The sequence below is a fragment of the Melanerpes formicivorus genome, unplaced genomic scaffold, assembly GCF_026170545.1.
Source record: "Melanerpes formicivorus ecotype bairdi unplaced genomic scaffold, bMelFor1.0.p_v2 SCAF_12, whole genome shotgun sequence".
NCBI classification, from domain to species: Eukaryota; Metazoa; Chordata; class Aves; order Piciformes; family Picidae; genus Melanerpes; species Melanerpes formicivorus.
Window position 1 is genome coordinate 13337973 of NW_027142364.1, and position 72089 is coordinate 13410061.

Sequence of the window (72089 nt, forward strand, 5' to 3'; positions counted from 1 at the left end):
TTTTCCCTCATGCCCCTGATACCAGAACATACTGCAAACTGCAACACCACCTGTGCACACTCTCATGGGTGACTAATTACCAGAAGTGCAATGTGTAGTCAAGGGAAATTTGAGTTGCACCAGTTGAGGCTAAAAGAAAAAGCACAGCTCAGAAGAAACCTTCAGCTAAAAGAAAGCAAGGTACAATCTGATGCTCTTTTTAAGTTTCTGTACAAAAATATAAATCATCCCATGCTGGGTTGTGGCTTATTCTTGTATCAAAGATTTCAGGGGGAAATGTTAGAACATGGTACAGCAGCACTATGGAATGAGACATCTGATTTTCCCTTGTGAGGGATATAATAATGACATCTATAACATCCCTTGTATTTTTATCATTTCATTTTTGTCACCATGCCTCCCCCCAGCTTCCACACGCAGGTTTCACCCAAAGTGGGCAAATACCCAAGAGAAGGGAAGACTGGCTTTACAAATTGAAGAGCTGCACTCCAGCTTCCCAAATAACACCCAGAATCAACTGTCCATCATGGCTCTTTCCCCCTTTTGCTTTGTAAAATACCCATTTCTGGGTAAACTGAAGCCAAACTACAGTCTGTAGAGTGCATACCATATTACATGTATTACACTTGGACAGCCTACAGCGTAGGTAGGGCAAATCATGTAACCTTTTACATTAAATGAGACATTTACAAGTTATTCACAGCCTCCAATGAACTCATTTTAGACTTCTCTGGAAGTCTACAACTGTTCCTGCTGTGTTATTAGCTTTATCTGTGCCCTTTTTTTTTCCTAGAACACTGCTCTGATATGACTTACAAGTAAGTTTCAGCCTTAACCTGCATGTCCATGCTCCTCAAACACCATCACAAAGTTAAGCCTAAAGGATTTCCCTGCTGTTCTAACAGTCTGAAGAAGCACTGCACAAACCTACTGCTGCCAAGACACTGCTTTTGTTTGTGAGGCGGTTCTACTTCTTCAAGAAACATTTTGCAAAGCAAAAATGCTTTATGTAAAAGTATAACATTATTGTAAATCCTTAAATGCTGCTTTCATGTCACTAGATGTTAGCTGGCATGACCCAGGACTCTGGAATTCCAGAGGAGGAAAAAGATGAGGAAATGTAGCTACGGCTAGCTAAGTTTTACAGCCAGGTGAACCTTTGCACCCCTCTGCAGACTATTTCCCAACCTCTCTAGATGCCTAGAAGCCTGTGACACAGTCTGATTTCTCTAGTGACACATTTCCTTTTAATTCCATACAATCTGTAAAAGCTATTAAAGTGTTGAGGTGGAACACTTGGCTTGCTCACACCTCAGTAAACATCATACTACACATACTGCATGCCTTATTTAGATGTCCCAAGTTATTGGTACAAAGGTTTATTGATGTTAGAATACACAACATTCTTAAAACAGCCTTGAAAATCTACATAGCCTCTATTTTGGGGGGGGTGTTATGTGTTTTTATTTCTCAAATTAAATGCAAACTTAATCCTCTCTAAATAACACCAAGCAATGTTAAATTAAGTTGAACATCAGTTATAATAGCAGATCCTTGTTAAGCAACACTCACGTTTTCATCACCCTGAGTTTCTTCATAGTGGGATGTGGAGCAATTCCCAAAGGTCACCACAAGAGGAATGAACAAGAACTGTAACAGGATTGGTACAAGGAATCTGTTGGGGAAGAAATGGAAAAGCACCTAATGCTGATTTAATTTTGGGCACATTCATCTTAATAGTAAACAGCTGTCTTAATAGTACCTAGTCTGACAGCTGTTCCAACAGACACAGTAAGTAGCATACACGCATTTATCACTTGTTTTTTCCAAACAGATCCACTCCCTCTAAAACATGTCTAAACTGTATCTTTGTATTATTGAATACTGGTTATCTTTCTTCACTCTAAACATGGCCTCTTGATCAATCCTTTAGTGGGATCAATCCTTCCACAAGGCAATTGCACAAGGGTCACCTCTACGCTGGAGTTACAGGCAGCCCCACCACACACAACTGGGAAACTCTCCTGCAATAGATGGTAGGGACATTTTTAGTGTGAAGGGTCCGTTCATAAAAAGCAACAGAAAGCAAGATCTAGCCAGGGCATTTCTGGGCAAGAAAACAAACTATCCTTACTTCCGCTGCACAAACCAGAATCCCCAGTACGAGTCCTCTAAAAAGAGCCTGCCTTTGTATTTTGTTGTAAATACACTTACACAGCCAACAATAGCACTGAGATTTTGATAACTCAGTACACAACAGTTATTCTCTCTCATGAAACAGTCCATTTCTTTCAAATAATGCAATAAATGGAAGCTTGCCTCTCCTCCCTGCCTTCAAGTTCTTTCCTTATTTTGATCTTCTTGACATCTTGACCTGCTCTAGTCATGTGAGATACAAACTGGATCTACACAGGTACACTTGGCAAACACAGATTACACGCACTAGAAACAACTCTTCACAAGTCCAGTGTGCTCAGACTACGTTGAACACTGATTTAAAGAGCTACCAGGCAAAACAAGGGGCTTCTTTTTCCTGTGATACCAACCGTTGACTTGAATTACGACATGCTGAAAAGCTAAAAGAAACAGCACTTAAAACAGCCTAGGGAGACAAAACCTTCAGAGAATACAGTACAGATGTATCATGACAAATAACTAAAACAATAGCAGAAAATATAGGTGCTGCACTGAACAGATGGCACCAATTCAAGTGAAGAGCCACGTAAGGAAAAACGGTATGGGCAGGGCAATCATTCAACAAAGCAGCCAGCACAGGTCTAGAATGAAAAGGAGGGACAAAAGGATAGCAGCAAAAGGAAAACCAATGAAGCTGTCTGCTAGGAATGACTTGGCTCTTACTGAAAGCAGCTCTGTCCATACCTGCTGCTGTGGGCTCCCAGGGCAACTTTGACTCTGCTTCCTAAAGATGGCAGCTTGTAAGGCAGGTCCTTCTTGATCAGCTCTGGGGGAAAACAGATTTTAAGTAGTCAGTGCAACATCTACTTGGATTTCCCATGCCCCCACCCACCAGGGCCACTTCATCCAAACACCCTGCCAAGCTCCCAGCTTGAGCACTCCTCCTTTCAATGAAAATTTGTGATTTGATTATAAATTACCCTTCACCTTGCAACTTGTGATCTTACTGTCAGTGAGGGAGAAAAGTACTAACATTTCATATAAAGGCTCAAACAGGTGTAGTCTCTAGTGAGTGGGGGCTATAAAAGACCAACTACTTTTGTCTGCAAGGTAAGTATGTTCCTGGCAGGAAATCAGATTTTTTTTCCATAATTTTTGTAAACAAACCCATCTGAAGAAGTCTACATCAAAAGCTCGTGAATGTTCCAGGCTTTTTTTCCTGTAAAGGTAGCATAATCTTTTGACACTTGCCATTTCGTGTAACGTGGCATATTGCCTGTTAAAAACAGAGGCAGATAGCTTCAAACAGCATATCCTAAGAGAAGAATTACCATCTGAACACACTTTAAGCTCCTGAAATGCAGAGAGAAGGGAAGTGCCCAATATTATTGAGGATTCACTTCCAAGTCATCTTTCTAGACATGATGCAGGCAATAGCATCTCCTCCCTTTGCCCCAATCATGAGGAAAACAGAATAGAACCAGCAGTGTTACAAATAGGCAAGAGAGGCTACCAGCAATTAATATATATTGATTATATCTCTAATACAGCACTTGGTCTTAATTCCTTTAAAACGCTTTTGCAACCAGAGTTTTTCACGATTTAAACCGGAGGAAGCTGAACCCCCCTACGGCAATGAAGCAGCACAGATACACATCCACAAAAAAAAAACCCTGATCTTCTTCAGTGACACAGTAAAGAGCACACATTTTTCTTCAAAATTTTATTTCAATTTAAATTATGGGGCCAGCCAGATTTTTTTTTGGGGGGTAAGAAATGCATTTTCCTCAGGAGAAAGTCAACGCTACCGCAGAAGTAGAATTACAACTGTGTACATCTCTTATTAAAAAAGAAAGCCAAACCAAAAGCCGCTGACATTTAAATAACTTTTAGAAACACCCTTAAGCCTTCGAGCAGAGAAGAAACCACTGCCAGAACAAGAGTTTTTTTAATACGAAGAGCACGTCAAATGAGCTTTAATTTAAATACAACTCCTTTTCGAAAGCCAACATTCAAATGTTTCCACAGATTAAAAAAAGTCACCACAGCCATTTTTACCCAAGGCCTAATAGAGAGCAACCTCTGTCCCAGTCCAAGTGTTTTCACTTCTTTACATATATAAATCTTTAGCACATCTACATTTTTCTAAAGAGGAAGCCTTACATGTCATGGTGAGTAACTCAGCAAATAATGTTTTCCTCCACTCAGCTATGATAAACCAAAACATAATAGATAGTTAGTACTATAATACCATCTCATGGCCAATTCTGCCTGCCTGTGATCCTCAGTAAGAGTATGCCATTTCCTTTCCTGTAGGCAAAAGAATCGGTTTGCAAAGGACACATTAAGAACCTTTAAAAGACCAATTACAACGTTAAGAGAAGTTTTAAACAACTGAGTGAAAATGCTCAATTTCCTGGAGCTATATGACTTCCCTTGTGAAGGCTTTCAAATCGGCTTAAGCATCACTTAGGAGTTTCACTTTGCTGATTGTGAAACATTTTAATCAGGAAGAGGACAGGAAGCAACAAACATTTTCTATAGCATCCACAATCAGATTCAGCCATGCATAATTTGAACTCTCAGACTCCAATCGGTAGGTTTGCCTGGTTGTGATCTCAGCGTTACTATACGATGGATAGATACAATTTTAATAACATCATTTAGTTATATTTAGTAGATTCCTTTTGTATGGTCACAGTAACAAAAACATGGTGCAAAATCTGTTGGCTTTTGTTTTTTATAAATACTGATAGTTTGCAGCATTAAAGAGCAAAATCAAGAAAATGATTTCATTTTCTTAGGCTAGGACGTCTATGAAATAGTTTCTTGAAGTCAGAGGGAGTTACATCACTCACACAACTTACATAACTGTAAGGAAAAGATGATGCACTGCAGGTTCCCCAGAAGAAAGGGGAATCGATGTTAATTTAGCATAAAGTTTGCCATTTGCAGAGCTGGTGAGCACAATGCTAGTTTAATTGAGTAAGGCCAACATTATCCAGTAAGAACATAGCATAGAGGGTTCCAGTTCTCTACTTCAGCCTACCCTAATTGATAGCACCCCATTAGATAAGCAAATACAAAAAAAATTGGTTTGGTGGGTTTGTTTTCCTTTTAATGCTGCAGTACTTGAGATTATTAAATCAGCATTTCCATGTGATCTGAAGTATTCAATTACACATGAGCATTCATTTTTGCAAAACTCAATATTAGGTAATAGTTACAGACTAATACAATAACATTCCTCTGCTGTACAAATTAAATCATATTTTAAAGAAATGAGCAGCCTAGGAGTTATATACAAAAGAAACCAGCAAGCACGGTTGAAATGAAATGCAAAATGTCACTGCTAGGGTCTACTGCCTGAAACACCTTTAAAGTAAAATGAACAAAACCCCTCAGAACATATTTCCAAGTCAATTCTCAGAAAACAAAAAAAAATCAGATGTCAAAAAAAAAAAAGTTATCTATAAAGCAGTGAAAGGCATATGTACATTTTCCTTATGAACCTTGAGCTTTCACTCTTTTGAAGTTGCTAAGTTTCAGTATCAGTTTATTTGCAAGACAACTTTTATCCCAATAAGCTCACATCTTAGATACATTTTCCCCCTTTTGATTACAAATAAAGCACTGCACTTTTTTTTTTTTTTTTATAACTTTTTTGTCTTTTTTTTTTTTCTTTAAATCAAGGCATATAATCTTATACTATGGTGCCAGGTACGCACAGGTCACGTTGTGCTCATATCTCAAACAAGGTTAAGTGCAAACATACAGATTTATTCAGATTTGCAAGCATGCAACCTGTTACTTAACTACATGAACACCTTCTCGCCTACAACCAAGCTAGTATCTATATGTTTGCGTTCACGAACCTAGAATCTTTCTTTTCAGGACTCCTAAAACAAGCAGTGTCTTTGAATTCTGAAATGACACAAATATCAAGAAAGTCCACATTGTGCAAGAAAGCAGCAGCTATGTTTTTCAACTTGAACTAAAAAAAAAAAAAGAAAAGAAAAGAGAAAACCAAAAACCGTTCACTGAACAGCAGATTAGCAGTAATGTTCCTCATGAATCGATAAGAGTGCCTGATGCTGAATATCTAACAGCAAATGCTGAATTTGGGTTTAATATTTTAAGGGTTTATTGGAGATTAAGCTTCTTGCTGTGCTGGTCTCTTCAAATCCCTGATCTGTTTAACTAAATAGGTCTTCTCGTCATTAAACTGTTCATCCTCGGTCCTGTCATTCTGAAACTTGCTGAGGAACTCAATAAGTTTGGTCTGGTTCTTTAGAAGGATGTCTAATATAGGCTGTGTCTTGTTAGGATTGGCTACAAACACCTGCAAGAAAATAAAAGGCAGTTAGCCTAACAGTAGGAAACAGAAGGCTAAGTTAAATCGCAGAATCACAGAATTACCAAGGTTGGAAGAGACCTCAAAGATCATCAAGCCCAATCTGTCACCATAGACCTCATGAGGAAACCACGGCATCTCATGAACAAAAGAGTGATGCCAGTAACTTCAAATGATGTTTCAGTCATTCCATGTGCCAGTATTTCCACAGAAAAAACAATGAAGTCCATGCAAATTTTAAAATCAAATTACTTCTCATCATTTTTCCTAAAAGATGAACACCAGTCCCAAGGAAAATTCAATTTGTAGCAGTTTCCCAGCCACAATACCCTCTGTAGAACCACTGAAGGCACCTGACAGTTAAATTCTGTAGTAAGTCCAAGGTTTCGTGTTACATACAGGATCAAATGTGTATCTTAAAGTTCACTGGAATTTCATATATAAGGTTCTATCTTCATGCCCTTAACCATTTGCTTGTCTGCTGCTATAAAGTCAGATGGCTATCTTTCATAATGTGTGAATTACAATTTAGGCTTTGAAATTTTGGTGACCTGACTGAAATACCACCATGTTTCACAGATCATGCAGCACAACCAAAACGCTTTTGAACTTCAGGGTGCTTCAGGATTTCACATGAAATCGTGCATTCCTCTTTATCTTACTGCACTTCATCTTTCTTAATTCCAAAATTTTCTAAGAGAAATTACACTGGCAATCCTGAGTGGTTTGTGAAACATTTTGTGAAGATACAAAGAGAGCTATTTGTAAAGACCAGCATAACAAAGACAAACATTAGCTCTCTCTTTAACTGCTTAACAGACTTTAAGACAAACTCCCATTTAGGCTCAGCTAAGTAGCTAACTTATGCCAGGTTCCTCTGTGGGGTTCCCTCGTTGTTTGTTTTATTGCAGGGGGTTTAAAACATACCTTAAACACATGAAAGGCCTCAAATTGAATGTTACGACTCTTGTCTCGTAGAAGGTTCATCATTAGCTTGAGATTTTCAGGTTTACTGATGTACTTTGTCATAATTGTGAAGTTGTGTCGATCCAATAACAATTCACCAAGAAGCTAAAAATGGACATAAGAAAACTTTTCAGAATGTTTTTCAGAATATTTTTTTTTCCCAATTCAAATGCCCTCAATTCCTAAGTGCAGGGTGCATTTTTCTCTATTGTTTTTCTTTTTCTCAAGAAGCAAAAAAAAAAAAAGGTCTTTTGTTTCCCCCTTGTTATGAGCTGGATTTGAACGAAAAGTCTTTCAGTCTTTCCCACCCCCCCCACCCCCCCATGTTTTCATTATTTTTTTCATTTATAAAGAAGGCACATCTCACCAATAAAGACATCATTTAAACAAATTAAATCAGTACTTCAAATAAGAAATATTTACACTTCTTTTGCTACCTTCCTCGTCCAAAAGCGAGTAAAAGGATATTCCCCACCAGGACCACCCTTGCAACAAGTTATGTACCGTATTGCCATTCATTATTGCTCTAGCCACATAATGTGAACCTCTATTAAATTACTTTAATGTGTCTGGATTTGTTGAAAGTAAAAATTACAACAAAACACTAAACAACAACAAAATCCCACCAACCCCCCCATAGTTGCATATAGCTAGTTCTGCACAGGCAGAAATGACTCGGGGTGTGCTGGACACTAAATAATGGGAGGACTGGACTAAAGAAAAGCAGATGATGTCAAGAGTGAAAACATAAAAAAATTTAAATAAGCACTATCCAAGCAGTTACTGAAGCTGTTTCAATTAAAATCAACCCATCTTTCAATTAAAGGAATTCTCTATGCATTTAAGAAGCCAATCAAACTGCCTTACCTTAAGTGACTGTCTCTTTGTCACATAATTTTCTGAATGAAGTAACTTCTCATATTCGCTGAAGAACTAAACACACAATAAAGAGCAGGGTTAGGATCTTTCCAAGTGTCATACACACTCTTCTTCCAAATGATTACAACAAACTGGAGGAGATGCAAATCCATAACAAAAATGTAAACAAAACCTGAAATCTCTGTAGGTTCCTCTACCTCACTACTGTTGAAACAGTGTGCATGCCTATAAAAAAATATCTATTTAGCCTTTTAGGAGGCTTTACTGTTTAGATTATTATGCGGTGGAAGTGGTTATCTCATCATTTCCTCAGCTGTAATAGCTCATGGCACTAAATTTCGGGAGTTCCCAGCAGGTGGAGGAAGGCTATCTCGCCTTCTTCGGTTGATCCGGGTTAACGCAGACTAAAGACAAATACGAGGAAAGAGCTCCCTCTAGTGGGGAAATCAAATCAAATCAACTCCCACAGAACTACATTTCGGCCACCCTGTTTTACCACCCTCTGGATTCAACGATCACTTTTTGAGCTTAATTTTACTGCTTGGCAGAAATTACAGTAAGTTCAATTGTTTTAATATTGTGTGAAAATTTCCCCAAACGAAACGAAGCACGTAATGAAGATATGGATTTCTTCAAATACAGTGCACAACACTAGAGAATCCTGAATGTTAAATCGAATCTGCTCACCCTATCGTAATGCTGTTCCAAAAATTCTGCGCTTAGCAACTTGTGTCTTGTAAGCAAATCCTGTAAAAGAAAAGCATAAAGCCAGTATGTTCACTACAATATTTAAACAGTACATATGCATTGTCATTAAACTCTGAGCACAGCTAAGACACTCGACAGAAAAATTTATCATAGAATCAATAAGGTTGGAAAAGACCTCAAAGATCATCAAGCCCAACCTGTCACCCAAGACCTCATGACTACTAAACTACAGCTTCAAGTGCCACATCCAATCCCTTTTTGAACATATCCAGGGATGGTGACTCTACCACCTCCCTGGGCAGCCCATTCCAATGGTTAACAACTCTCTCCATGAAGAACTTGCTCCTTACCTCGAGCCTATTCATTAAACAGAGACAGTAGGACATGAATTCAGTTACCCAGACGTTGCTAAGGATCTTGACATCACTCAGGAAAGGTCTGCAATGTGTTATGTTAATTCACACAGGTCAGCAGCCTGTGGAATTATCACTGAAGAACATAATTTATGCATAAAGGCTATGCTCTGCACAGAACTACACATATCCAAGATTAAGACCCACTGTTTAATACACATCAGTATTATGATTACACTCCTACAGCTGATTGGCTTAGGGCAACAGAAAATGTCCCCAGGCAAAGCATCACTATTAAATACATTCAGGTTCACACCAGAATGAAAAGGAGTTTGCTCACTTGAGGAAGTGGGGACAGATTTAAAAGCCCCTTGCAGAGAAATGCATGTTTTCAGTTAACGCGTGGTATTTTACTTTATTTTAGAATAAACTTTATTTTAGCATAAACCAAACCAGGTTGGAAGAGACCTTCAAGATCATCGCGTCCAACCCATCAACCAATCCAACCCACCCAAACAGCTAACCCATGGCACCAAGCACCCCATCAAGTCTCCTCCTGAACACCTCCAATGACGGCGACTCCACCACCTCCCCGGGCAACCCATTCCAATGGGCAATCACTCTCTCTGTATAGAACTTCTTCCTAACATCCAACCTAAACCTCCCCTGGCGCAGCCTGAGACTGTGTCCTCTTGTTCTGGTACTGGCTGCCTGGGAGAAGAGACCATCATCCGCCTGTCTACAACCTCCCTTCAGGTAGTTGTAGAGAGTGATAAGGTCACCCCTGAGTCTCCTCTCCTCCAGGCTGAGCAACCCCAGCTCCCTCAGTCTTTCCTCATAGGGCTTGTGTTCCAAACCCCTCACCAACTTTGTTGCTCTTCTCTGGACTCGTTCCAGCAAGTCAACATCCTTCCTAAACTGAGGGGCCCAGAACTGGACACAGCACTCGAGGTGTGGCCTAATCAGTGCAGTGTACCTCTCGCTTTCCAGAATAAAAGTTACTTGGAACAAGAATAAATAGTTAAAGGTATAGCTTGCATTCTGAGAAATAAGGAAGAACAGCATCCAGCTTATTCATTTGCATCACATGTATTTTTTTCTCCTATCCCTAGGCTTGCTTGGCCCAAGACTATAACACACATCCCTACGAGTTCGTATAACTGAGAACGACAGAAACTGTAATTCCCACGTTGTAGGCCAATTACCTTGAATGTGGCGAATGCGTCTGAAGCAATGTCAAATGTTGACATTTCCACATATCTGAAGAAATCATAGAATTGTTCTGACCACAAGATTATTTTTGCAAGTGGCTCGTGCCTGATGCATTCTCTAAGCATTATTCCACAATTCAGAGCAATTTCTGGAGATTCGTACCTAACCAACAAAAAAAAGAGACAACAAATAAATAAGAAAACAAACCCCAAAGAGTCTTCACAAATACTTTCACATGCCAGCACTGGAACGCCACACCACTCATAACAAACCTGCAGCAAGTTCAAGGTACTTATTTCTGCATGAAACACCGCATTTGAAATATTTCTGTGAAATGTTACTGAAATCGTTGCCAGGTGAAGGTCACACCACAGCCAATGTCAAATACAAATGACTCAAAACTGAGAAATAAAGCATTTCCTTCATACTCAGAATCACGATGTTTTGTTCAGATTGTTGGGATTGCAGACACCTGGAAATGGAGCAAGTGATTCGTGTCTTGGAAGCTGCTTAAGCATGACAGCAGTTTACATAAAGCTCTCCATTATGAGAACTTAAAGGGTTAACAACATTGGACACAAATGCGTGCCTTCTCTTTCATTGGACCATTTTCCAGCATCACCAGTTACTCCACACATCACAAGCTTCAAGGTTGAAATGCTGGCAACAGTGTCCTCTGATTGTAAGGACAGTGTTGAACATCTCCTTTGCGCCTGAGCAGTGCCTCTAGCAATGTATCTTCACCCTCCTACAAGTCCCCTGGAACATGTCCATCATTGCTTTGATGGAATGATGACAGTATCTCTGATGGCTTCATTTAGAAACTGCTGCTACACTTCCTTGGCAGTATTTCCTCCTCAAATGCTACAGAATTCTCTCAGCTGATTTAAGCATACACCAACAGCAGCTGTCAAGACACATTCAATAGAAACACACCTTTGTACTTGCTAGTAGTGCCTTGTTTCCCAAAGCCAGCAAATAGTAGGACCCTGGATGAAGATGGAACTGCACTTCCAAGCCAAGAACTCCACTCAGCATGCTGTAATACAAGCTATTCCAGTCGACAGAAAAGTTGTGTCTGTTGCTGCCTAGACAGTTCATGAGCAAAGCCTCTTAAATACCTTCCTGCCTCTCACCTAAAGAATCCCACACCACTGGAAGGTGATTTAAATTCACCAGGATAATGCAAGCACAAAGTATCATTTGTGCATACTAAGCATCATCTGCACAAAAACTTTCTATTAATTTTCATGTTAAACCCTGCAATACTTTCCCATTTAACCTGTCCTGAAGATTTGAGATCTACTGAACATTTTTCAACTCATCCTGTCATTCAAATTTACATAGATTTGACTCAGCTGGATAAAAGATGTTACAATTAAGTCACTAAAGCTAACTAAATGCCCATGTCAAACACCCTGAATGAGTGTTGCAACAATCCCTGGCAGAGTAATGCTCTCTGAAGAGTGACAATGTAGACTAAAAACTTAGGACAAATATGCTATAGCCCTCATTCCATTGCATATCAATGAGGCCATGCTGAGAAAGCAGTTTCTCCTATCTGCACCCGAAATGTCTTTGCCTCCTTTTGGAAATTATTTTGAAGAACTATGAATGAATACTTTCTTTTGTGTTATGTTACAACTAATAATCATTTTGTCCCTCTAACATTTTAATCCATCTTTCCCCCAAAATCAAGGCCACAACACAGGGGAAATAAAAACCAGAGTACTTCTGGCAGGCAAGTATAGATTTTACACTCATATGAACTAAGCAAATATTCCCTATTGCTTCTGGTGATAGAATATAGAATAAACCAGGTTGGAAGAGACCTTCAAGATCATTGCATCCAACCCATCAACCAATCCAAGCCACCTAAACAACTAACCCATGGCACCAAGCACCCCATCAAGTCTCCTCCTGAACACCTCCAATGATGGCGATTCCACCACCTCCCCAGGCAGCCCATTCCAATGGGCAATCACTCTCTCTGTATAGAACTTCTTCCTAACATCCAACCTAAACCTCCCCTGGCGCAGCCTGAGACTGTGTCCTCTTGTTCTGGTACTGGCTGCCTGGGAGAAGAGACCAACATCCTCCTGTCTACAACCTCCCTTCAGGTAGTTGTAGAGAGTGATAAGGTCACCCCTGAGTCTCCTCCTCTCCAGGCTAAGCAACCCCAGCTCCCTCAGTCTTTCCTCATAGGGCTTGTGTTCCAAACCCCTCACCAACTTTGTTGCCCTTCTCTGGACTCATTCCAGCAAGTCAACCTCCTTCCTAAACTGAGGGAGTCAGCATGAAACTAAAAGATGCTTTCTCCATGCAGAAAATTTCTTGTATGATCTGTTTTCCAGTGGCTTATACAAATGTCCAATATCAGATAAATGTAAAGGTGTTACAATAAAAAAAACTACCTAGTATGCCATGTATGTGGCAGGTCAGTCAGCATCACTGATGACTACTAGGAACGAGGGGAAAGGAAAAGGAAAAACACAGTAAAGCTTCCTGTTTAAATGGTAAAAATACATTTGCTTGTCCTTATATCTCAATGCTGCTAACAATACACAGGCAAGTATCTCACAGAGAAGCATGGCCCTTTCATACATCTTGTAGCTATTCCAGTCAGTGGAGTAAGTACTCAGCCACTCCAGGCAGCTTACGCAGCAGCTTCAACACAGATTACAAAACCAGTACTTGAAAGAGCTGCTTTTTTAAAATGGAACTGGAATTTTCAGAGCTTTCTTATTTCATCTTATTAGAAACCTGAGCAATTCTTTTCAAATGGAGAGAGTGCAATCTCAAATGGTTTTTAAAATCTTGCTAACAGAGAATCACAGAAACATTCAGATAGGAAAAGACCCTCAGGATCACCAAGTCCAATCAATAACCCTACTCTACAAGGCTCACCCCTAAACCATATCCCCAAACACCCTTAAACACATCCAGGGTTGGTGACTCAACCACCTCCCTGGGCATCACCTTCCAATGTCTGACCACTCTTTCCATGAAAATTTTCATGACCAGCACCAGCCTCTCTACAATGTCCTTTCAGGTAGTTACAGACAGCAATGAGGTCTCCCCTCAGCCTCCTCTTTTCCAAACTAAACAGCCCCAGCTCCCTCAGTCACTCTTCATAACATTTCTTCTCCAGGCCCTTCACCAGCTTTGTTGCCCTCCTCTGTGCTCACCCCAGCACCTCCACATCTCTCCTGTATTGAGGTGCCCAAAACTGGACACAATACTCAAGGTGTGGCCTCACCAGAGCTGAGTACAAGGGGGCAATCCCCTCCCTACTCCTGCTGGACACAGCATTTCTGATACAAGCCAGGATGCCATCGGCTTTCTTGGCTACCTGGGCACACTGCTGGCTCATATTCAGCCTCTTGTCGATTAGAACCCCCAGGTCCCTTTCTGCCAGACAGCTTTCCAGCCACACTTCCCCAAGCCTGGAGCATTGCTTGGGTTTGCTGTGACCCAAGTGCAGGACTTGGTACTTGGCTTTGTTGAAACTCATACCATTAACGTTAGCCCATGTTATCCAATCTATGCAAGTCCCTCCCTACCCTCATACAGATCAATCCTGCCACCAAACTTGGTGTAACCTGTGAACTTATTGATAACACACTCTATGTCTTCATCAAGGTCATCAATAAAGATATTAAACGGAAGTGGTGCCAACAATGAGCCCTGAGGAACACCACTTGTGATCGGCCACCAGCTGGATTTAACTCCGCTGACTGCCACTCTTTGGGCGCCTTCACCCAGCCAGTGCTTTATCCAGCAGAGTGTGTGCTCATCCGAGTCACAAGCAGCCAGTTTGTCCACAAGCATTCTGTGGGATATGGTGTCAAAGGCTTTCCAAAAGTCTAGGTAGACAATTTGCACAGCCTTTCCCTCACCCAACAGTCAGGTTGTCCTGTCATAGAAGGAGATCAGGTTGGTCAGGCAGGACCTGCCCTTCACAAACCTGTGCTGACTGGGCCTGATCCCCTGGTTGTCCTCTATATGGTGTGTAATGGCTCTTGAGATGATCTGCTCCATGACCTTCCCTGGTACTGAGGTCAGATTGACAGGTCTATAGTGTCCCAGATCCTCCTTTCTTCCTTTCTTGTAGATAGGTGTTACATTTGCTACTCTCCAGCCCATTGGGACCTCCCCAGTTAGCCAGGACTTCAGGTAAATAATGGAAAGTGGCTTGGCCAGCACATCTGCCAACTCCCTCAGTACCCACCCAGATCCATAGACTTGCATGCATCTAAGCAGTGTACCAGATCACTGACCACTTCCTCATTTATTGTGATGACCTCATTCTGATTCCACTCCCTGACTCCTAGTACATGAGGCTGGGTGTCCAGGGAACTGTTGGACCCAGTGCTAAAGACAGAGCAAAGTAGGCACTGAGCACCTCAACCTTCTCCCCATCCTTAGTCACTGTTTGCCTCTGCATCCAACAAAGGATGGAGATTTTTTCTAGTTCTCCTTTTATTGTTGATGAATTCATAGAAACATTTATTATCTTTAATGGCTGTAGCTAGGTTGAGCTCTAGCTGTGCTTTGGCTCTCCTAATTTTCTCCCTGCATAGCTTCACTACATCTTTATAGTCCTGATGAGAGATCTGTCCCCTCTTCCAAAGGCCATAGACTCTCCTTTTGAGGTCCAGCCTGCTGCTGTGCCTTTAAGACTTCCCTCTTCAAGTATGTCCAGCCTTCCTGGATTCCTATATCCTTCAGGGTGGCCGCCCAAGGGACTTTGTCAATCAGTCTGCTGAACAGGCCAAAGTTTGCCCTCCGGAAGTTCAAGGTGGCAGTTAAAACATTAACACCTTTCTGCTTTCACATTCGAAAGTCACAGCTCTACACATGCAACCACATATTCAGTATTGCACAACTCTCCAGTACCCAGCAGATAATACAAGAATAGAAGAAGAAACAGAAGTCTGGCATGCACCACATGCACCAAATCATTCTTTGGTCAGGTTTCAGTTGGTCCTGTCACTACAGGAATATAAATCACTATGAATAAAAATCCTAAGACAAAACTAAGACTAGGGCATAGGACAGCAATTGGAGATGGCATTGATTAAAACAAACAAACAAACAAAAAACCCCAGGCTTCAACTCTTGGCAAATGAATAGGTTTAAATAGAATCAAATTGTATACTGAAAAGAAATTGTCTGCATTACCCCAGTAAGAATATTTTAGGTTACTAAGAGTTCTCAATTTCTATTCATATTTCATACAAAGGTGTTCTTTTGGTGTTACATTACTCCAGTTTTCCTTGACTTAGGGGAAGCACAGGCCCTAAGACCAAAACAAACCCCAAACACACACACACACCAAAAAAGCATAATGCAAAAGGAAGAAAATAAAACCATTTCGGAACTCAATGCTTCTCCGTGACTTAAAAAGCTTCTTACTTCATGGAAAAGCATATTTGTATTTCAGAGTGTACATACCCTTTTAATAGCATGAACAGTATATTCTGTTGAGTGCAGATGTACTCTACTGTGGGAGTTCGTGTACCAATTTGCCGTCTGAGAATGTTGTTGAAAATTTGCGCAACGTCTTTTTTGCCCTGTCAAAAACACGAGCAGCAGTTAAACACAGAATACTGAAGTCCCCTAGCCAGGTTAATAATGAAATGCAATTATCACCTCACTCATTCATACCATGTCACTGCTGGTCAGTCAGTCTCTGTACACTCATCTTAAATAGATCAAATATTCTGTTTCTTTATACCCAGTTTGAGTATGCCAAGGACTCAAAATGCTACATCATGTTGCAGCCACATCATGGGTGATGTACATTAAGAAGGCCAGTTGATGCTTCATCAGATACTTACATGTAGCCTCAATCTCCTTGTTTTTGCTAATAACACACCAGTTCTTAACTGTGCTCTTGCCTGGAAGTATGCTTCTTCAATACTCTATTATCCTCCCTCCTTGCCGAGCAACACAGTAAGTGCATGCAAAGCATTTCTGACAGCAGCATTAATATCCAAATTAAAAGAGTAACTTATGGAAGTTAAATAAACTGAAAACTACCAAAATAAATCATCCACTGGCCTAAAATGAAAGTCTCACACTTTTGGGTACACAAAAGAAATACTTAAAAGACCAGGATGCTGGAATTCAGCACAAATTATACACAAGAAAACTACAAAAAGACAGCAGCAGACAGTATAAAATGAGGTAGAAATGTTTTCTGATTAATTTATACAGGTATATACACATACATCCCTTATTTACTTCTGCCAGACCATAGCTGGAGATACACACTGGTAGGGACATCTAACAAAAAGCTGCTTATAAGCACTTTTCACTGTCATTCACAGGCACCATGTAAAAGCCAGATTCCTGCAATTAACTTTCCATTTTGGACTGCCACAAAGACAACCTCAGGACACTCTGTTATTAGCTGTAACCCAGAAAAAGCCCAGGCAAGCATGTACGGAGCCTGGACTTGCAAAGAAAGGCCTGACAAGCAGCTCCACCTAAAGGTTCTCTGCATGTTACACACAAAGACCATACCTACATATTTCTTGACCATCTCTAGCTCTACTATATAAATGCCCTCAGCAATATCAGCAAGCTTTTGAGTACAATGCAGGGCACACTTAAGGAGCAAGACTTTTAAAAACAACAGCAATTATTCCAAATTACAGTTTTCTAATCAACATCAAGAAAAACTGCATAAGGGTAAGTTAAATGTTTACCCAGATGTAGGAGGACTGTAGTGTTACGAATGGCATGTTTGTGAATTGCCACAGATAGTTCTGTTAGTGTTGTTTTCAGGGTATAAGAGTTTGTTTGTAAATGCTTGTTTTCTCAATTACAATTCCATTGAAAGCCAGCCCAAAGTCACACCAGAACTCTTTGTTCTGCAATGAGTAGAGCAGTGTTTCCAGAAATTGCTTTACTCAAACTCCACATAATATAGTCATCAACTCTCATTCACTAACACTGCCAGCGTTGCGCTGGATCTCACAATTTGCTTTGGATTCCCCAGCAAGAACAGCATTTCCTTATTATGCTCAGAATGGAACCGACGGTGGCACGCAGCAATACCAAAGCTGGGGATTGTTAGAAGGATGCATTACTAAGTGATCTCATGGCCTAACAAGAGCAGAGCCCCTGAACCCTGTGCCAATAGGCACGACTGCGAGAGGTGAGAGGGACACTGGGCTAGTATTGTCTTCTGAGCAAAAGGCATTTTTGTTTCTTTGAGGGATTTTTCTTCATTTAAAAAAAACAAATTAACAAAACCTACAGTTCCACAAGGAATACCATCTCTCCCACTGACACATTAGTGCAAATCAGCAGGGAGATAATTGCTAAGTTTGTAAGATAAGGAGATAAGGAGATAAGTTTGTAAGATAAGGAGATGGTTGTGTTGTCTGCTTTACTGGGAAAGCAAGAGTCCAGATAAGGATGTAACTTTAAACAAGCCTTCACACATAGCAAGGTCTGGACAGTCAGTTTATCATTATAACATGTTTTTTCTGGGTTTTCTTTGTTAATTTTCTGTTGTTTTTTACCATAGCATTCAGATTAAAAGGCATCTGGGTGACTCAGAGTCCCTGTCTATTAATTAGTTGTTTATTGCTGTTCTATAAGGAAGCCTCCTACAGGAATGAATGTGTAGTTCTTGACACACACACAAAAAACAAAACAAAAACAACAACAACCAAACAAAAAAACCACCATCACCACCATAACAACAAACCATGTTTAGCTCATTGTTTAATGACCTCAAGCTATGGTGGGACACCAAAAGGAATAAATGCTAGACCTACTCTCTGCTCTTCAAGTTGAAGAGCCAATAGGAAATTCAAGTTCATATCTTCATTAGCAATGGAGAAATAATCTCAAGTGCAGTAAACCCCCAGCTATGGAGATATGGGATATCAAAGTGAACATCTGATTGACTTTGTAGGAGCTGAGAAGCTAGCACATGTTTAGAGAACAGGTGTGTTCACATTCATTCTATGTAACAATAGCTGGACAGTCTGCCAGATCCCATCCTTAATAAGCAGAAGTGGTCCACCCTAGAAAGCAGTGTGAATGACTTGCTCACTCTCAAGGGGGAATGGTCATATCCTCATGTAATGAAGCAACAGCAAGCCCACAAGCAGGAAACTAGTCACAATATTTTCAAGTCCCTTCAGAATAAAATGAAGAGTTCTCTTTAATGAGAGTAAGCCTGTACAAATAATTATCATTCTTCATTACTAGGAGATAATGAAGGTTTCCTTCGTTAATAACTGGGCTGTGTAAATACCAAGCTGATAAGAATCTGGAGGTCAGCAGAATCCAGATGACGTTTCATGATTTCCTTTCTTCAGCAATTAAAAGCCACCACATTCCAGCATTCCCTCTCTGCTTTGCCAGGTCTCCTTGCTTATTTAACAACCTGAATGATTTATATTTGGTATAAACAGTTGTGTGGGTAGGGAAAAAATACCACTGTATTAAAATTAAACAAAAATCAGAGGGAGTAATGGGTGGGGTGGAGGGGGGAGAAGAAAGAACAGGGAAGAAAGCCATTGTTTTTTGGAATGTCATAGTACAATAGGACTTTAAAGTGTTGTCTGCAGTGTCAACAACTTGTTTAGGAATAATCAGGGTTTTAAGTAACCTCAAGCAAGACGGTCTTCATGGACAAGGCTGTGGAAATACATAGGGCTTGGCTCCTTTCCTAGACAACCATAAACTAGGAAAAATCCAACTGTACTGCAATTTCTTACAATTAAATAGAGTAATTCTTTTACTATGGCACCGGGAAGTTAAATTATTCCATGTCATGCAGTGACAAATGCCAGAGAGAGGTCTGCACAGAGACATATTTGAATATAAATAAGTATTGCTATACTGAAGCCAACAAAATCTTGGGTTTGGTGACTTATTTAAGAAACAGACGATTTGAAAAATGAGGAAAACACAAAAAAGGTTGTATTTAGAGAGAGATTTCCCTTTCTAAATACTGGACTGTTAATAAAACATCTTTAACTTAAATATTTGAAGTACTTCATAAATGTTACAGTAATTATCTTACTTTTCCAAGCTGTTTAAAGAGATGAGAATATAGACATGCACTGCAGTATTACAGTGGTAATATCATAGTTGAACACAAGATAAGAGATTAACCCTATGTACACAACAATTAAGAGTTATTTCTATAATCTTAGTAGAAGTGCATTTCCAGGATTACAGATTTACCTACCTCCATTTCTGTATTTTATGTGCCTACATTCACAGACTGCATAGCCTGTATTTGATTAATTTTCTAGGTAGCTTGGAACAACAAATTCTCCTTCTAATAGTTTTGCCCCTATCAAAAGATGTCTTAACCAGTTTTAGTGGTAGGAATTCACATGTGTTTATTTTACTGTTTATAAGAAATGTCAAACTTCGTACCTCAAAATCAATTAGCTGCAAGTCGGCTACTAGGGTACTAAGAAGACCACTGTTGTACAGCTCTTGAGCAAGTTGTGCCACAGCTTCTGTCTGTGGTTCTTTTTCATTTGTGCCATACAAGATTTCCTTCATGGCAACAAGGTTTTTTGAGACCTCCTCAGTGGCCTAAAGAAAATGGGAAAATAATACAGTTAGAGCACAATGCCATTAGTCTTTGTAACCGCACACTCTATTATTCTTAACATCTGCAAACATCCACTGAGGGAAATGAAAAAGTAATCAGGAAATAACAATCTGTTAAAGAAAACAATAAACTTTCTGCAAATAAAACTTTTTTTCTTCTTCTTCTTTTTAGGAACATACAAGCAGCAGAGTTAAGAAGGCAAGACACACACAATTTATTTGACAAGTTAACAAAGGCAAAAGCCTCTTCCTTTTTACTCCCCTTAAACTTCACATTCAAAAAACCTCCTAAAGAGGAGCAATGGGATAAAAAGAACCAAACAAAATTTCCATTCTGTAACACAGAGGTAGGCAGGATCAAATTGGAAAATATGACATAGAGACATGGGCCTGTCTAGTCAACTGCTCAAAGAGACCAAATGTAGCCCTCCCACAGATTTTGCGCTCATCAAGGTTTGTTAAATACAACATTCCCATTCCAGCCAGTGGGGATGCAGTTTTTCCTTCCCAACAAACAAAATCTCAGAGTCTCCTTTAATTTTCAGGTTCTCTCAGTGCATCAGAACAAACTGGCAAACCAGAAAGAGGTGTGCTCAGAAGAGCACAGCAATAAAGGAGACAAACAGAAGTCTAAGATGCTTCCCATTTGAAGTTCTCACTGGTCTGATGCTCACTTAGGGAAGCCAGCCTAAAGAATTCCTAAGTTGCTATGATGGGCTGGAACAGCATTTAGCCTTTCAACAGTGGAAGCAGTTACCATGAAGAAGAAAGAACTACTGCTTTCAATACATATGCTTACATAGCTTAAGGGCAGAATGCTGAAAATCACAAATAGCTGGTTTAATTATACTGGATTAGTGCTTCACGTGCCTAAGAAGTAGGAGTTGTTTGTAAGTGTGCTAATTTTTAGTAATTAGATGAACCTGACAACAAGGTATGCATACAACTCAATGTAAAACATTTATGGTTGGTAGCACATGGAAAATTAAGGAGATGAAAAAATAATCACTTTCTGGATGTTGTCTGTCTTAAAAGGGGCATGTAAAAAGGTTTCTCATGTGCTAGAGAGGCTTGAGATCAGCATGACCCATGCACTATCCCAGCCAAAGCCATTCCAGCCTTGCTAGGTATGCAAGTAAGGATTCCCTGACCTTTAAGGAGGCTCTGTATCATTTTTAGCTCCTCCACAACTTTCCACTCCCTGCTGCCTCCCTCTTCCTTCTAACTGCAGATCCTAGTCCCAGTTGGCTCCTCCTTAATCGAAATTCCAAAGGATCTTCTGTGTGCTGTTAGTAAGACAGGAAGAAGCAGGTGCTCGATAAGACTGCTTAGATTCATGACAGCTCTTGAAGACATAAAATGAGAAAGCCATGCTGTAGTAGTTACGCCACACAACTGCCTTATCTGTTTGAAATTCAGAAGAAATCTCTCTTTACTAGGAAAAGGACAGCAACATCTGTCAAAAGTGTAAACACAAAGAGATGCCTTTGATGTGTGGCTACCAAGAAAAGAGGAAGCAGCAATAAAATTTCTATTGCAGTTTGTCCCTGCACAGTGATTTAGAAACAGGATGAAAGAGGAAGAAAGACAAAGGTTCAAGTAGCTACCTATTTTAAATAAGATGGTGGAAATACTGAGGGTATGCCTACAAATAGAAAGAGTGCCAGTGGAGAAATTTCATACCAAAAACTCAGAAAACAGAACAACTCTCAAAAACTTTAATAATCGCACTTGAAGGCTCCAGTCTCTCTCACCACCATCCCAAGAAGGATTCTGGAGTAAAGGAAATGCTTACAAGCAAGACAGACAAAAATATAATGTTTCCAAAGACCAAGTGCTTTGAGAGAAAATCTTCTGGCCTAACATGAACATATAACTCAATTCCTCAAGAAGAGCACCAGGGCTTAAATTTCTCATGCTCATCCCAACTGTCAAGACCATCTGCACATCTGAATATGTTTCACTCTAACTCGGAATGAAAAATGGCTTTACTGAGAAGTAATGGTTAAAGACACAGAAACACAAAACAGCTGAGGTTGGAAAATACCTAAGGAGATCATCAGGGTCTAACCACTTGCTCAGGCAAGGCCAATCTCAAAGTCCTATCAGGCTGATCAAGTTCATGGCCAGCCATGCTCTAAATAGCTCCATGGATAGACACCCCACAACCCCTCTAGGCAACTTGTAACAATGTCAGAACACATTCAACATGAAGACAGACTTGCTTCTATCACTTGAACTTAGGCCAAGCTATCATTTCTGGAGACTACTACTGAATACTTCTGAAAGTATTATATCAATCAAGGTCTTTTCATGCACTGCAATGCCATAAAATACATTATTTATGTAGTCCCTTCTCTTCAACTGTAAAAATCAACATCAAAATGACTAGAAATAAACTCTTACAAACTTTTCTAGAATCTCTCTGTTCTTCTACACTTCATGAACTCTCAAATATATTCCAAACATATGACATGCAGAGCAATTTTTGCCATTTCAGATGCAGAATGGCATTTTGGGAAGCAACACCAAAAAATATGTTACATTAAACATCAACATCAAGAGGTAAGTGAAAAACTAGTAGGTTGGAAATCAAAATGCACAGAGAAGTTCAAAGTCATCAAAAGTGGAATTAATGGTGAGACACTGTTTATATATAAAAAATTATGCCTATATAAATGTACATAAACAAAATGCACATATTCCAATACCATATATAAGCAGTTTATATTTTATATATACACAAAGCATATATTTATTCTATATAGTATAGTCTCTGCACACATATTCTAAATTTTCTATATTTAAAAGTATATATTCTACTTTTTTATACATTCTTAAAACTGAGAAGTAACCATGGAGCAATCAAGAGTACTAGATAAAAACTCTGTGACAAGTGGCATTTCAAATGGAATAGTGCCAGACAATTGACAGCATTTGAGGACAAGTCAAACTGCAAAAGTAAAATGTGAAGAAAGGAAAACAAAGAAAGTTCTTATTTCTCTATTTTTATCAAAGACAGGAAGATATTACTTGAAAATAAAAACAGGCACTCTGGAGTCACATGCAGGAGTGACACACCAGAATAGCTGCATGCCTTTACAGTGACAAGCCACTCCAGTCTCTAGGGTATTTCACTGATATTTCCTAAATTTACTATTTCCCTAAATGCTAAGCAGTGCAAATAGCAAAGACCTCATTTAGACCTGTGTAGTCAGAGTATTTGAGTTTTACAAAACAATGCTTGCCTTTTCTTAGAGAAACAGTAGAAAACTATACAGGAACGTGATGTATTACATTTGGACAGAAGAATCAAAACGCGTATTGCATTGTCCCATACAGGCAGTATACTGCCCCACTATACAGAGTTGGTAGCTTAAAGAATGGAGTCAATCATGCCTGCAATAGACAACCCACATGGGTTAACAGCATGGCTGAAACAATTATTCAAAAGCCAGAACCAGATCTGGTATGAGCAGCTCAATTCAAGGTCAGAGGATAGGGAGGGAAGTGCAAGTTTATTATATGAGTAAATATTTAGCTTCACAACAGTAAATGTGTGCCACCAACCAAGTGGTAGTATAAAAATAAATGCTGATGCCAGACAAAGAGGAGGAAGAGATGCAAATAAAAGACTAACTAATGGGCTAGATCAAGGGTAAGTCTCCTTTATACAAAGGTTTTCCTTCCTCTTCCCTTCACCCCCTCCCCTTGCTGAAAAACCACAAGTAATGGAAAAACTAACACGTGAGGAATTTTCATGTTTCAGTTATAAACTTGACATTTCCAGTTTCTTTTCTAAACTCCTAATGGGCAGCAACCTATCACCTTTATGCTCAGTAAAAGACTGCAGCCAGTGAGCAAACAGAGATGCAGTACTTCAGGCTGACCGACAGCAGAGAGACCCCATCCAGCTTTCACAGCCTCTTCAGAGCTCAGATCCTCAGCAGGTAGCAGAAACTTACAGAACATTTCAAAATTACCTGCAGAATTACCTGGTTAATTTTTCTCCAGTATTCACTGAGCCAAAAAAAAAGGCAAATGACCATGTAGCTAGAACTCACTTTCTTTTTTTTTATTTCAGATTTTTATTTATAAAAGAATTTTTTTCAGTATTATAGGACAGAATGTTTCATAATTGAACAAGAGGCATTGTGGCCACTTTTACATCTTTTGCTTTAAAGAATCTCCTTCCTTTTGATTATAAAGGCCATACAGCAACATATGCTGTCCAAGCTTTAAAAAGCTTTCCTATCCCCTTTGTTTTTTTTAGTAAAAACCATTAAAGGTTTTACATTTCAATCTCAGCACTGAAAAAAACCTGAGGTATTCCGTTCAAACATAATTAATTACACTTTTAATTTCTAGGGGAAATTGTCTGATTTCCTTACAAATCTGTATTTCCAAGTGTGAAACTGCCAGAGAGCAAACTCTACACAGCAGCAAACTCAGTATGAAATTTCAGAAGACCATTGTGCTGCTACTGCATGGTAGGAACTACATGTTAAAACCAACCTCCATGTGACACTGCAGTAAAAAAGCAGTAGTTTGTCTTTGGAACCTCACCAACCAGGAGGTACAAAACAAAAGGGTATTAACAATTCATTTTATTTGGAGGAAGGAATATTTAAAATAATGATTAGATGTTGAAACATCCACTTCAACATGTGCTGATGTTTCTTTTTGACTCTAATCTAAGTATACATTTTAAATTACATAGTAAGAAGTAAAGAAAATATGTATCTGTGTGCACTTAAGATTAGGAAACAAAGCAGTGTAAGAATATTAAGTATTTCCTGCACCCAAAAGGGTGTCTTTACCACAAACAGTAACCAATACTGAATATATACCACACTGCTTGGCCTTTAATGCTCATTGTTGTTACGTGACAGGCTGCAGCAGCACACGCCTGGATGAAATGGCAACAATGAAGCAGAAATTACAGAGAGAGCATATTTTATAAGAGTCTAATCACTAATAAAATGGATCATATAAAAAGAACCCTGGCACTCTTTTCCCCTTTTCGTAAATGATAATAATTTTTGTCCTTTATGTGCGGTGAGTTTTTCTATTTCTGTTCCGCTACCAGCCACAGAAGTCACCCTTTAATCAGCATGGAATTCTTCTCCAAAGGAGGCTGGAAAGCTACATTGTAGAAAAGATCATAGCAATAAAAGGGGCAGTAAAAGATGAAAGGATGCCTAATATTGAGATGTGGGCATGTAGACATTCTTCCCTTTTAATAACGGCTACTGCTCAAACCCTTGCTGTCTTACTGCTGGAGTAACAAAGTTACTCCAATCATTTCTACAGACTGAATGGGAAGAGGGTACAACTTCAGAGTGTTTAATCTGATATCTGCTCTCAAAAATGCAAAAACTGGTCCACAAGATAGTGAAAAACTTCCTTGATCAAGCCAGCAAACTGCCACACCTAGTCACCTTCATGGACGACCTGGCTTACCAATAAAGAATCTCTGTATGGACATGTGGACATTGGTGCTGTGAATGTTCAGATTCATCAGCTGGTCTCCTTTAGGTGATGACAGAGGCCAGTAGTACCATTACCCAGCTCAGTCTTGTGAATGTCAGTACTTAACCCTCCTCACATTTAACCTAGTGAACATGGGGTGCCTTCTTTTTCCTTCAAGCAGATTGTGCTGCTTTATGTATAACACAGGATAAATAACTCTACAGGCTGAGCCTATTATCTCTTGTCAAAGAAGACTCCCATAAACAAGGTCTTTAAAGAAGAGGGATATATGGGATTAAAGGCTAGCAAGAAGAAAACAGTACAGAATAATCTCCAGCTACAAACCCAAGAAAAGGCACGTGATACAGTGTATAGCTACATATAGCAGAATGAAGCTAGTCTGTTCCCCATTATAAGGCTAAGCAAAAAAATGACACAAAAGAGCACGGATTTTAAGATCAAGCCACATCTCCAGGAATTAATAATGAGGCTGAAATAAAGGAAGCAATGCCATGTCTCATCACAGGCTATTCAGAAAGCACCTACCACTCCTCTCCTGACAGAAGTCTTTATTAGAAAAAGGAGAAAAGCAGCTGCAAATGAAAGTCTTCCTAGCCTATACGTAGGCCAGAGCATCTTTCTCTCCAGCAAAAAAGAAAAACATCAGAAGTAAAACCATAGTACACTGCAAGAGACCTGCAACATACTGCATGCTGGCACTGGGGTAGAAGATACCAACTGTAAAGAATATTAGGATAAAGATGGCAATTCACTTCAGAGCCAGATTACCCTGCACTTGAAGTAGCAGTGCCAAACTTAGGTGAAACTGGACTCAGGAAAACTGGCCACGCTGTGCTTAAAAATACTGGTGAACATGAAAAAGATTGTGACTAACTCCTACATGTGACCCTAAGAATGCCAAGAATGGCACAGAACAGTTAATGCTGGGAGAGGATCCAAGGAGGGTATCATAGCCTGCTTCAAAAGCTGATAGACTGGAGGAGATGCTTGCTTTGCTTGGTTTTGGTGTTTGGTTTTTTTTTTTATAGCATTGAAATCTATGCCCTTGTGCTGAGTTAATCATGAGAAACTTAATCTAAACAGTAAATACCACTGCTAAATGAGTCACTAGGCGGGATGCAGCTGCACTCAGGCTGAATTGGAGGCAATTTTTAGATAAGTTATCAACACTAGCAGTTGAGAAGTAGATGACCATCAACAGAACAGATCCTGAAGAAGCAAACCATCCTCTCTAAAGGAAACTACACCTGCATGTCAGCTCTTGCCCACATCTTCAAAGAAAAGGCAAAGAAAGTTAAAAGCATGTCCCCTACTGATATCCATGAAGAAACAAAATTACTTGGTTTCAGGAACAAAGACACACTGCTCTGAAAACATTTTCCTGGATGAGCACAGACAGAACTACTGCACGGTAGTGAAGCCACTATGGTGGGCATAAGCACCAGAACACTGCTTATTAAATTATGCCACCTCCTGCCATTACAAACAATTGTATCAGCTACCAGTAGACAATAATGCAAAGCCAACCTACATGAAATACACCTGTTCAAAGGTACATAACAATTTATCCTTTATCACAGTATAAAACACAAAAATAATTTCCAATTGATTCAGTTTTAACAACTGTAAATGTATTTTTCTCCCCTCCTTTCAATTACTGTTTAGCAACTGAAGAGTCCCAACCATACCTTTTCTGCCTTTTTGTCAGAGATATCTTGCTTTTCTAGAACAGCCATACTTTCCTTCAGGTTCTTCACTATGTCTGCAGGAGACTTGTGGGACTTGCCAAAGGGGAATGGCATGATTGCAAGCCACAAGGTCTTCCTACTACAGCTCCTGCTTCACCTAGAAAGAGGAGTAAAGACAAAAAAAAGCATGTTAAACACAGAAACATATGAAGATCAAGACAGTAACAAAGGCATTCACATGTGGAATAACCAACCATCCTTTACAGCTGAACTAGAACTTGCCACGACAAACTTAAACACTTTTTGTTTTAATGCTTTTAAAAGACAAGATACAGAATCTACAAACTCACAGTAAGATTGTCACCTTATGCTACAGGCACAAATTAAAGAGTATGTTAATTGTGGCCAAAGCCACATACTGTACAAGTGCCACATATGGGTAAAGACTAACAAGGATAAATTATTCCAGTTAACACTGTCAAACAAAATGCCTTCTTAGTTCTTTGACACAAATCATCACGTCTCTACGACTCTGCAATGACCATCCAAGTATGTGTTTCTACCCATATTCACTCCAGAACAAATGCAAAGCAGACTGCTAAGCACAGGATCTACAAGCACAATGCAGACCAAGCTACAGACAGCAGTTTATTCCCTGTCAACACCTGGTATGACCTGGCTTTTTTCCTAGCGGCATTACTGTCACTTCACACTGAAGCACAGTCGCATCCCCATTCGTTTTATGGGAAACAAAAGTCACCAATAACAAGGACATACATAAGGCACCTGAAAACATTAAACCCAAACATCCCATTTTTATTTTTTTTCTAAAATATGTAACTTGTCTCCCATGGCTCCTGAATCCAAAGGCATTCATTCTGTGTATTTCAATATATTCACTTTTACACATGCACTTGTGTACAAAACAGAAGAGTTTTACTAGCACATCTGAGCATACAAGAGCTTTTGTCACTAAACTCATGCACATCTTACAAGTGAATTCCATAAAGCATACTCTGATAACTCTAATCTAGGCAGAAAAGAACAGGAAATCCTGCATTAAAAACGCTGACAATGCAACTTGTTCCAGACACAAAAGACAGCTGAAGCTGACAGAGCAGAGCTTACACTGTCCCTTACAAAGAAGGGGTATTACCCTGAAAGTTAGTAATTTGTCTCCATACAATGGCCATGAAGTTAGTAACATGTCAACTATAACCAGTATATGTAAAAGTTTCTTGTCTAATACCCCACACTTTGATCCTTGATTGAAATACCAATTCGTTCACTATGAACGCCAAAATGTTTGACCAAGGATTAAAAATGCCAAATTGATGCTGGTTTCAAGTTATTTTGAGTTTTAACTTTTGGGCTGGTCCATGGGCAACCCTTAAATGTGAAGAACAAAATGACTCAGATCTTTAGCCAAGAGAACATCCATGAATAGGTTTGAGGTAACCAGTTACAGAGATGATACCTTCACTGTTCCATGTTGATGATCTTTGAGGTCTTTTCCAACCTTCTCCATTCTATGATTCTATGTCTGCAACTGACTTAACAGAGCAGACAAAAAGCAGAGAGCAGGTATATTTTTATCAGATTATTTTTGGATAAAAGCACCAGCATGAAGGCTGAAACAAGACCTTCTACCAGCCATTTCCATTCTTCACAGATCATGAGCACTTTCCCTTGCTTTTATTTTCTAGTATATTTGTCTCATAGTACTTTCTCCTTCATAATCTGCACAAAAAAGGGCTTTTAACAGTGAAATTAAAAATGCAGGACTGGCATTCTAAGAGCTAAGTGTCACAGGTCCATTCCTTAGACACGAGAACTTTGTGCCTCAACTTTGTCAGGTTGGGGATCAGAAACACATGTTTATGCCATTGTTTATTTCATGAAGATGCAGTGGTTTTAAAAACATTACTTAATGCAAATTACAGTATTTTCACACAGGATGTTTTCCCTAAACAGAGACAGGTGTGAAAATAAGTACAATTTCCCTACAACAGTGATGATATATGTTGGGCAGCACGGCACATTTGAAACGTTCCCTTTCTCTCTCCCCTTGATTACTATTTCTGCCAAATTAAGAGGATCCCTGAAAACAAAGATGTATCCTTTCATGGTTGCATGTAATCCCTGGTAATAATAGTATTTACCAACTACTCAACATATTCATTCTGTAAAATGGCTATACCCAGGTAACAGAGCAGGACTGGCTCAAAAAGTTGCAAGGCTTAATTCCTTGGATTATACATTAAAATAGAATAAAAAAAATCAGTAGGCATCATAACAGTTGAGAGAACAAAAATATTATAAGGCATCACAAAATCTGGCATAACAGCAGTATACAAAAAAATCAAAACCAAAAAATTATCTCTGCTCACTCACCTTCTGGACTACAATTATGTTACTTCTGAATTAAAACACACTACATGGATAGAATATATAACATATGGAAATACAGAACAATGATGAAGAACTGTCCTCATAGTGTGCCCACTCTAAAACTTGACTTCCCTTCATACAGTGCTCAATTTTTTCCTTAAATTAAAACCAGTCTACCATTTTTTGACTTATGCATGAAACCTTCCAGGTTCTGCATGAGTCAGCTACATCTACATGCCCACCCAAGTCATAAACAAGTTTTATTTTATGTACTAGCATATCTAGTAGAAAATGACAGTTCACTACCATATATTTATACTAAACATTTGTTCCCAATCCAGGTAAGTTGCTGTATGAATTTTCTCATCATTTAGAAAAATCAGGGATGACTGCCAGCACCAGTAGGAAGGTAATCCACATGCCTGATTACTGAAGGTGACCTTGTGCTTCAATGTATTTAATTTGATGCATAAAATGGAATAAAAACATTGTTTCTGCTATTTCAATTTTATTACAGGAAGGTTTGCAGTGCAACCACCAGAAGCATCCTCTGGGGCCTCAAGACTGAAGACCCTCCCAACGCTGATGTAAAAACTCTATTACTTAAGAACCTGTGCCACATCCTGTCAAAAAAAAGCAAGAGCAGCCCTTTGTCCCTCAGAGCTGTACTTCATGCTGCAAGAACACAGCCAGGCTGTTCCCTTTTCAGCCCTGAAAAACTAACCCAAGCAGCATTCTATGCACAATAGACAATGACAACATCTGTGTGAGATCGGAAAGAACTGCAACCACCCACATCTGCAGAACCAGAAAAAAAGGAAACAACATCAAGTGACACTTTCTGTAAATAAGAACAGACCTTACATCATGTCAAATGATAACTGCTTCACAGTACTAGCACCTGGTTGCCTTGCAAACTCACAATAAGATTTTGACTGTGTCTTAAGAAAGGGACCACAACACTTTTGAATTGTTAAACTGCAACATACATGGACAGCTCTGTGCTCTGTCGGGCTGCTTTGCTTTAACTTACCTCCCAAAAACCTCACTGCTTTTATCCACTTTTCAAAAGAGACCATGAATGATATTATACAAAACTCGGTTCCCTTCGGCATGCATTTTCCTTTCACCAATACTCAAGCATGTGAAACCTAACAGAATTTAAGGTCCTTAAAAGTACTGGTGTCATGGCCACATTTACAAATCTTAAATGACGTTATATAAATCCAAACAGGCTGTCAAACAGCAACGTGGCACAGAGCCAAATACCCAGAGATTTAAGCTCAACTGACACAGAGCAACTGACACACACTCAGACACACTGGGACATTTGGGCTTTTGTGATAAGAGAGAGTGGCCCCACTGTTTCAGATAGTATATCATTTCCAGCTTTGTCAATGCAACATGCATCCATGCAGTTTGCATTATGTATGTGGCTTTATGTGTTTTACTCACTGCATTGACCAAACTATGCATTAATATCCAGTTCAAAACGAATGTGTTTCATATACAAGACCATTTTTTAACTAAGCAGCCAAAACTTAAAAACATTTCTCTGTGAGGGCAGCCCACAGAAAAAACAACCAAAACAAACCCAAACCCCAACACCACAAGCAAAATCCCTTTATCAAAAAAATTAATTTCTTTTAGGAACAGATTCACTAGCCTGGAGTATGCTCTGTCTTTTAGTTGTTATTTTTTTTCTTATTTGAAGGATCAGAAAATGTACTACCTATGTATCAAACAGAAATGCATGCAACAGTTTAAAACCCAATTAATTAACAGAAAAAAAGGGAAGATTTGCCGTAGGTAGTATGTCAGAGTTTTGTAAATATAGCACATTGTGAAATGCCTGTGGAACTATTCAAGAAAAATACTGGTACAAGAAACAGTACAGTAACTCTCATGACTGCAGTGATATGTGCAGGCACTTCACAGATGAAGTATTGGCTCTGAAGTCTCACCAATGGCATCCTGGCCTGCATCAAGAACAGTGTGGCCAGCAGGAGCAGGGAGGTCATTCTGCCCCTGCACACTGCACTGGTTAGGCCACACCTCGAGTACTGTGTCCAGTTCTGGGCCCCTCAGTTTAGGAAGGAGGTTGACTTGCTGGAGTATGTCCAGAGAAGGGCAACAAAGTTGGTGAGGGGCTTGGAACAGAAACCCAATAAGGAGAGGCTGAGGGAGCTGGGGTTGATTAGCCTGGAGGAGACTCAGGGATGACCTTATCACTCTCTACAACTACCTGAAGGGGGGTTGTAGACAGGCAGAGGTTGGTCTCTTCTCCCAGGCAACCAGCACCAGAACAAGAGGACACAGTCTCAGGCTGCACCAGGAGAGGTTCAGGCTGGAGGTCAGGAGGAAGTTTTACACAGAGAGAGTGATTGCCCATTGGAATAGGCTGCCTGGGGAGGTGGTGGAGTTGCCATCACTGGAGGTGTTCAGGAAGAGACTTGAGAGGGTGCTTGGTTGCATGGTTGGGTGGTGTTGGATGATAGGTTGGACACGATGATCTTGAAGGTCTCTTCCAACCTGGTTTATTCTATTCTATTATAAAGCTACACTGAAGGTAGAGGAGCACTAGCTGTATAAGCAAAGATATAAAAGCCAACTTGGACTTTCTGCTGATGACATACCACGAATTACTAAAACATCAAAAGGTGGTCACTTTTTTTTTTCTCTGCATAGAAGTATAATCCATAAATAAAGCACCCAGTGAATTCAAGTATCTGCACTGTTTCCATTCAAGAATCAGCCTTACCCCCCTCCCGCCATGCAAAATACTACTTAAATAACATACAATCCCCCCCTACATTCCCAATTGTGTGGAATACCCAGGTGCAACAAATTTTATGGTGTATTCAATTGTAGACCTCAAAGTTTAATTGCACTGTATTAAGTCTTCAGCTAAATCTATTTGTCTTGTTTACATACCAACACTTTAAGGTGACTGCTTTTAGTAAGCTGCTAATGAGGGAAAGAAGTGGGGAAAAAACCTTTCAGCCGCTTCCTGATGTAACTGCAGGCACTAAAAACATCCAAGCCTAGTGAAAATGCACATGTAACAACACCCTAGTTAACATGCACATAAGAAAACTGCTGAAGAACAAACAAAACCAACATAATTTTAATACAGCTAAATAATTAATGTAAAGTTCCCCAAGATTAATGAGCCAACCCAACTGCTGGCCATGGGAACAAGGCAGTCCCATTCCCCCTCTGCTCCCAGTATCTCACTCCTTCCCCCACTTTCACACAAGGGCCAGCTGACCCATCCATGAGCTGATTTGACTCACTAAGCTGTTAGAAAACTACCATGTAAAAGGAAAGTTAATAATGAGTAGTGTAGAAAATGCAGGACACCCCTTTGAGCAGCATGTAGAAGTGTATCAGCTCTCTCATCTCATGGTCTCACCACAGAGGAAACTTCATGGTAAGGCTGGAGTTGAATCAACAGTATCACTGAAGTGTGAAAGATCATCCTCCATCAGGTATTTTGAGTGGTCTGATACTTGTCTGACTGCCAGTATGCCAAATGAACTCACTAAAATGTTGGAAGACAAACCCAACAAAAATTAGGGAAAAAAATAAATTTGAAAGGTTCTCGAGACAAATCAGTATGAGGCAACCAGTTGTGATGCAGAGCTAGCCAAAGAAAGGGAGGAGGAGCTCAAGAAAGGGACAGGAGGGACCACCACCTCATTCTCCAGATAGAAGGAGGCTAGCAACCTCCTTCCTTGAAATCACATCCTTGGTCCATTACATTCAATAGCGTTAGTAACACAGGAAATAAACATGGTTCGGTAACTCAATCTACAAAGGCAAAATACCTTGACCCACAACAAACAGTTGGGTCTACTCTGGACACAGAAATTCAATGGAAAATTTATCAGTCCATTACTGACAAAACATTACATCTTCCTAAAGAAAGGCAAGTTTGTATTCAAAATAATGAAGGAGCATGTGTTTGTCCTGATATAAATGATTTCCCCTCAGAACCTGCTCTTCGGCTGTACGCCTCTTGGATTAAGAAGGATCATTAAGTGAGTATTGAAAACAACATAAATCAGTTTCAATCAGGACTTGTTGTTACAAGTGGCTATTAGTTCAGCTAGAATTCAGTGATGTGAAGTTTGGTTGGAATGATTAAAAAAAAAAAACCAAAACCAAACACACCAACAGAAATAGATCAAGAAATTATGCATTTTTAAAAGCACTGCCTCACTCTCAGACACATCCAGCATCCAGGAGGAGACTGACACCCATTCCTTTGATCCAAGATCTGTTTTTCATGCAAGCTATCATGCTCCTTGGGAAGAGAATATTCAAGTACTTCAAAGGCAAAAGCAGACACTATTAGCTATTCAGCCCTCTCATACAAGATTTTACAATTGGAGTGGTTATCAGAGTATTTAGTCAGACTTCAGTTACTGACTGTACTTTAAATACCATCAGTGGAAGAGCAGCAGCTGCCCCACGTGGCACCAGGGCACATTCAGCAGCTGGCATGGCACAATACCAGCCAGGTGCCACTGTGAAGCAGCTGAAATGCCACTGCCAGCTCATGGCTGCAAATTCCTGAAAGGCCCTACCACTTCTATTTGCAGAAGCATAGTTGAACGGTGGCAGCATCCATCATTTCCTTTAGTATATTATGTAAATTGAGTACTCACGTTCCTCATTAGAACATTCTTCTGTATTCTTCACATGCTGTTGTCTACTACATCTTTCAGTACCCTGGTTCTGGATATGTGGTTTTCCAGTGGATTAAATAATTTTCTAGACTCTCGGCACTGTACCAAAAGAATTTTGCAGTTGTCTTTTCAATAAGCTAAACCAATTGAAACATGACAGCCTCTCATCCAAAACACATGTCTAAGTAATGTAGTTTTATTAATACAACCTCACACACAAAACCTCATTATGGAGAAAATGAGACTGATAAAGAGCAGAAGCCATACCTCAATCTATTTCAGGGCTCCAACATGAACTATTTAGTACAACTATGGCTTTACTCGCTTAAGAATGCCATTGACAGAATGGCTATGGTGGTAAATGGTAATTACTGACACTACGAAGTGGTAAAATTTAAGAGTATATTCTAGCTCTAAAGCTTTTTTGTGATCCTCTAAATACTTCTGTGTATCTTTTAAGTATTTCTTTCAATTGAACTATAAAATGAAAATACAAAGACTGCATCAAATGCCTCACATACAAGCAAAGCTTTCGACAAGCTCAACAGCTAAAGCAATCAATGACCTGTTTGGGTAAGTTGTGAGATTTTGTGAGGAATGTAATTCACAAATACAAGTTTTTTGTACTCATATCTATCATGTCCCACCCACCACTGAACACTAGCACCTTCCTTAGAATTCAGTATTAACTTGTTCTATCAAGTCTGCAGCACACAAAAGCTTTAATCTGATTGAAAAGCAGTTTCACAACTTTGCGTCACAGAATTGCTTGTGGTGTGACCCACTTAAACGTTAAAACGGAAAAAAATATCCCCCATCTGAGAATGGTAAGTTAATTCAGAGGAAAATTAAAGTCATGAAGAAAAGAAATCCTCAGCTGTAACACAGACGAACAATTAGGGGAACAAAGAGTATCAATTCAATGGGTTCAGAATGAAGGAAAACTGAAAAACAAGTTTCTGCATAAAAACACATGTGAGATAGCTTCTCACTCTCTGAAAACTTCAAAGCAATTAAGTCTCCAGCAGCCCACTGCCCTGCTTGCTTCTTAGCACCAAATGACAGCTGATTCCTTTCATTAAGCAGGCTTCTCTCTTGCCATTCAATTACTTTACCCAGCCTTCCGCCTCCTCAAGAGCCTACTTCTCCAGCAGACACCTGCACCATACTGAGGGAAGAGAAGGACAGCTGCTGCCATTAGGCTCTCCTAGCTCACTGCAATCTCCAAAAACTACCTTCTACATTGTGGCATGTTCTTTTTTCGTACCCCTTGCAATTTAATACACAGCTTTTGCAGAAACATGTAAAAATTGAGTTTAAATAAGGCTGCTGCTTTTAAGGAGCTTCGGACATCCATCGTAAGCACAAAAGCTTGCTCATACTAATGCTTAGGATTCGAGATCCCAGCTCTTTCTCCATATTCAAGGGAATCCTATGACTCAGCTTCTTTCCCTGGTGTACTGCTTAGAGTTACCCCACCCAGCCATTTCTCCACAGTCTTACTGCTATATTGCACTATGGTATACAGACAAGCATGTAAAAGCCTCACCCACTCCTTGGTAAACCTATTTTTTAAATAATAATAATCATCATCACAAATTTCACGACAAAAAGTAACTACTACCTAACACACTGTGCACAAAAAAACTTACTTCAAGCTGAAGACTAGGTGTCAGATGATACCCCACTTCTGGCCAGGCTGCAACCTTAATAATTTCCTTAGATCCTGGCATTAGTCAATGACCCGCTGGCTAAGATGCCTTTACTGCATCATCACAAAACCCAGCATATCTGCTACATGACAAAAACCTCTGCAATTATGCACATGCCACTCTACCCATCCTTGAAAGCAAAAATGCAAAGAGAGTCTGCCTCGTAACTATTCCTATTCCTTGGTACGTTATTATTACCATTCCTTTTCAGAGGCTTCCTTTTTGCGTCATTTTTTCTGCTATACATCTAGGGATTAATCTTTGTTGTGAAGTGGCAAAAGGGGAGGCAGAAAAGCATGCTGCATTTTGGTCTCTGACTTCATTTCAGATAGTGCAATATGGTCTACAGCTAGCGTGTTCCAGTAACTGAAGACAGCTGTATGAATATCAAAAACCACACAGGCTAAGGACAGGAAACCCTACTAGCACCACACCATCAGCACCCAGTTTTAACTAGAAAGTCAGTGCAATGCAAGGTGGAAAAGCAGATTATCTAAAACATGAATTGGTTACGTAAGGAAGGAGGATGAGAATCATAAGTACTAGCACGAGACGGGCAGGGAAATGCTTCTCCACTTTTTGAATGTTTTGTTTTGAAGAGAAGCTGAGAACAATTAAACTTCGAGAATGGTCCTGGGACTGCTCCAGATGCAATCCTCTAAGGCGCAATTTTCTTTTGAGAATATTCTCTCAAACAAAACATTACACTCAATAAAGCCAGCCTCTGGAAGCACAAGTCACAAAGCTAGGAAACAAAATAACAATTAAAATGGCTAACATATTTACTCAAGTGTAGTTTCAAGAAGAAATGTGTCATAAATTACTTGAATTTTTTTTAAATTAGCAGTATTTTTCCCATGGTTCATTTACTTCCTTTGGAGACCAAATTCTGTGGCTTGGTAGAAACTTCTGATGTTGAACCTAAGTTTATCTGGAGAACAACAGATGTTTAATCAATATAACCTACAAAGGAACTTGAAGGTTCACTTAAGGAACAACAACGTTAAAGCAGGAAGTTAATGGGCTATAAAACAGTGATCCTGATGTAGCTCAGGAACACTGACTTAGGAACTGGGAAGATCTATCAGGGTGCATCCCCCTTACCTACTGATTAGTACTGTCCTGTGTCATTGGCAGACTACAATAAACTCTATGCTTTGACATATTACACCTGTGAAAGCTTCCCTTCCAGACTAATCAATTTGAAAGTTCACAATTAAGGACTATTTATGTTAGATTACTGTACAATTCACCTCAATTCCAACAGCACTTTACACACTTGCTCAGGTGACACACAGTAAAGCATAGCTTAATGTCTCTAGGCTCACTTTTGTGCATTAGCTTGACATAACTAGGGCTGAAACCCAAAATCAGCAGGCACAGCAAGACACACTGCAAAAAGATGTCAGTTGTTCAAACACCTGAGAGGTGACTGAGACCACAGCTGGCTCCTCCATGGTGTCACTTTTACCTCTACTGAGAGATCTCATTAGCATGACACAAAGATTAAAATGTAAATTATTCTGAGATCACCTCTCATGAATCCAAGCTGATTCGTGCTACACGAAACCAAGAGAACTTGGCGCATTATCCAATGATTACGTATCTCCTCTGTGAAAGGGAGTTCCTGACAACCTATGGGAGTTATGTACTGAGTCACAAAGAAAGCAGGAGAGGTCAATCAATAAACGACTCAGAATCATGACCCCACCACTACTGTGAATCCTTTCCTTCCAAGTTCATTACATCCTCATTTAAAGGAAAAAGGTTGTTAATTTTTTTTCTTAAACTATCCCTTACTGAGAGCTGATGTACAGAAAATATCTTAGCTGATCCATAAGGTCATTTGATGAATATGCTTTCTGTCAAACCTTTTTTTTTTGCCATGGTTCCTGACACTTAAAACAGTTTTGATGACAATGCACAGGGTTTACTGACACAGCTCTGCTGGCAAATCCTGCCAGTGCTTATATTGCTAAAAACCACAAAACTTCTGACCATGGTAACTGCAGCTGTGCTTAGGCTTCATTGGTTAAGTACCTTTATAAAAAGTGCTCTTTCCTTCACACCGCCAACCAACATCAGTACCACCATTAATCAAGTGTCCCATTTTCCCAGGCTAGCTGTGTGAGGTATCTCCTAGTACAGAACCTTCAGCCAGCTTATTCTCAGATGAAAATCCCTGCTTCCTCAAGTACGCTGCACCAAGGGCAATGTGGCAGATGGGAACACAGAGCAAAGATTGGCAAAATTAGAGGTTAGCCAGGAGAAACTTCTCTTTTCATGTAAACACTCACTCAAAGAGTTAGTTTCATTACTTGAAACAAAAAAATAATAAAAAGTAGAAATCAACCCATTATAGGCCAGTATGCATGTGTGATGTTTAGATGTACATCTCATTGCTACAAAGACATTAGTGTGTTTGGCAGAAATAAACTTATGAGAAGTAGCTGGTTGAAATTTAGCCTGAACAAAACTATTGCAGGTTGAGAAAAGAGAAAATTCATTCATTACATTATCACCCTTTTCAACTGAAGTAGAAGACTTGCAGAATCGACAACCAAGCTGTGTGCCATAATCAAAAAGAAACAAACAAAAAAAAGCTTTAAAGGATAATTCTCTGCATTCTCCCAAGAGAAGAGAGGTGGCAATACAGAAATTCCACATAACTCATTTCAAGCTCACTGTACACCTAAAGTCATAAAAAAGTGGCTGTAGAAAAGTGTCCTTTACACTGTTCCCTCAAACCTCCTCTTGTCTCTCCTGTCCTCCCTTTCACATGTTTAGTCTAAATCTTCAAAGTCGCTAATGGATTCGATTTCTGATATATAAATCCCATCACACCTCAACTGCCTAGACAGGTGTGTTCCTTTGGGGGAAGGCAGATCAGAGAGCATAGAAAGATATATTTAAGAGCAGAAGAGATGATGCATACCAAGGCTAGGAGAACTATCGATGGCACAAACCCTGAGGAGAGATGAGGCTAGGACCAGAACTTCCAACAGCATGACAATTTATTTCCCAAATACCTTGAGGCAGAGGGAGAAGAGTTTCAACTCACCTTTGAACTCCTTTTTCTGAAATGCTCTGCAGCACAAGAATCAAGAAGGGAGAATGATCTAGACTGTCCCCCAAAATGTGGCCAAGCTCTTGCCATGCCTAAGAGTTTTTCTGATGATTCACAAGATACCAGTCCAAAGATCTGAGATACAGCAGGATATATCAGCATACACACTCTGAAAAGGCAGATATTCCTGCAAAACCTAGGTGGAAGTCCTTTCCCCCCCCAGACACCACCCATGAGTTCTAGTTACTGAAAGTTACTTATACAAATAGAATAAAATCAACGTGCCAGATGCCTGTGGTGATCCATCAAATATATCTACATTTCATCTGTTTTTCCCTTTTGGGGACACCCAAGTTATCTTTCCAAGCAGACTCCATCACGGCAAGCAAACTGCTTCCATCACAATCAGAAAATAACAGCCTTGGAACAGGCAGGTAGAAGATCCTCACAAAAAGTTTAACATTCCATTTTACTCTAGCCAAAACTAAGAAGAAAATAACTTGCAATTCTTGCTTGCCTGAACTAAGACAAGGTGCCCAGAAGTTTCAAAGAGCACTTTTGCATTTAAAAGGGGGAAGCAGGGAGAATAGCACAGTGGAAAGGTACCTTTCCAAAGAATTTCCCAACTGAATTAACTTCAAGTCAGCAATAGCTGTTGCAGATGTGATTCTCCAAGGCAGAACAGCCCTAAGGTTCACAAAATGAAAATGATAAACCAGCATTCTTGTATTTTCTATATAGGAGTCAGCATCTCTCCTGCAACACACCTAGAGTTCCACAAACCAAAAAACATTTGAGAATTGCTAGTCTAGAGATAAGTAAAAAATGAGGCTTGTAACAAGAGGTGACTATTATTCAGCAAACACAGTGGAAAAACTGAAGCATCTCTGAAGGACAGTTCCCTTATCTGATCTGCTTAGAGTTGGACTGAGAAAAGGAACTACCAAATTGTTTTGCAATAGTAAAATGAAAGCTCCCAACTTTCTTCTAATGCAATTGCTGTGTAATGCTACCAAGAGAAACTTGAACACCATCAGAAGTCATCTTCTCTACAAGTTTACCCAGAGAATGGTCACACGTAATCCCTAACTACTGCAAAGAATACTTCAAAGGCAGTTGATCTTCCAAAGGGCTGACACAAAGCCCAGGTGAAAATGCTTACATTGTACCTTAGAATTTATAATACCCAACATAGGAGTCTTTCAGCTGTATCAGTAACCTATCAACTCCTCCTCTTCCTCAGGGATATGTGGAAAACAAACAAAACCCAAAAACAATTACAATTGTTTATTGGTGCACCAGCTTCACACCAATTTTATTTAAATATGAGGTTGTAAAATTACTTTGATAGTTTACAACAGTATAATGTCATTGTCACAACCGTTTTAGGATTAGTTTAGTTTGGTTATGTATTTTAGGGATTTGAGGAAAAATCTACATTTTTGTCAGTTTTGGTAGAAATCTCCAAGACATGCATTCACAGGACTGCAAGTTCAAGTACCATAATAAACAGAAGTCACAAGTTCTGGCCACCTCTGTACTTATTAAGACTTTACAATGCTTGTCAATAATTCTGAAAGTTAAAAGTAACCCATTTAGAAAGGAAATATTCTGTATTTCTGGCCAACAGTCCTTCTCTTTGTTTGCTAAGCAGCTCAAGTATGGATAATTCTGAAACACAGATTTGACATTTCTTCCTAGATTTGATACTAAGTCCTCAACCTGCATAAATGCACAAAGGGCAACTGCCAGTGCCAAAGGAAGAGCAGAACTACTCCAGACTCTGCTGCAACAACTTGGCTGGAGCAACACTGACACCTTATTCAGAGCAGTCCCTAAGGGAAGCAAAAAGTCTTGCATGGTCAGTCTCAAAGGAAAATAATAATTCATCTTCCTGTGGATGGACACTATAAATCTGAGACCATGTGGCTGTTAACATTTTTCATTTCTATGTAAGCACACATGCAAATATATGCGTGTTCTTGTTCCCAAACAAGAATGAAAGCTCACTGAACAGAGTTCCCTTCTCTAAGACAGATAAAAATGTTTATCTGCAGGTAGGAAGAAGTAACTACAATCAGCAGTCAGAAATCTGGGGGTGGACAGAGGCTGTTTGTTTTTCCCAAGTTAAAGGAATGAAGAAAACCAATGCAATTCTTTCACAGAACTTAGAACTTCATTTGCAAGTTTGTCATCATGCACAAACACACTAAAGTTTCTGTGACCTTTTGGGAAAATACTCCTTAACTCTGAAATAAAGAGGCTCTTTTAGATACAAGGATGTTAATCCCCTCACCAGTCAGACTGCACAACTATGCCAGGAGTCTGCCCAAAATGCTCCATGATGGATGCAGCTCCTAAGAGAAAAACTGTTTACTCCAGCTCCACCCTATTACATAGTTAGCAGAGTTTAAATATTGCTCAATGTCAATTATAGATGTAAAAAGGAACTGTTAGTCAATACTGATGAGTCAATACACTGCTCTTCTTAGAGACTACTAATCTAAATAAGCATGTGTACAAGAGCACTTGTTTAGAAAACTCTAAAATATGTTGAAGAAGCTTCCTCCATTGTCAATCACTATCTGTCGAAGCCACTGCAAAAGCACCATCTGACCTGGTCACTAGAGCTTGCATTTTCTTTCAGACCCATATTTTTAAACATGCTGAACTTCTGCTGTTAAAGCAGCAAGGCCCTCGAGTCCAACATCCAACACTTCCAAGGGTTTCTAATTATACTGATTGTTTTAGTTTTCCTCAATTGTGCATTTTTTTTTAAGGAAAACCTTCATTCATTCCACTGAGAAACTACATCAGACTACAGAAAAGACAAATTTTCCATAGGATCTTTTCCTTATTTGAAAGCTGGGAAGCATATAACAAGGCAGAGGACAGCAAACCCAGGTCCTTCAGTCAAGACTCAAGTACTGCCTCTGACAGCAGAATTCTGTCCTGAATATTCCTTTCTCATGAGGCAATACATATCCTAACATGTAGTCACTTCTTAAATACTCATCCTCTGGGAGCCCAAAATGAGATTCTGAAACTAAGAACTAATACTAAGGCAGCAATACAGGCACTTTAATGACAAATACCACTGCAAATGCACTAGAACAGCACAGCTCACCTCCACCTGCCCCTTCAGAAAACCACAAACTTCTTACCTATCTTGGGCAGGTGCCTGGGAGCATCTCAAATAATACCAGATATCTTTGTTTAGGCAACTGAATCTCTTATCATGAATGGATGTCACTCAAAAAAAGCTTTAGAACTGTAAGATCCCAAGTGCTCCACCAAGACAACACACCACACATCACATATACAGAGGAGAAAGCTCTCTGTGCTTAAGCTTTGTTACCTGAAAAAAGGGGAACAATCACTACACTGCTGAACAGGGAACCATACTTTCATTAGTATTTAAGAACCTATGAAAGACCCCTAAGGTCTTGAATCCTCCTGCCCCTCAGAGAACCAAGTTTGATTCAATAAAGCAAAAGACTAAATACTAGACTGTGAAGAAACAAGTCCATGTGAAGGATGTCCCTTCACTTAAGGTTCTCTCGTGCACTGATGGAACAAAAGTTCCCAACGAAAAAAAAATTAAACCAGTCATGCAATCAAGTTTTATGTACTAAATTAGTGTAAGAAAGTGAGATTTTGGATAATTTTCTAATATTGTACCTAGCATATACAAAGTCTTTATCTAGAACAGTGTCTTGACTCTCTCACCCACAAGGCATCTCCTTAAATTATCCTGTAATGTTTCTCCATCACTACCAATGCTCAGTTGGAAGAAACTTTGGACTTGAATAGCAGGTGTTACAGGTTAGAAGAAGGATGTATTCATAAACTGTGTGGGAGAGACTTCTCAGTGCTCACCTGTGTTACACTTAGTGCATGTCTAGATTTCTCAGGTCTCATTTAGTATAGAATCAAATCTCTCACATTTTAATTCCTAAAATCTTGTCTGTGAACAAAGCAAAAGAAACTTTTGCTTTTTCTTTGTCTACACATGATAGTCAATAAGGTCAAAATGCTAGACGCTGGTTAATTTTATAAACCATTACAATACATCAGGGAAAAAAAATAAAACTCTTTTGACATATTAAAAGAAATATCATCTGCCTGAACAGTAAAGGGCATACTTCAGATGTAACAGAGTAAAACATAATGACATGAGTAATTTTTGCCTTATTTCTACAACTGTAGCAAAACCTCTTGAAACTGCTTACTCAGTTTGGAGGCAGGATGTAGCAGGACGCTCTGACAGGTGTTATCAGCACACACATCTACCACACCATACAAGATACTAGTACTAATTCAATGTCTACAGATTTTTTTAAGGCAATCTCCTCAGAGAGGAGCTTGGGAAGCTGGCAGGGCTCTGAACAAATACTTGAATAAAAGGTATTCATCCATGGTAAGCCTTCCCAGGTGAGCTACTGGCCACATGAGTAAAGAGCAAAACAACAGGAAAAGTTGTGCAGTTGGCTTCTGCCTAGCAAAATCCAAAGCAGCCCAGACAGGAGAGCTGGAGAGTTGGCCTGCAAATTGGAGGGGTCTTTCACGACTGTGCTCAAGAGCTTTATTCCTATTCCTATGTGCTAGCACACGTTACTTAAAATTCGTAAATAGACTAATAAAAGATTTGCAGCAAGGTGTTTCTTCAGATGTTAGCTGTTAGCCTGGGCACCTCTAGCAGTAAGGAAAGGACTGTGCATTCCACATTTCAGGAACACTTCTCCATTTTTCATCTGTTTTAACAGATAATCTCAAAGGAGAACAGGCATTTTGCACTTGCGAATGCCTGAACATAAGAACTTCTCTCACAATCACGCATATGCAGCTCCTTGAAAAGCTGACATTAGCTCACTCTACAGCCAAATTTTCTATTAGCTATTTTTAAGTGTCACATTTCACATCTTGCAGGGTTTGCAGTTACACTTTTCATTACGTTGCTCTTGTAAGAAAAATCCATGCAAAGTGATTTAAAAAGAAAACAACCACCACAACAGGGTAAAGATCAAAGGCAGCACATGACAATTCTTCACTGATACAGCTATTTCACCATCAAACACTTACTAGGATACCCAAACATCTTAAAGTAACTCCCAGTAGCAACTTCTGAGAGTCAAACACAAAGGTTTCTGAACTTCCAAAAACATGTTACACAGGCACTACAGCTCTGTACCAATTATAACTTCTCAAATTTTGAACTATTTTGCCATATTTCACTTTTTTAGCAATGAATTCTGAGCGAAGGGGGCAGAAGAGTTAGAGCAAACAGAGCTTTAGAAAATAACTAGGTATTTTTTAAGTAGCAGGTTTACAACAAACAGAAATATTAGCTACAACATTCACTGGTTCCCCCCAGGATTTTATGACCTTATGGAGAGCCTTAAAATTTCCTTTCTTTTAGTGTAGCTGAAGTCCACAGTCAGGAAGGTTTTACAGTGTCCTCTGACTATCTGAAGTATTAGCTAGAACATCCAACACAAAGACATTACAAAGACTGCAGATGTTTATTAATTGCAGTTGTTTATTTAAACCTAAGCAATCCACATTTTCAAATAATGTTGTCTGGAAGGGGAAGAAAAAGAAAACAAAAAACACCAAACCAGCAGCCATGAAGGCTGCTGAGGAATGACCACAGTTATTCCTGTAAACACACAGTATTTTGGGTGCTTCCAGGTGGGATCAATCCTGAATTCAATCCTTTATAAAGAGTATTTAAAATAGGGACAAATGAATGTGCTGTTTTATCATAAGGTAGAATAACGAAAGCACATAAATCTGCTCAGGCTAAAGAAAGACCAAACTCACATGACACCAGTTAAGCCTTAGGTACTCCCAAAGCATGCATTTAAAGGCCTAGCTCAAGTCGATTAAAATAATTCAAGACAGCCTCATCTTCTAATTTAACCTTTGTGTTTGCACTTGGGGGCTGGGGGGAGGGATCTCAGTGTAAAGTTTCACCTCCCAACTGAAGACGTTAGCTCCTGGCTCACACCTCTATAGCTTGTGGTGCAAGAAGCTTGATATTGAGAGAAAACACAGGGAAAGAACAGAGTTCAGACAGAAGAGAATGAGAACTGAACTTGCAAACTCTTCAGACTAATAAACACCCTAAATTACACAACTGATGAAACAGCAAAATTCTCCTGCTAGAGCAGCATAATCATGAGCACTAATAGCAAAATTAAGTTTTCATCTTGCTTGAGGCTTATCTACAGGTACAAAACCATGATTAGAGTGAACACTATGACTTAGGTTCACTGAGCAACTAAAAAGATTTTTCTCCCCTGGCTTCAACTTGCAGCTAAGAAGAAGTGGTAAAAGTGCACATAGCCCACTGTTTCCTTACTAGAAACTGTTAACTGTATGATGTGGGAAATGTAACATTCTAAATTAAACTTGTATTTTTGATTTGCACATAATTCCTACAAATTGCTGTAGGTTGTCAAGGCACTCTTAATATTGAAGGAGCAGATAAGTCAAATCTCATTTTGGACAGAAAGCTGCAAGATGCATCCAATTAGACAAAGATAATCATACTTTAATGGCTGGTCTTGTAATTAAGCCATATTATAAAGTGTCAGAAGTACAGAAAAGCAGAGCCAGGAGAAAATTCAAAAGGTCCTCTAGGCTCCAACTATCAGACTACCACCCCAAAAACCTACAGGCAGTACAAAAAGACATCACTTTTAGCAGGTGTCTAATGCCTCAAAAGGCATTACTGAGACTATCAAAGTTTTCAAAAAGATTTTACATTAAAATTAAGGCTGTAGAGATTTCATTTTATAAAAAAAAAAAATCTGCAAAGTCTTAATACAGAATTAATTCAGAAAGGGGAAAAAAAAAAGCTAGGAAGAAAAAAACCAACACCTTGAAAGTACAGCATCTGCAGCTCAACAGTAAGGTCTCAGTCAATTACCATCCATTAATTAATAAGAGACTAGAGCATTAGCTTCCACGACAGAATGCAAAACAGATACCATTCCCTCCTGAATAGATGGTTCACAAAAGGAATTCCAAGAGGTGGAGTTTTCTTAATACTATCACACCCCACTGGGAATATACATTTGTCTGCAGTTGATAATACTCCAAGAACAGAATTATCTCTCAGAGACATATTGTCACAAAGTATCACTTGACCAGTACTTTTATTTAGTCTCCTTTATTTGTATGGATACATATGTCTTTAGAAAAATCAGTTGTTTTAAAATTCTTCCCCTACAACTATGCACCAAGTGCCCACAGAACACAGCTTCACAACTCCAAAGCAACACAAATGAGAACATGAGAAAAATCAATGCTATCAGCTTGTAGAAACATGCAGCAGCACGTCCAATATATACAAACTTATATTACAAGATCTTTAGTCTGCTTGCTCTCAACACTGCCAGATAGAGTCTCCTCCTGTACTGAGACATCTTTTATGTCCTACCACAGAAAGTCCCCAGCACCATATATTGCACTACCACTGAGACAGCAGTTTCAATACAAGTAAATGTAAACCAATTTAATACTAGCTGGCTGACTCAGTATTTTGTCATGGCACAAGACCACCATGAAGCTAACTGTAAAATACAACACGACCGACAGAATTCTACCACAATGCAACACCATGGGGCATCATGCCACCCTTACAGCTCAGATAAGCTGCCAATTCACACAGGACAACTGAAAAAAAGTAAATAAGGTTACTCCTGACCCCCCCAAAAATGTGCCATGCTTAATCTAATTCACAGAATATTTGTTGATCTTGCTTTTCTCTGTGGTTAAAGGCATGTGCCACATCAACAGGTCTTAGGTAACAAGTATTAACTAAAGGTACACCACGTTTTAAATAGTAAAAATCCATTATTTAAAAGCTTAGATACCAAGGTGCAAGCTCAGGATGTTAGATTTCCTCCAACAGTATATGATTTCATGAGCTCTTTGCCTTATAAAGGAAGACACATTTCCTGGTGATGAAACTGTGCTACTGAAAGGAAAACATACAGTCTTGAATTAAGAATTTCTGACAGGTTAAGTTGAAACCCCTCCATTCACAAAACTTTTGATATTTGGATGCTAACCAAATTTAATTTCTGATCTACATTTAAACTATTCTTCCAAGCATTGTTATTTGCCTTACTGAAACTAAAGAGCCTAGGTCATGTAATTTAATCTTTGACTCATCATGCAAATTAAATCACACCATTCCCATAAGACAGCATATAGGTTTTAAATAAATCCCATACACCTACAGGATCACTTACCCAAAATTACATTTTCTTAAGAAAAAAAAACCAAAACCCTAAAAAAATATAACCCAAGCCAAAACACTGGGTAAATCCTGGATTCAATGGTAGATTTGTAGGGAAAACAACACTGAAAAAACTTTCTTTGTTTTATGGAACACAGAGATTATGCTGTGTTAGCTTAGCTTTCTGGGGGTAGTCTGCAAAAAAATAGAACCTTGACAGCTTTCACATACGGTTACTTGTGCACAGAGGCTTGCTAGGACTAAGAACATGAATAACAATTGTAGGAAGAGGCCTTAGACCTGGACATTGAAAGGGCTGCGTAAGTTAGTGCCTGCCCCACACCTCCAATCAATACCTGTAATAAGGAACACAACAAAGAGATTTAGGTGGGTGGTATCCTGACTAAAAGGCTAACTCGGTTGACCGCTGCCTACCTGCTTTTCACTTCGCCGCTGTGCTGGGACAGAGTATTCCCACCGCCCAGCCCGAGAGATGCCGGGCTGACTCCCATCCCAGACGCGGATCCGGTTCTGCGGGCTGAGGTAAACCCCTCGCAGTTTTGCCTATCAATTCGTCACCCGGGTATGGCATTTGAGGAACTTCACGATAAAGGGCGCAGCCGCACCAACGAAACACAGCCACTGCTCTGTCCCCTTCCCCTTCAGCCTGTCCCCAGGTTTTACACACAAACACAGACGCTTCCCAAGCCAAATAGCATAGATCTCCAGCGAGCAAAGTTAGTACCTGTCGGGAACTGCCCCCGTCCCCAGGCCACCACCGAGCTCCGGGGAGGAAGCGCCGCCTGCGAGGCCAACCAAGCCGGCAGGCCGCCACCGAGCGGGAAGACGAAGCAGGAACGCAGCTAGCACAGGCTGGGCCAGGCCGCGCTCCCCGGCGGCCTCCGCGGCCCATAGGGCACGGCCTGGCTTGGCCCTGCCCCGATCGGCCGCCCCACACGCACCCTCCGCGGCGGCACCGCCTCCCGGCCGACCCGGCCTCGTACCAGGGTCAGTGGTGGACAATGCTGTCGGCCTCGGCAGCCTTCATCTCCTTCACCTCACGTATCGCCAGGCCAGGGTCCGACCCGCTGCTGGCCTCCCTCACACACGCACACCCCACCGCACCGCCTCGATACCTGGGTGACGGAGCGCGGCCTGGCGCCTCCTCGGCGGCGTGTCCGGCGGGGCCTGCCCCTGGCGGCCCGACCGCCCCGGCTCCGGCGGCTGGCGGCGCAGCTCCAGCGGCTGCAGACAGAGGCGCGGCGCGGCCCCGGTTCGCCCGGCCCCCTCCCCCCCCCCCGCCCCGCGCTCTGCTGCGTCGCAGCGGCCCTTCCCTCGCCCGGCGGCGGAGCGCGGCGGCAGCGGGCGGCGGAGCGCGGCGACGCTTCCGCACGCCGCTGCACGCCACCGCCCCCTGCCGGAGCGGAGGACCGAGGGCGGCGCCCGCGCAGCGACGGAGAGGGCAGTGGGTGCCCCAGTACCGCCTGTACCCGCGGCGGCGGTGGGAGCGCTGCGGCACCGCCACCAGGCTGGGGGCTGCTGCCACGGCACCGCCACCGCAGAGGTTATATATTAGTAATAGCAAACATGTATTCTTGCTCCTCTTGTTAATGTGCTTATTGTATTATTTAGTATCATTAATTTTATTACATTCATTCCTTATTATTTTTTTATCTTAGTGTTATTTCATATTTCGCATTACTTAATTATTATTTAACAGCGTTCTTTTTATTCTTACTTCTTTTGTTCTTTATTAGTATTTTGGCTTTAATATTCTTGTTGTTATATATTAATTGCTATTTAAATGTTGTTATTTATTATTTATTACAATCATAGAATCGTTTAGGTTGTAAAATACCTTTAAGATCATCAAGTCCAACTGTTTAACCCAGCACTGCCAAGTCACCACTAAACCCTGTCAACCTCAGCCCAACAGTCCACGTGCTTTTTGAGCACTCCAGGGATGGTGACTCCACCATTCCCCTGGGCAACCTGTTTCAGGGCTTGACAACACTTTCAGGGAAGAAATTCTTCCTCGTGTCCAACCTAGACCTCCCCTGGCACAACTTGATGTTTTCTCTAATGCTGTCAGTTGTTAGATGGGAAAAGAGACCAACCCTCAACTCTTTCCAAACTCCCCTCAGGTAGCTGTGGAGAGAATCCCCTCAGCCTCCTTTTCTCCAGGCCTAGCAACCCTTCAGTTCCTGTGGCCACTTCTCACAAGACGTGCTCTAGACCCTTCACCAGTTTCTTTGCTCTTCTTTGGGCACACTCCAGTACCTCAGTGTCTCCTAATGTTTTATTTATTATTATTTATTCCTGCCCCCTCTCCTCTCTGCCCTGACCTCCTGCAGGCCCTTTGCTCCCTTCTGCACTCCCAGAAAACTCATTTTTAGCATGTCACTAGCCTCAGGGATCCGCTCTAGGGCTGTGACTCAGCATCATACATTGGACTTTGACTTCAGCCAGCCCCACACATCAGGTTGCTAGTGAATTATAGTCTGAAGGTTTTCTGCTCATTCCCAGTTTGGCATAGAATGGTTTGAGGCTGTGTCTGTGTCCCTGGCAGATAATATTCATCTGCTATTCTTTCCATGGCAAGTGCAGATTAGCCTGAATTAATAAAAGCCCACACGCCTTCCGGCACAGATCAGGTTGATGTTGTCCATCAGAGCAGTGCAATACACAACATGATCTTAAAGCAAAAAAATACATTTTTATGGACCAGATTATTAATTCCTTGCAAGCCATGAAGTAAAACCTTGTCCCTATGTGTCTGGTGCACTACTGCTGTGCAGCAGTGTGGGTCACGCTGGCCTGGGTTTCTAGAGCAACCATATGCTCTTCATGCTCTTCTGCACTGCACAGCTCCCACTGACAACTTCTATCCAATTTCTGTTTAATTATGTCTCTCCTCATCCCTTCCCTGCACCTCCCAGTCACATTACTGGGTAGGGATTGGGTTGGGCTTCTTGAAACAGTGATCTTTTCTTTCAGCAGCATGTGGCTGCTCTGTCCTTCACACATCACAGTGGTCTGATCTGCCATACAAAAAGCAAGCAGTGCTGGCAAGCAAAGCTGCTGTCCAGGTCCCACTAGGGTCCTGTGCTGGGCACAACTACTCTTGCTGGAGAGCTCACAATGCATGGGTTGAAGCTCCTGTCATCTGGAGTGTGCTCATAGCTGAGTGAGCTCTTTGTTTAACAGAGTGAGAATTGACTCTAGCCCCAAGCAGGTGACTGGGTGGGGAAAAAGCAAAAGCAAATTCTGTAGTGATATCTGAACTAGTGCAGAGTAGAGAGGCAGAATCACCTCCCCTGCCCTGCTGGCCATGATGCAGCCCAGGACACATTTGGCCTTCTTCTGAGCTGCAAGTGCACAATGTGAGGTCATGTCCAGCTTTTCAACTACCAGTACCTCCCAAGTCCTTCTCCTCAGGGCTGCTCTTAATGTCTTCATCCCCCAGCCTGTACTGATACTAGGTATTGCCCCAACCCAAGTGCAGGCCCACATGCTTGGCCTTGTTGGACCAAATGAAAGTTATATGGGGCCCCTCTCAAGTGTGTCCAGGTCCCTCTGGCTGGATCCTGTCCCTCAGGTGTGTCAACTGCACCACTCAGCTTGGTGTCATCAGCAGACTTGCTGAGGGTGCACTCAATGCTCCTGTTTGTGTTGCTGGTGAAGACATTAAACAGCACTGGTTGCAGTACAGGCCCCTGAGAAACGCTACTTGTTACTGATCTCCATCTGGACATTGAGTTGTTTACCTCTACCTCTGGGTGCAACCAACCAACCAATTCCTTATCCACTAAACAGTCAAAGAAAAATCAACATCAAATCCATACCTCTCCAATTCAGAGCAAAGCACATTGTGGGGTCTGTGTCAAAGGCCTTGTATTTTATTAGGGGATATTGCTTTCATACCCCAAATATGTACTTGCTCTTCAATACAGATATAAAAGATGAAGCACTTCAGGGCCTGGAGCAAGCAGGGGGGGACATGCTGCCTGCATGAGGGACACGCTGCCTGCATGAGGTGACAGGACCTTGGGGAACCTCTTGCCAAACTTGCCTAGGTCCACAGCATGCAGTCAGGGAAACGCTGGCCCTTCATATATCCCACTTGTGAGCTGGGAGGAATTGTTTCCAAAGCCAACACGAGAAGGGTGTGTATGTCTGAGTTCAAATTGGTGCCCTGTAATTATGCTGAAAACTTTCAAGTTTAAACAGATAATAATCCAGGTACTGAGCAGAGAGAGGAAGGAATTAAAGGCAAGTGCTGGTGTAAGGATTTGATCCCCACTCCTGAAAGACAGACATTGCCACTTTACAAACGGCCACTGCAAAAACATCGAGTGAGGAATGGGTTCAGTGCAGTTACCCTCCCCATGTACTATGCTGCAGGGAAATCCCTGGGCAGAAAGCATGATTTTTCTAAGCTCCTGGAAGCAGGAATTAAATTCAACATGTGAGAGAGCTCTTGGTGCACCAGCAATTCGCTAATTCAGAGCCAAGACTGAGACATCCATTGTGGACTAATTAATCCTTGCAAATTAGAAGTGAATAAACATTTAAAAATCCACATTACTTCACTGGGAAATAGAGGTCATTAGAAAGGTAAGTCCTTAGCTGCTTTGCCCAGGAGGTACAGACAGCTGAATGGGATCCTAGGGGGATTTGCTGCTGGTTTGAGGCCCAGGAAGCTCTGCAGCTCAGCTTCAGCTCCTGTAGTCACCATCTGACACTGACAAATGGCAGAAGTTGGGAAAAACACCATGTCATCCTCTGAAATCACTCCTCCTTCAAGCAGCTCTGTGCTTCCTCTCACCTCTTTTCTTCCTTACGCTGCGTGGCTGTGCCCTGCACAAGATGCAGGGTCTGGCATGGCAGCAGCTGGCTCTCCAGGCCAGCCTCCTTCAGCTCTCCTTGAGGCCAAGGGTGGGTGGAGGCAGGGAGGCTGCCAAGAGCACCACAACTCCCATGGCTCAGCCACAAACCAGTCTGGGCCAACATGTCCCTGCAGGAGCATCACACTTGAAGGATCTCACACACCAGGCTGGTTTCTTTATGAAAGCAGTGACACAACAGTCTCTCCAATATGATTTTAAATAGGTCTCCAGCAGTCCCAAGGATCTCTGTCCCACCCCATCCCCAGGGAGTAAGGCTTACTTCTTAATCCCCCTGGCTGCATTCTCCTCTTCTTCAGTACTTCATGCAGATGAAGTAACTCTTTGCCTGGTTTATCCTTTGTCTTTTCCAGGGCTGTATGCAGTAAGATACATGTGCCCTTTCCCTTTGGAGCAGGTTTTCTCCTCTTGTCTGCTACCCTGCTGGGGTAGGTCCCAAGTGCCCCTCATCATGTCCTGCACAGCATCCCCCCAGGTCTTCCAGCCTGCTACACACTTTTAGATGTCACTGCTCAAAGCCCACACAAGCACAGTCCCAGGCAAGGTAATTGTCACTCCCAAAAGGAGCCCCACACTGAGTTTTACTGGCAGTGGTGCAAGTAAGGGATACCCAGGATGAGCCCTATTTGCACAGAGCCCAAACCATCACAGGTAAGAGAGGCAGGGAGCACAGAGGCAGAAATAACTGCCTATACCTCAGGCATGTCACTGCCTGGCCATGTGATGGGGTGGAGATGTTCCTTTGGCCATCTCAGTAGAAACATCACACTCATCACATGGACCATCTGAGCAAATAATCCTGGTCTTCTTGCCAGCTGCCCTAAAAAATGCACAAAGAGGAAAGAACACAACCAACATCCAGTTTCTGTGTCCATTGGGCATGGGCATGTATTGGTGTGATTGACAGACCAGAGCCCAGGTTCCTGTCCCCTAACAAAGTGTTTCAGGTAAAAGGAACAAGAACTTAAGAGTAGGGATGACAGTGGAATATCTTCTACTTAAAGTTTGGAAGGACAAGAATCCAGACTTTGAACCAAGCTGAACTGGCTGAATTTAATCCTTAGTGCTTACGACTGTATCTGAAATTATGTTTCACCCATTACTGGTGGGGATGTTCCCTGCAGACTCCCAAAGCTATTCTCAAAGAAACATCTCTAAGTAAGCATTTTGTTACTTTTCAGTTAACTCAATCCATACATAATAAACAGACTCACACTGCCCTATTGTTCTACTACTTACAGTAGAAAGCATAAATAAATGCAATTATCATTCATATCAGGTTTTTTCTTCCTCACAGGGGTGCTATGATTTATATTCAAGTTCCCAGTTCACAACTAAAAAAATATATTAAAAATATCAACAGAAAGCACAAGAACTAAGGGTAGCATGTAAAGATTGCCAGAATAGAAAGACAATTAGCAGAAAATTCCTGGAAAGGAATAAGAGCAGCATTCTGCAGATCCAAGCCCTTTGTAAGCTTCTAATTACTGTGGAACAACTGGAAGATATCTATAAAGAGCATCATCCATTCCACCAAGAATCTACTACTAAAGCCAAAACCAGACTCCCATTGACATGGCAAACATGAAAGGAAGTATCAGAAGTTGCCCTGAAAAACAACATTGTAGAAGAATATATTTCCTGAGTTAAAAAAAAAGGCAACAACTCAATCAAATACCTTTGCTAATTCAGTAGAACTGGAAGCAAATACATCTAGGAGAACAGTAGTGAAACAATCAGCAGGGTATTCCATCTATTGGCAGAAGTCTTTAGTTTTCATCCTTTTAATACAGGTGTTAGAAGATGTATAGAATAAACCAGGTTGGAAGAGACCTTCAAGATCATCACGTCCAACCTATCACCCAACACCACCCAATCAACTAACCCATGTAACCAAGCACCCTGTCAAGTCTCCTCCTGAACACCTCCAGTAACGGCGACTCCACCACCTCCCCAGGCAGCCCATTCCAACGGGCAATCACTCTCTCCGTGTAAAACTTCCTCCTGACCTCCAGCCTGAACTTCCCCTGGCGCAGCCTGAGACTGTGTCCTCTTGTTCTGGTGCTGGTGTTGTGAACAATGGCAGTATTAAGTACAAGTGCCAAGGTGCAGGAATCCACACAGGTGCTCCCCAGATGGAAAGCACACATGGGTGCTCTTAATGGGCGATGTATTGCTCCGCTGGTCACCCTGAGTGACCATCACTGCCGTGTGCCAGCCTCGCTCCACGTGTCCGTGCAAGGGCTAGCTGCCACACAAAAATGCACAAGGCTTTGGGAAAAGAGAGGCATTTTTTTCTATCAACCCAAATTTACCCAGCAATCTTTCTGGAAGGACTGCTTTTCTCCTATTATTTATCAGTACTTTTATTCTCCTGTTGTTACCAAGTCAGTTCTGAAACAAAATTATTGGAGGAGAAAGAAGGGGTTTTCTTGGTTATGGTGCTATATTATGGTTGAAAACCAGGGAATCATAGTCTCAGAATCGTTTGAGTTGGAAGGGATCTTTAAAGGTCATCTAGTCCAACCCCCTGCAGTAAGCAGGGACATCTTCAACTAGAGCAGGTTGCTCAAAGCCATGCCCAATCTGACCTGGAATGGTTCCAATGATGGAACACCTACCATCTCTCTGTGCTAGTGTTTCACCAATCTCAGTGTAAAAAATGTCTTCCTTCTATCTAGTCTGAATCTCCTTTCTTCTAGTTTAAAACCATCCCCCCTTGCCCTGTCACAACAATTCCTGCTAAAAACTCAGTCCCCATCTTTCCTGTAGGCCCCCTTTAAGTACCGAAAGGCCACAATAAGACCTTTCTGGAGCTTTCTTGACTCCAGGCAGAACACCCCTAACTCTCTCAGCCTGCCCTCACAGCAGAGGTTCCCTGATCTTTTTGGTGGCCTTCTCTGGCCCTGCTCCAATAGGTCCATCTCTCTCCTGTGCTGAGGACTCTAGGGCTGGACCCAGCACTGCAGGTGAGGAAGTGGAACTGGAAGATGTTTGGTCATCCTCCTTCTTCTTTTAGTCGCTCTCCCCCAGGCTTTCCCTATTCTTGTACATTTTAAAGACATTATGAACCAAGCTTACTAACTTCATTCACATTTGAGTAGTGCTGGTTAAGCTCTACAGCCCAGACCCTCTCAATAATGTTACAATGCACTTACTTAGCACTTTACCCCTTCAAAGGACTTTGCAGAAACTAATTAATTAGCATTTACAGTAGAAAACAGCTGCAGTGAAGGCATGGGCTAAGTGCTGCTGCTCAGCTGCTGTGGAGCTGAGTTAACACAGAAGCCATTGCCCTGTGACACTTAGAGCTGTGTTGAGCCACTCCAACAAACATGTGTAGGGAACTTTCCTGAGAACCTCCAAAGCTTTTCTGTGCATCCTCCTTATGGCTCTCAAGAAGGGCACTCCAGAGCTGAGCCTGTCTTTACCTGCAAAGTTAAACAGTTGCTTGGGGAAGAGATGAGCCGCTTTTCCCTAGCTCAGCAGTATTCGTGTTTGAAAGTCATTTACATTCTACAGCAAAATTTTTATCTCCTGAAAATCTTCCACATGCAGGTGAGTTGCTACCTGCACAGGTGTATACATGCACACTAGGAACAAGGAACATCACCTTCAAAACACAACAATAGGCCCAGCTGATTATAGGCATTCTTCTGGAAAAATCCCTGGAGAGCTCACATGGATTGTGGCCTCTTTCACTTCTTGACAGAGCAAACTCAGGGCACAGCTCCCAGTGTTAAAAATAGACAAGAGAAGAAAAACATTTGTGACAGTGGAGGGGTTGTTATTATTTTTACATGCCTCATTATGGAGAAAGTGAAACAAGTACAAACTCTGCTTTTCCCATTCACAAACCAGCCCATGGAGCATCACTCACATTCTCACAGCTCCTGGATGCTCTTCTCCCCATTGGGGCTCTGATGTTCCTCCACAGAGCAACTGTGCCTCAAGAACTAGCAGGATTCCTACATCCTATGGTTCCTCCAGAATAATAAGAAATCCACAACCCTATAAAAAAAAGGACAATCTTGAAGGTATATTTGATGAAGGAGGAAAAAAAAATTAAAGAGAAGAGAGATGATTAGAACCAGATTGTATTTATGAAATAGCCAAAAAAAAAAAAAAGGCAGTATAACCCTTTTTGCTTTCATTGGTAAAAAAAAAATAGATTAAATAAATTATAGATAAAAAGAATTAGCTTAGAGGGCAGAATGTGATTTTATGTACAATTCAGGATGGACTTGGCTCTCAACGACCAGAAATCCTGAAGCTCACACCTTCTCAGCCTAAACCTTGTGTTCTTTGCTGTTGCAGCAGCAGCAGCTGGGCTCTGCCAAAGCTGAACAAGGAAGTGCAAAAAAACCAAGCAAGTATTTTCCCCACTTCCTCAGCTCATGCAATCCCAGCCCTGCAGCACCAGAAACAAGCAGCATGTAGGAAATGCTGCTGCTAAGCCTGGTGCTCTCTGGTCATCCTGCTGCAGCCCACCTGCCCACAGCCCAAAACAACATGCAGAGCATTAACACTGACAAGCCTCATCACCTTGTTGGTGCTGACAAGGTATTTCGTGTCAGGAGGTCAGGATGTAGTGTCAGTACATGTATACGTGTGGACTACAGAAGGAAAGCTGCTAGTGGCACATGGCCAAGCCACATTTCTCACAGTCACAGAAGAAGTATTTGTCTCACAAAGGAGAAACATAACTTAGATCCTTCTGTGGCCTTGGGAACTGAGAAGCTAAGAAAAAACAGGCTCTGCAGGGGCTGGGATACAGGTGAGCAGCTATTGAGATATGGGGTGAGCAGGGGCTGAGTGTATTGTGTGTGAGCAGGAGCTGGATATATGGGATGAGCCAGGACTAAGTACAAGGTGTGCAGGGGCTGGCTATGGCATGCTGAATCCCAGGTTCCAATATTTGGGGAGCCACAAACCCACACTGCTGTGGAAAGTGAAGCTTACTAAATAAACCAAGCACTTACTCATTATAGATGAGGCTTGTTACCCGATGTCATCTGGTAATATCACATGTACAGTGTGAGAAAGCCCAGAGACGCCCTCTTGAATGAAACACCTGCTGGGATGCCTCATGAGGAAAGTTCAAGAACCCCTTTGAACGTTCTCTTGAAGCACACTACACACTCTCCACCAAGCTTGTCTCTTGCCCCTCGTAGCACCACTTCAGCACAGGCAAGGGACAAACCCTTATCAGTCTGTCATCACCCACAGGGCTTATCAGATTTCGTTCTTCCTGTAAGGCGCTCTTGGCCTAGGAAGTGTGTTGCAAGCAGCGGCTTTCTGGCTCTGAAGCAGAATTCCTCTGGCCAGGAGCACTGCTAACCTGCCAGGCAGGAGACAGCTTAAGTGATGTCAGGAGCATCAGCTGATCCTTAACACAAAGGATGGATGGGGAGTGTGCAAGAAAAGCTGAGAATTACTCAGATAGTAACAACCTTGTAATCATTTTCAATCCCAGGAGTTCACTCCTGAAGATGGCAAAGCCATCTGGTACTGAGAAAGCCAAGCTAGAGCTGGCAAGGTTTGGTGCAGTCATTAAAGGAGTTGGATCAAGAGACATCAACTGAATTTCCAGAAGATGTCCAATTCTATTTCTGGATCTGGACTTCCCCTATAATGAAAATACCACATGTGGCACTGTTCAGTGCCATCTATGTTCTCTCTCTCCACCTGTAAATATCTTTGGAGCACATGAACCTCCAATTGCATTCCTAGCCCTGTCTACACCATAGTGAATTGAACAGGGCATTGCCTTAACAGGCCACCAATTGACCATAGACATTAAGACTCATCTCCTAGATCCCATCTGCCTCTTCCTCTCACAACTCTTGCCCTGGCACAAAACTCATCACCTTCCATCCCTCTGCTAGGCACAGAGGGTACACCCCAGACAGCTTCATCCCAGCCCCAACAATTTAACTAATATAACCTTCCAGTGCAAAGAGTGTCTGGAGCAGCCTTCTCCAGCTGCGAGCTCTGATGGTGCCTTCAGTCTTGTGTTCCATCGTGAATGGCGTCTGCTGCACTGGGACTGTGTTCTCAGCCAGCTCTCCTTATCACAGCAAGTAACTGCAAATGCTCTTTTCCATGCCCCATGCACAGATAAATCATCATTTGCTTTTGTGCCCCAGCTTATTTCCAGTGTCGTACTCTTCCAGCTGAGCCATGGGACACATGATGCCATCCATGAAGACACGGCTGCACCAGCCCAAGATGGGATACAGCAGGTACAACATCCCAGCTGAGGCTAGTCTGGAGACAAAACTCTGGTCCCCCCAGGGAATCCAGCAATGAGTAACCTCTGAGCAGCTGTGGTTTGCGTGCGTGGTGCCAGGAGCCAGCCTGCCTGCCCAGGCACTGCCTGCACCCAGCAGACCCAGTCACCACTCAGGTATGTCCTGCTGCTCCTCACACTTCTCTCTTGCTGTAGCTTTCTGAGAACAACCCAATCCTGGGCAAGACAGGGCTTCAGGATGGGCAGCTTGGGATTTAGAATTATGAAGAAACCCCCAGATTTAAACTCATTTTATCCCTCATTTTGAAACCTCAGCCTTGAAACAGAACTGACCTTCTGAAAGCCCCAGACAAAAACCTCTTTACACTTCATGACTAAAGCCCCTGTAAAAACAGCCTCTCCTTAGCGAGTGTTTGCTCACAGCAAGGTGGGTCTGGAGCCCATCCCCACAGGAGGGAGTGCAGGGTGTGGAGGGTGCCCTGAGGTTGTACATCAAGACCAACTTGCTCCCATGCCAGCAGCACCCACTTCTTCTGCCTCACCCTGCCCACTGTCTGTCTGCTCGGGAGCCCCCAAACTTGGCACTTAGCTCCTTGCTTCCCAAACCCCACATTGCAGTGGGTGGAAAAAGTAAGAAAAGCAGACAAAGCAAACCCACACACAACTGGGAGAGCTGGATGGGGCAGGATGCCTCGAGCACCCTGTCCACCCCTCTGACAGCCTGTTCACCAGGCCCTCTTGAGGGCCAGGGACCCATTCTCACACACAGCCAGCCTGCAGAGACACCTTAGAAAAGGGACAAATATTTGCTTAACTGGAGATAAATCCAGTCTACATATGTCTCCATCCCAGAGAGGGGATGGGACTCCAGCTTTGGAGCCCTCAACAAAAGAAAGACATGGACATATTAAAACAGGTCAAGAGGAGGCCACAGAATTGATTGGAGGGATGGAACACTGTAGAAGAGAAATCTCCAAGGACACCTTATTGCAGCCTTTTGGTATTTAAAGAGGCCTATAAGAAAGATGAGAAAAGTCTTTTTAGCAGGGCCTGTTGTGACAGGGTAAGGTGTGATGGTTTTAAACTACAAGTGGAAAGATATAGATTAGGTAGGAGGAGGAATTTTTTCACACTGAGGGTCATGAAACACTGGCCCAGGTTGCTCAGAGAGGTGGTAGGTGCCCATCTGTGGAAACATTCCAGGTCATGCTGGACATGGCTTTGAGTGACATGATCTAATCAGAGATGTCCTTGCTCACTGCAGGGGTGTTGGACTAGATGATCTTTAAAAGTTCCTTCCAATCCAAACCATTCTGTGATTCTGAGTGGTCCTGCCATGAGCAGGAGCACCTGCTCATATTCCCTCCTGCTCTTACATGGCAAACCCATCAATAGAAAAGTCTCAGCTACATTAACCAGGCCATTAATCAGCTTGCCAGTGCTTTGAGTTGGACTTAGAGGCCACCCCAGTCCTGCCAGGTTATGAGCTGGTGTTCACAGCATCACCCCGAGCCACTGGATGGACCAACTAGGGTGGGCATGTGGGTTTCTGGTAACACAGAATCCTTCCTGCACATGGGGCTCCTCAGCTTGCCTGAACTGGCTCCTGCTTCCCAGCCACCATGCAGAGAGGGCTCTGTTGATAAAAGAAACACATAGGTAACACCCACAGCAGGGGTTTCAGCTGATCGCTCCAGCACTTGACCTCCAAAGCAGCCACACAGCTCCATCTCACCAGGCTGTCCCCTCCAGCCCCAAGCAGGGAAGAAGCACAGCTGCCCAGCCTGTACAAGTGGCTCTACCCTCTCCAGAGCCCAGGGAAAATGAATCAGAGCAGAGAGGTGACAGAACAACACTTGGAGGAGTTGGAGGAATAATCACAGAGGTCCTCAGCATCAACAGCAAACCAGAATTAGTTACCTTTTAGGGGAAGTTTATTAGCTCTTCTCCCTCTTCCCTGCTTCTCACTAAAATATTACCTGCTTTCATAGCAAAAACTTCCTTTAAATCATTTTACCACCTAGAGAGAAGGAGCAGAGGGTGAAAAAAAGGTTCACAGAAAACACTTTCTTCTCTCAATGGTTTTGCCTTCTACTAAAAAAAAAAATAAAATCTTATTGTCTTGAAAGCAGTTTCACAAGAATCTTTTGCCTGGTCCTAAATCAACAGAGCTAGTGTTACCTTGGCAGAACCTCTTACTTAAAAGCTTAATTAAATGTGTGTACAAGGATGCCGTGTCTTGCCACATCCTTCCTGCCCAGTAGTTGCTCTGCCTTGTACTGCAGGGGTTTGACAGTGCCTTGGCCAGTGCATGTGGGATATCCCAGCCCAGCCACCTGGAAGATACCTGTCCTTCATCTCCTCTGCTACCTGACCCCATGGGATGGTTGAGTCTGCAAATCAGCCGAGACCATTCAGCATCTCAAGAAAGACGGTCCTTAGCCAGAGCACCACACTGGATGCCCCAGAGGGAGAAGTCAGGGGGTGAGGAGGGGACACCCCTGCTCGCAGCCCTGGGGACACGGCAAAATCTCCTTGTCCTGTGGCCCCTGGCTGCCCCAAACCCTTCCCAGCAGGGCTGGGGGGCCACTGACCATTTCTCTGCTGGTTATTAGATTGTTCACGGCTCTCAGGTTTGTTTGAATAAGGCCTTTTGTTCACGGGCGCTTTCCCACGTCCCTTCGTTCGCTAGGCAGTCGCGTGTCCCGAGTCAAAGAGGAGCCCTGGCAGCCAATCTCCAAAGAAAGTTTTCTTCAGAGCAAGACATCTGCGTCGGAGAGAACCTGCCAACATCTGCCACACTTTTCCCCTTTTCAAGAGCTTTTCTTTCCCTCTAAAAAGTGCAGGAACAGATGTTAAAAGTTGTTTTCTTTCTCCAGGGTGTGAAATGTAGACAAATAGCAAAAAAGAAAACTCCAAGCAGCACTGACCCCTTTCTCTTTCTCTGTTTTTTTCTTTCTTCTCCTCTTTTTGGAAAGCTCAGGAAAAAAAGGAAGGCTTTGTTTATGAAGGAGAATCCCCTTTTCAGTGAAACCTGGCAGTAGGCAATGCAAAAGGAAAGCGGGAATTTGCAGAAAGCTCTCTTTAATGCTCATTTGCATTGGCCTGTTGCGTCCCTACAATCCCCAGCACAGATGTCAGCCTCCCCCCAAAGCCGGGGCAGCTTTCCCGCCTGCACCCACCGTGCCTCCAAAATAAAGGCCTTTGCCCTGACTGAGAGGTGTAAAATAACTGTTTACAGCAAAAGCTGCACTTCTTTTTCACTGCGGTGCTGTCTTACAAATGAACCTTGAAATGAGCTCACCCGGAGCAGACGCCAGCAGGCGAGCCAAGGGTCTTGCCCTGCTGAGGCTGAGGGCTCAGCTGCCTTGCGTGGGCTAGGCACGGACCCTGGCTGGGTGCCAGGAGCCACTGTGCTGTTCTGGGCTCCCCATTACACCCACCCGTCCCTGATGCCCACCATTTTGCTGCCAGCATTGCCCCTGCCTGCCTACTTTGTGGAAGCTGCTTTGTAGGGGAAGCTTGTGTGGGACCCTCTCTCAGAGCATTCCCCTTGCCCAGAAGCTCAGAAGCACCTTGCAGGGCTTGTAAAGCAGGAATGAGGGTAAGGCAAAGCAGCAAATCCAGGCCAAGGAGGAAAGGGAGGGTGAGGGAGGAGATGCCACCACCACAGACACCAGAGAGACTTTCTTGGCGATGTTGGGGGTAGCCACCCCTTGGGTCACTAATACAGGGCACACAGCACTCTGTAGCTGTGCCTGCCCAGGGAGGGATGTTAGCAGGCACTGGTCAAGTTTTTCAGAGCTTTCAGGCAATTCTATATTTGCTGACACCTCTGCCATGCTCAGCTGGGTCAACCCTTGCTCATGAGCAGCCAGGGCTAGCTGACAAGAGGGGTTTCCCACTCAGGGTGATGGGACCTCCTTTTGCCATGCAACAGATGCATCTGAAATAAGAAGCACATTCCTGCTTCCTTTACCTGGCACAAAGGACAATTTATTAACCTTCCCCTTCCAAGCCCTCATCTTCCAGCACACAAACCACATCAGCCTATCTCAGGCTTCTGCCAAGTAGGGCACTTATAAAACCAGGTAACTGCACCCTAGCTCTGTGTTTGATCGACAAACAACTCTGCCTGCGAGATGCCATGACTGAGGACATGGTTTCACGATGCACCCAAGCAACAGGGCGTACAGACATGCTGCAAGTATGTTTGCATTCACACGCAGGCAAACACACACCCACGCCGCGTTTGAGCAAGGGACGCGGTGTCCTCGCCTTTATCACTGGGGCACATCCCCACCCGCGGCTGCAGCAGCTACACCAGCTGCTGGGAACCCCACCAGTGGGTGAGGAGAGCTCGCGGTGCTTCTGAACCGCTGCGGCCGCTTCCTCTCCATTTCAATAAGGTGACACATTCGACACCAACCCAAAGCGCTTCACCTGTGGGACTCAACAGGACACTGCCAAATCCTGCTCATTAGCAAAGCGACTGTCAGAAAGCAAAAGTGCAGTCATGAAAAACACCTTCGGACTCCGCCCCCAGACCAGGCAGAAGTGAGGAGGCATAAAAGTGCATTCTCATCCTGTGCCAAATCTCATCCAAAGTCCCTCCTGCTCCTGCACTGGCATTTCAGAAGAGCAGACAGAAAAACGCCCTTACCCCAAAAGCTACCCAAGCCTTCTTGTGACATGGTGGAAAAAAAGGTCAAAGAAGTAAAAATCCCACAGAACTAACTCATCTCTGGGTTTGTTTGTGTCTGCAATGGCCTCTAAGTTTAAATTCTACACAGCAGCCAAAACCTAGAAGTCTAGAGTTCAGTATTTTCTACACCTAGCCATATGCAACAGAGAATTCAAGTTCCCAGGAGGTAAATACAGGATTTCTGAATGGAAACAATGTTCCTACAAGCATCTGCTGTCAACAGTTTTCAATTGATCATCATTACCTTGTAATAATAATTCCTGGGAGCAGGAACTCCTAGCTTGGATACTCTATCAGTAAATAAAGAGGCTGCTTCAAAGACATAACATGTCTGGAGCTCGGGTTAGCAGGTAAAAACAGGCATCACTTTAAGGAGATAGAGAGAAAAAAAAAAAAGATGGGTAGAAGGCATTTTCCCAGGTGTAACAGGACCGCTTCCCGGCTATTGTTTTCCTCCCTGGGAATCTGTGCAAATTGAGCAAGAGCCATGCAAGCTGCTCCGAGCTCGCCCATTTTCCTTCCCTTCTTCCCTAACAAAAGAGCCCTCCAAAGCCCGGCGTCGGAGGCTGGACATCTGTCGCCGTTTGGGGGGGCCGGCTTGGTCACTGAAAAGAAGCAGTGACCTGTCAGCTTTGATTGATGGCCACAAACCTCCGGGCTCGAGCCCTCGTGTGGGAAAAGAAGTCCCGCCAAGGAAAGTCCCCTTTCACATGCTAATCCCGGGTTATAAATACAGCAGAGGAGCAGCGGAGCAGCAAGAGCCCATCGGGAAAGGGAGCGACCCACTGCCTGAGCGCCTCCTTCCCATCCACATCTTCCCAGCGCCCAGAGCAGACAGGCTGGATTAGAATGACCGCCACAGCCGCGACTGGCAGCACCCACAAGCTGGCCAACAGCAAGGAGGAGAGGAAGGTAGGTCCCGGACGCGCTGCTGTAGCCACGCGTGCACGACCGCGGCACACCCACGTGGCACAGGAACGATGGGTGCTGGGGCTCAGGGCACTGCTTCTGGGAAAGGGAAAGGTGTCAGTATTTTTCCTCATGTTCTAAAGATGCTTTCTCTGAATTTAGGCTATGCAGGTGGTTTTTTTTCCTGCTTCCTTTCTCTGGCTTCAAAAGGCTGCTCTTCGGTTTGAGTAAACTGTTTAAAATGAGTGCAAGTGGCAGAACTGCAAGATGACACTAAGGGACCAGTGGTGACCAGAGCTGGAGACACCACAGTCTTCATCCCGATCTTGTCCCTGCCAAGCATCATGTCACCCCATTCTGGCTTTATGTGGGAGATGAATCTTTTTGCCTTTGTTGAACTGCAGCAAGGAGAAAAGGGGGAGAAAAAAAAATCAGTTACAAATTTACTTCCTCCTTTTCCTTGCCAGTTAAGGAAACCCCTCATTGAGAGGAAGAGAAGGGAAAGGATTAATAACTGCTTGGACCAGCTGAAGGAGACTGTTGTGGGTGCGTTTCATCTGGATGTAAGTACTAACTTTGATGCTGCCTTTTGTCCTTTTGCTGGTGGGGGATCTGTTTGGGTGGAGTGGTGTCTCTTCTTTTGAGAAACTGGGCACAGTACAAACCCTTCATTGCCCCTAATTTCAGCACTCTTTCCTTATCAGCAGTCTAAACTGGAAAAAGCAGACATCCTTGAAATGACAGTGAAGCACCTCCAGAACATCCAGAGCAGCAAGCTAATGGGTGAGTGTCCAGCCCCTTCACCTTATGAGCATGGTCAGTGCTGGGGGAGGAGAGTGCCAGCAGGTTTCATCAGCTGGTGGCTTGGCAAAAGCACCTTTCAAATCTGCCGAGTTCCGGGCTTCTGCTCGGGCTCGGCTTTCTCCACTAGATGGGGAGATGGAGCTGGGCACTGGTTAACCCAGGAAGGTTTTTTTTTTCCTTCCAGAGCCACCTTCTTCCTATAGTGCATCTTTGCTCTCTGGGATGGACAGGACAGAGGGGCTGCCTGCCTGGGTGGCTCACACCCTGCATCACCTTCCCCTTGCTCCCCACAAATAATTCACATTATAATAAATTCCAGTTGGCTTAAACAATGACCCCCCCACGAGTGCACATGGGAAACATGGTGAATGCTTTAAGCAGAAGCACACCATGCAGCTTTTACATGCTCACCAACTCGTATTTTCTCCTCTCCAATGCAGCTGACTCCAAAGTAGGCCTGGAAGCCCAGCAGAGGTACAGCACAGGGTACATCCAGTGCATGCACGAGGTGCACAACCTCCTCCTCACCTGCGAGTGGATGGACAAGACCCTCGGAGCACGTCTCTTAAACCACCTGCTGAAATCCTTACCCAGGTCTGGTGAAGATACCTGCAAAGCAGCATTAAAGTCTTCAAGCCTGTCTCAGCAGCCTTTCCTGACACCAAAAAGCCCCCTGAGCCCAAAGGGGAACACTCGGGGCACAAACCCATCACCGGAGCGCTTCTACCCCATGGAGAACAGGCAGGCTTCGAAAAATTCCTGCCAGGTGCCACCGGTTTTCAGCCAGATTGATGCTGTGCCTGCCAGACAGGTCCTGCAGCCAAATTTTTCCCATAACAACCCCAGAATGGGGTCATTAGATATGTGGAGACCATGGTAAAGTGTGTTTTAAAACGTTTATCCTAACCTTAGACACTCTTATGTATGTATCTTATAGATATGCTGCTTTAAAACACTTGTGGAGCAAGTCTGTTCCTGTAGGTGTACTAAAGACCAGGGTACTTCAAGCCGAAGTAAACCTACGTGTAGCCTGCATTGTAGAAGGCTGCCATTATTTTCTATTTATTTAATACATCTAAATTATTGTATAGAGTCCTCTCATACTCTTTAGTGGATAGCAAGCATATAGCTTTCTTACACTGACAAAATAATTAGCTTCCTCTTAATAAAAGTACAAGGCAACAAGCAACGACCCTTTCTGGCATTATGCTTACCTCTCAGAACTCAAGTAAATACTGAGATCACATCACTGGATACAGGGGTAAACACTCACTTTCTTCTGCTTTTTATTATTATTATTATTGTCATTGTTCCTGAGCAGCTCTAGGAGATTCCAGCTCTGATTCCTGTGAAAATGCTGCAGTAATTAGGAAAAAAGCCAACCAAACATACAAACAACCCAACAACAAAAAACCACAACCAACCAACCCAAACCAATCAAAACCACACCCAACACAAAACAGAGAAAGGGAGAGACTTGGGCTTTTTAGACTGTCTAGAAAGGCTCTCTGGATTGATCACTGCAGCTGTGCTGTTCCCAGCCACCTGGACATCTTGTTAAACTAGTTAGCTGCATGTATATATGCATGTGCTGCCTATAGTTGTATTTAGGCTTTATTATTTGTTTTCATAACTAAAAGTTCTAAATAAACTTTTGGAAGATAATGACTGAACTTCTCCCAGCCTTGTCCTGTCTGCTCTGAATAAACATGACTTGGAGATCTGCTTTTGTTTTGTTCTTTCACAAACTTCTTCCCCCCGTCCCCCCCGCACATGGTTAAAAGAGATGTTTTGGGGTTTGCCTTTGATGCTTTGTACAACCTCCCCCCCCGCCCCCGACAGAATCACCTGGATCAGAGTAAGACTTAGAAAGTCATTAAAGAAATCAGGAGTTGGGTTTATCAGCCTGTATCGATGCCTTAGATTTTACTTGTAAGAGACTTGCAGAGAAAACCTAAATGGCAGAAGATAAAGCTCCCTGCAAAGTGGACCAAAGAGACTGAAACAAACCTGCTCCTCTTGTTGGCAACATTTGGTCCCACTTTTTCATCTCAAAGGCAGTTAAAAGTTCCTCACTTTAATAAAAAAAGCAAGGAGCTCTTAAACAAACACCATGCATACTAATTAATGGACCCGTAGTTCAGAGGGCTCATTATGCAGTGAGATCTATTTGATGATGTGGGGAAGGAGTGAAAACCATCACCTCTAGGTTTAGCACCTTTTTCTGTAAAGTCCCTTTTATCTGTCCCTCTTGAAAGGCCATTAGGGGCAGTGGCATAAGGGTGGTAGGAGAAACAACTGGCCTACACATGGCTGTGGTGATGCAAGGCAGGTTTCTTCAGCCATGGAGTCAGAAGTCAGGTAAAGACACAGAACTGTCTAGATCTTATCACAAACTCAGTTTCCACCCTCTGCCCAAAAATTCGAACTTCCCCCTTGGGATGGGAATCTCCAGACTGACCACCAATAGACAATTATCCAAATTATTCTACCACAAAAATTCAGATGAGAGTGGGAGCTGGGGCCAAACAGCTGCAACAGAGTGCACAGAATACTCCTGGGAAGGGAAAACACTCAGGCAAAGTAAACCACTATGTCCTGGAAGAGGAAAGTTTGAAAGACCTCCCTAGTTTACTATCATACACGTTACTCGGCTTAGATGAAGTCCCCATCCCACCAGTGGAACCTCCATTGCCCAGCACTGGGTTCTTTACACTAGTGGGGCAGGCAAGAAGAGCTTCTCCCTGCCCAAGATGGGGCTAAAGTATCCTTTAACTTCTAGATGGTGTCAGTAACACATCTCATGGCACTTGTGGCCACCTTATTGTGGTGCTAGGAGAAGCTGTGGTGGAAATATTTTACTACAGTTTGACATCATCTGAAAACCATCCTGTCCTCCTACAAGCTGCAAATCCCCAGTGACTGTAATGATCAGTTATGGTTTTGGTGCTGAGAAGAGATCAGTGGGAATTCTGTGTTTCTCTCTTTCTTACCAGCTCTGCTTGTTTACTTGGCACATTTGAAAATACTTTGTGGTTAGTGAGTTTTATTATTTCCTGTTTCTAATCAGTAAGGTTTTTTCCTGTCATGGGTGTGGAGAGAAGGGTCACTTCATGGCTGGCAAGAGAGATTTATAAATAGAAAAGTGAGACTGAAATGTTTGGCCAACAATCTACAGGAACATTTTCAGTGCAAGACACTCATTTTTCACTGCTTTCATTTCAAACTGATGGTGACTTTTTGTATGATCTCTCTGTCACATATCCAGTGTGCACTGCAGAAACTGGTTGTGAGTCACTAGCTTTCAATAAGCAAAATGCTTCTTCAGAAAGGCAGAAGATTACTCGTAGCACTGCGTATACATTAATTTCAGCTATGAGCTGTTTCTGACAAAGGAGCTCCATATTTACTTCAAATCCACCCAGGTTTACCGAAGCCAGGACTGTGCAGGAACAACAATACTTTGCTCTTCAATACCTCTCAACTGACAACTGAAAAGAAAAATAGCCAGCTACTATCACCTTCTCCCCAGGAAAAAGGAAGCAGTGAGAAGCTCCCCCAGCCAGCTGGCCCATATAGAGTAGGTACTGTCCTCAGAAGTCAGTGTTTGAAGCTGCACCATCATACAGACTCTGGACACAACAGCAGGATCCATACAGCTGCTATTTCACATCTGCAGCAGGTACCAGCAGCTGTGTCTTGCTACAGCATAGCCAAGTGCTTGGTCCCCCAGCACGTGGAAGAGGCACCTTCAAGACTGAACCATCATTCCCACTTGGGACTGTATGCCCAAGGCACTAGGGTTTTGGAGATGCAGACAGCAGGGATGCTGCTGCACACCCAGGACTTCATAACCAGACTGGAAACAGCCAAGACAAGCACCCAGACCAGATTCCTCAGTTTGGGCATGGCCAGAGTGGCCTATTTGCTAGAAGTAGTCACAAGATGCATCACATCTCACTCAGCACTCATGGGACTAGGACAGCCTGGTGCAGATTTGGACTTTGCTTGTCCCTTGCCAAAGTGCTCTTCCAACCGAAGCATTAAAAGGCAGCAGCCAGTTGCTACACACACAAAGATGTGAGGAAGGCTGGTCCCAAGGCTCAGGACACCTCTGTGTCTAACACAAAGCAATTACAGATTTATATGAAAACACCAGCCTGGGTAGACAAAATAGCCACGTGCATAGTAGCTCCCTTTATATCACATCTACTCCCAGACCAGCTCTCATGGATACCAACAGCTGAATTCCCACTTAATTCTCAGAAAACAGGATCAAATCCTTCCCATCAGGAAAGCACAGAGGCTCATAAGAAAAATTCTGGTGCTGCCATGCCATCTTCTCCCCCAGACACACATGACCCTCAGGGCCTCTGAGTATCCCTGCCTGCTCCCTTACTCCTCCCCTCCCACCCCAAGGGCACTGGAGCAACCTCTTTCTGACCTATGCAGTCCTATAGTCACCCACAACAACCAAGCCAAAATGCTTTATGGATTTAGAAGTGGTGCTGAGGCCCTGCAGATCATTAACCAAAGCTGAGCACAATGCTTAAAAAGGGAACACAACTCAAATTTTCAGTTGACCTCTTCATCGAGGGCTCAGTTTGGCAAAGATGGGAACTTCAAGCTGCCAGTGTGACCTCACCAGCTGTGGAGGGACTCCTAATCCTACACACAGACAAGCAACCTTGCAAAACTCCATGCAAAAGCAATTCTGCAGCTAAATGTTTTCAGACTGATTTGAACCACACTACCGTGGCTGCAAGTGCTTGTAGACCACTTCCAAAGTCCTCCTCTTGGGAGGGAAGTGAAAAACAAACCCACTAACACCAACAACTTCACTTTCCTTTTATATATGCTGTTATCTCACAGCTACCAGTGTGTACATTCCTGTCTTAACAGGAACATGCTCATATTTCATCTCATGAGAAGCAATGTTGTGTTGAGAATCTAACCCAAAGTCTGTCACATTTTTCAGAGCTTTCACATACTCATGAATAACATAGCAGAAGCTGAAGCCAGGCCTGGATCTGATCTACACCGCTGAGATGTTTCATTTATAAATTGCAGCCCTGGTGAAAATGTGGCTTACTGCCTGAGGCATCACCACAGACCTCACAGGGCCTGGGAACTTGCTTTGCTTCTGACTCTCTCATGGTCACTGCCCTACATGTCACAAATCCAATCCCATTTAGAATTAAAAAGTGTGTTAAAGCAGTTTCAAATTTTCCATGGCTAACACCACCAAGCAAATTGTCTTCTTTTGTTGATCCCACATCTGCTGCCACAGGGAGATTTGGTCCTGTAGAAGGAGCTCAGAGAGGCTACTCTTGGGGGCTGGTGGATTGTCCTTTCTGTTCTGTCAAACAGCAAACACCTCAAGGAGTGCTGGGAATGCCATCTTCTTTCCAGAGACTCCTTCCCAAGGCAGCCAGAAGGATGGAGTGGTTTGGGTTCAAAGGGACCTTCAAAGGTCAGCATAAGCAGGGACATCCTCCATTAGATCAGGTTGTCCAGAGCACAGTCGAGCCTCACCTAGAATATCTCCAAGGACAGGGCCTCAACTACCTCCCTGGGCAACCTGTTCCAGTATTCCATCACCCTCACAATAAAGAACTTGTTCCTAACATCCAACCTAACTGTACTGTTCTCTAATTTAAAAAAATTATCCCCTGTCCTATCCCTACAGGCCTTTGTAAACAGCCCCTTTGCCAGCCCTCTTGTAGGCCCCCTTCAGGTACTGGAAGATCACTCTTACGTCTCCCAGGAGCCTCCTCTTCCCCAGGCTGAACAAACCCAGCTCCCTCAGCCTGTCTTCTTAGTAGAGTGTTCTAACCCTCTGATAATTTTTGTGGCTCTCCTCTGGAACCACTCCATCAGGTCCATGTCTTTCCTGTAAGGAGGGCTCCAGAGCTGTACACAGTACGCCAGGTAAGGTCTCACCAGAGCAAAGTGGCAGAATCACCTCTCTGGATCTGCTGGCCATACATCTTTTGATGCAGCCCAGGATGCCCTTTGCCTTCTGGGCAGTAAGTGCACTGCCTGCTCATGTCCAGCTTCCTGTCCATCAGTACCACAAAGTCCTTTTCTGCATGGCTGCTTCCTATTACCTCATTCCCCAGCTTGTACTGATAGTGAGGATTATTCCAGCACAGGTGCAGAACCCTGTACTTGCTCTTGTTGAAGCTCATGAGGTTTACCTCTGCCCACCTCACCAGCTTGCCCTGGTCACTCTGGATGACATCATGTCCCTCTTTGTATATTGACAGCACCACTCAGCTTGGTGTCATCCACAAACTTGTTGAGGGTGTACTTGAGCCCAGTGTCTATATCATTGATAAAATTATTGAACAGCACAGATCCCAGTACAGACCCCTGAGGGACACCACTTGTCACTGAGGGGAAATGGGAGGACCAGCTTCATGGATGTGGAAAAGCTTCTCAGAAAGGAACAGCTTTGCTGGGATAAAAGGAAGGATGGAAAAACCACTGCGGAGCTATTCCTTCCTTGCCTAAGAGTTTCCTAAAATCTTTTCCTCTCTCCATCTGCTCCTGCCCAGCATCCCTCATCCTGGAGCATACCCAAACAGTGGAAATCTGCTGTAGAATTTCTCATTCCAGTGGGTGACAACACAACCTTATTTTAGTTACACAGCCCTGAAATGTTCTCTGTGGAACAGGCCTGGGATGCTCAGCTCTAAGTTCATTTGCAGGGGGGAAAAATCCAGAGGCTGGCCTTGCTACCTCATCAGAAACACTGTTCTGTCCTGTAAAGAGATGCCATTCATAACCATCTAATGAAGCACTTGCCTCTTCACTTCTGTCCTTTCTTGATACAAACATGCTCGGCAGCTCCCGCACACCTGTGGCACACCCTGTGTGTTTAAAAGCACGAGCCTTGGTCAGCTGTGTGAGATAAGGTTGTACATCAACCATGGAGCCATTTACACAGCTCTGCCATGGCGTCCACTTCACTGTCCCACACAGGCTCAGTCAGGACCCTGCTG

At 42.4% G+C, this 72089-nt stretch overlaps 2 protein-coding genes and 1 long non-coding RNA gene across 5 annotated transcripts; 1 reads left to right on the forward strand and 2 right to left on the reverse strand.

Moving 5' to 3' along the window:
* Positions 1-3844: 3844 nt before the first annotated feature.
* CAB39 (calcium binding protein 39) lies at positions 3845-48797 on the reverse strand. 2 transcript variants are annotated; one of them, XM_068145435.1, is made up of 9 exons: positions 48641-48797; positions 27390-27546; positions 20026-20190; positions 16066-16184; positions 10602-10770; positions 9023-9082; positions 8324-8389; positions 7418-7561; positions 3845-6478 (listed from the first exon to the last, which is right to left on the reverse strand). In XM_068145435.1, the coding sequence occupies exons 2-9, from the start codon at positions 27501-27503 to the stop codon at positions 6290-6292; spliced, it is 1026 nt and encodes a 341-aa protein (XP_068001536.1). In that variant the 5' UTR covers positions 27504-27546; positions 48641-48797; the 3' UTR covers positions 3845-6289. The 2 variants fall into 2 exon arrangements, with proteins under 2 accessions (XP_068001536.1, XP_068001537.1); XM_068145436.1 differs by lacking the exon at positions 48641-48797 and adding an exon at positions 48250-48313.
* Positions 48798-56203: 7406 nt separating this feature from the next.
* LOC137444704 (uncharacterized) lies at positions 56204-66359 on the reverse strand. The gene is made up of 3 exons (XR_010988217.1): positions 66297-66359; positions 65611-65691; positions 56204-56422 (listed from the first exon to the last, which is right to left on the reverse strand). It is a non-coding gene; the product is annotated as an uncharacterized lncRNA (long non-coding RNA).
* LOC137444703 (transcription cofactor HES-6-like) lies at positions 64142-66359 on the forward strand. Of its 2 annotated transcripts, XM_068145720.1 has the most exons (4): positions 64142-64281; positions 64746-64841; positions 64983-65061; positions 65523-66359. In XM_068145720.1, the coding sequence occupies exons 1-4, from the start codon at positions 64219-64221 to the stop codon at positions 65960-65962; spliced, it is 678 nt and encodes a 225-aa protein (XP_068001821.1). In that variant the 5' UTR covers positions 64142-64218; the 3' UTR covers positions 65963-66359. The 2 variants fall into 2 exon arrangements, with proteins under 2 accessions (XP_068001821.1, XP_068001819.1); XM_068145718.1 differs by lacking the exon at positions 64142-64281 and having other exon boundaries at positions 64604-64841.
* Positions 66360-72089: the final 5730 nt, after the last annotated feature.

Bases quoted from the DNA above. Each gene is read 5' to 3' on its own strand.
- LOC137444703 (XM_068145718.1), top strand. From the start codon at position 64,623: ATGTCACCCCATTCTGGCTTTATGTGGGAGATGAATCTTTTTGCCTTT. The intron at 64,842-64,982 runs GTAAGTACTAAC...TTTCCTTATCAG, and splicing joins TGGGTGCGTTTCATCTGGAT to CAGTCTAAACTGGAAAAAGC. The intron at 65,062-65,522 runs GTGAGTGTCCAG...TCTCCAATGCAG, and splicing joins CCAGAGCAGCAAGCTAATGG to CTGACTCCAAAGTAGGCCTG.
- CAB39 (XM_068145435.1), bottom strand. From the start codon at position 27,503: ATGCCATTCCCCTTTGGCAAGTCCCACAAGTCTCCTGCAGACATAGTG. The intron at 7,562-8,323 runs GTAAGGCAGTTT...GTCCATTTTTAG, and splicing joins CAAAGAGACAGTCACTTAAG to CTTCTTGGTGAATTGTTATT. The intron at 6,479-7,417 runs GTATGTTTTAAA...ATTTTCTTGCAG, and splicing joins AGGCCTTTCATGTGTTTAAG to GTGTTTGTAGCCAATCCTAA.